Source organism: Danio aesculapii, chromosome 18 (genome assembly GCF_903798145.1).
Source record: "Danio aesculapii chromosome 18, fDanAes4.1, whole genome shotgun sequence".
In the NCBI taxonomy this organism is placed as follows: Eukaryota; Metazoa; Chordata; class Actinopteri; order Cypriniformes; family Danionidae; genus Danio; species Danio aesculapii.
The window spans coordinates 6,242,521-6,314,609 of record NC_079452.1 but is presented as its reverse complement, the minus strand read 5'-3'; the positions used below and the strand labels follow the sequence as shown (position 1 = coordinate 6,314,609).

The 72,089-nt window shown below is 35.5% G+C and overlaps 1 protein-coding gene across 4 annotated transcripts; it reads right to left on the bottom strand.

Annotated features, from left to right (window-relative positions):
- Positions 1–15,311: 15,311 nt before the first annotated feature.
- ppfibp2a (PPFIA binding protein 2a) lies at positions 15,312–57,488 on the bottom strand. Of its 4 annotated transcripts, none has more exons than XM_056478075.1 (24): positions 57,286–57,488; positions 53,303–53,389; positions 51,497–51,610; positions 47,211–47,342; positions 39,630–39,785; positions 38,741–38,833; positions 35,622–35,733; positions 34,498–34,530; positions 33,996–34,057; positions 32,913–32,988; positions 30,216–30,310; positions 28,509–28,576; positions 28,375–28,417; positions 28,153–28,194; positions 27,828–27,954; positions 21,729–21,861; positions 21,516–21,635; positions 20,796–20,943; positions 19,058–19,169; positions 18,732–18,820; positions 18,515–18,637; positions 16,375–16,500; positions 15,750–15,938; positions 15,312–15,667 (listed from the first exon to the last, which is right to left on the bottom strand). In XM_056478075.1, the coding sequence occupies exons 1-24, from the start codon at positions 57,331–57,333 to the stop codon at positions 15,464–15,466; spliced, it is 2,532 nt and encodes an 843-aa protein (XP_056334050.1). In that variant the 5' UTR covers positions 57,334–57,488; the 3' UTR covers positions 15,312–15,463. The 4 variants fall into 4 exon arrangements, with proteins under 4 accessions (XP_056334050.1, XP_056334049.1, XP_056334051.1 ...); XM_056478074.1 differs by having other exon boundaries at positions 57,415–57,488; XM_056478076.1 differs by lacking the exon at positions 34,498–34,530 and having other exon boundaries at positions 57,415–57,488.
- Positions 57,489–72,089: the final 14,601 nt, after the last annotated feature.

Below are 72,089 nucleotides of genomic sequence, written 5' to 3'. Positions count from 1 at the left end.
GCTATGGTCTCACGAGTAGTGTCTGATATTACACAGATGATATTGACATATAACTTATTATTTGCATACATCATCTTAATAGCAATATTAGCTTCATCTCAGTGAATGCATGCTCTTTAGCAATGGTGAACGCGGTGTCAGTCTGTCGCATGACAGCATTGAGCTGATTAAATGAAGGATTAAATAACATTAAAACATCTTGTGCTTAAAATATGTAGATTCAGTGACAAACACTGTTACCTGTAAACTCCGTCCCACCGGCTTTACGGTGAATGCTTTAGTTATTTTCACAGCGGACTTTAAACACTGGAAGTCTTTTATCCACTCTTCGAAAAGTGCTGGATTGACATTCATTACATGATCACTAATCAGATGTGTCATTATTTGCAACTTTAGGTGGTTTCTAAAACTAAATCTGTCATTGTTAATATTCTCTTGTATCCAGACCTTTACATTTTTACGACTGTAGTTCCCTGTCATCGGAACTGAGTGATTGACATCTGATATTAACCAATCCATTCACGTTCTGTTCTAGCGCAGTGGGCAAATAAGAAGAGCTTGAAGGCGGGGCAAGCATCGTGGGCTTTGTTTACTGCAGCAAATTGACATGTTATCTCTTTTAAACCATTCCTGAGTGCTGCGTTTGCTGTTTTTAGGTGCAAAGATGCTTAATGCGTGAATGTCTCCTAACTCCGCGCATGTGGTGAACATTTTGCTGTGAAAACTGGTCGCACGACATCAGGGTAATTCCGAGACCTGTCTCATATCCACAGCTATAAATGTACCAATTGCCTTGGTGATTTGTTATGCCCTGTTCAAATCTGTTGGAGTTGCCTGTCTGAATGCTGCGGGATTAGTTGCATGTAGTGCGCATGTTTCCACTTTTCGTCTAATTCCAGTTAGGGATTCTGTGATGTGAGTGTAAATGAGTTGACATGAGTTAAAATAGCTTACAGTCATAGCAGATGTTATTGTTTTTTTTCCACCACTCTCTTGCCATCACTCTCATAACTTACAGGGAAACCTAAGTGCTCCCTAACGCCAGACCCGCTGTTGGCTATATCAGGATTACATTAACGATTCTAGCCATTTTGCGAGCTAGTGCAACGTTTGCCTGACTGGAGTAGTGTTTGGGGGTGGGCGGGGAAGGCAACATGTCACGTCCTTTGGGATGCCTTGTTGAGTGTTGTTGCACTGAAAACATTAAATTTTGTACACTTACTCTCTTTTATGTTTTTAGATATTAGTCTGAATCGTTCGGTTTGTAATGCGTACCGAACCGAAAGTCCCGTACCGAATAGTTCAATACAAATACGCGTATCGTTACACCCATATATATATATATATATATATATATATATATATATATATATATATATATATATATATATATATATATATATATACATATGTATTCATTTGTATGTTAAATATTGTTCAAATATGTTCAGTTAATCAAAAGTATCTGACTGAAGCAAACTGGATTTGTAATTGACAAACAAGATCATTGCGTACTGAATGAAAAAATACTACTACTAATAATAAATAAAAACAATCCCAAGTCAAACACACCAGAACAAGATAATCATCATTTTAAATGTATTATTAATTAACTTTTTTTCTGTTATATTTTGGAATAATGTACTGTAGTAGCCAGAAATTCTGCAATTTTCAAATAATGCAATTTTCTAAGTTTTTCTTTTTTTTCTTTTTCTACCTGATGCTCAGAATAAAACGGACAGTACAGAACCAGTAGAGAAGAGTTGCAATAACAACTAACAAAAGAGTACTTTGACTCATGGGAGTGCCATTTTGGCACCAAATGGCCTAATGCATAAAGATAAAGGATTTATTACTAAATTAGAATGGACAGTCTCTGAGCGAAACAATATACAGTCATTAACAAAGCATCTACAAATTATTTATGTAATTTCAACAATGTTTTAACTTGTAATATTTTACTTGTACTTCCGCCACACTTCCAATATCCATTAGCAAGTAACTCTGAAACCAATAAATGTCACTTTGGCTTTCACCTAATTAAAACAATAGATATCACACAGCAAATTGTGGTGTCATTCACAAAGCTCTTTCTCTCTGCGCTGCAACTTCCTCCAGCCACTTATGCGGAAGGATGGCATAAATAACCATCATTAAAATGCCAAGCAATGGGCACAAAACCACATTACTGAAATTAGCCAGCACGCACCACTGTAAACAAGACTGACCACCTTTTTATGGATGGGATGAGTGGGAATATTGTAGAAGAACATGGCTGACACAAACTACTGATGTGTAAACATGTGATGGCACTTAAAGCTAATAAGCAAATAAATAAGCAGTGGCACACATGGCATGCTTTCTTATTAGCATTACAGAAATATGCAATCCAATGGGACTAGTCAGATAATCGTACAAATGTTGCTTAAAAGAAAATATGATTTTTCATAGGTTTATTAGTAAGATTCCTGATTATTTTGGGTTATTTGAGGCTGGAATTGAGATAATCTGGTTTCTAATAATCATATACTTTTATGTGGTTTAGTAAATTAGTATGTTTCTATACAAAGATGTGAATTAGACATATGCGGAAAACTGAAATACCACGTAAAACATTTGCAAATAAACCATCGTTTATATCCAAGAAGTCAAAAAGAAATATTATTTTCATTAGTAGTAGTAGTAGTAGTAGTTGTTGTTGTTGTAGTATTATCAGATAAAAAGGGCACAAGTTTTATGCACCTTATTTTGTATGCAATCTTCCGAAATGTACAATACAGGTGGATGAACCCAAAATGGCAATATTTGAAACTGCCAACTATTCTTATATAGTACATTGTTTGAAGAGACAGAGGTATACTGAATCCCACTAAATAATGTCTAAATTGCAAACAAAATTTGGTAATACAGTGCTGTTAATTTACAATCCCCAGGGGTGTCAAACTAATTTCCTGAAGGGCCGCAGCTCTGCAGAGTTTAGTTCCAGCCCTGCTTCAACACACCTATCTGTAGGTATCAAACAAGCCTAAAGCAGTCAATTAGCTTGATTAGGTGTGTTTAATGCAACCCAGGCTCATTCTGAAAACGTACCGCTGTATACATTTCTAGAGAGCTCCAAATATGTTCCAGGAAGTATGTTCTTTTGCAGTTTTTGTTCTCGCGAATCAACCAGAGACCCTCTGTACGCATTTTGAAATCTCAGAATTCTCTCACGAGTGCCATTCGTGCCTGCTGTTCTCGCTTACATCCACCAGAGGCCGCTGCCAACTGACTGACTAACTCAAAAACTGACTCAATGACTGACAGACTGACCCACCCTCCTTCTTCCCTAAACCCAACCAATAGTGTTTTTAAAAACACCAATTGACCCGCTCACTCACTTCCCTAAATCTAACAGACAGTTTCAAAAAGCAATCCAGAAAAAAGTCTTCACCTGATTTTTAACATGTTTTCATATTTTACCACATTCTCATCCTGTCATTTTATCAACTCCTCTCTGTGTCTCAAGTCTGCTGATGTACATTTCAAGTTACTGGACAAACTGGTAACAGCAGGAAAGCTGTCTATACGGAGGTAAGTGGTCAGCTGCTAGCGCGAAAAGGAACAATGTCATACCGCCCCTTAGCATTTGTTTTAAAGATGAAAAGCATCTAAACGTACTTCTGGCTACATAATTCACGACCTCCAGAAATGTATATAGGGCTACGTTTTCAGAATGAGCCTATGTGGAGCTGCAGCTTACCAGAAACTGAGTTTAACACCTGTGCCTTACACCATAACCTATCCTTAAACCTACCCATACCACCAAACCTATCTCTAACCCTACCCATATCCCACCTCAAGAGCAGCAGAAGTGTTCTGCACTACATTATAAACACAATAACAACATCACATTTATTATTATTATTATTTTTTTTTTTGATGCAAGTACATCAAAGTTAAGGCTAAATAATATAAAGCAGGACTGAATCTGTGAAGGGGGCATCACGGTGGCGCAGAGAGTAGCTTGATCGCCTCAAAGCAAGAAGGTCGCTGGTTCAAGTCTCGGCTGGGTCAGTTGGCATTTCTGTGTGGAGTTTGTATGTAGTAGTAGTCGTAGTGTATGTGTGTGAATGAGTGTATATGGATATTTCCCAGTGATGGGTTTCAGCTGGAAGGGCATTAGCTGCGTAAAACATATGCTGGATAAGTTGGCAGTTCGTTCCGCTGTGGCGACCCCTGATTAATAAAGAGACAAATAAAAAAATAATGAATGAATGGATGAATCTGCGAACCATTGATTCAATGGGCCATTACTAGGGCCAGACAGAATCTGCGGACTTTTTTCCTAATTCTGCTTGTGATTATTTTGTAAAAAAATCTGTGGATTGATGCGGAATTATTGTAGGAGTAGCATAACTAAAAACTTAATATATGAAATAAAAAATATTAACTTTTTAACTTTTATTTAATGTTTACAATGCAATTCCATCTTAAACCAATTATTTGGTAAACAAAGCAAGTCTCTCATATAATATATTTGCTAAAAGACACAAAATCTTACTTTACAAACTGTATCGTTAATAAATCTCATGAACACTTTCATATTAGTCAATATTATTACTGAAAATTATTTTTAAAACTGAATAAATAAAAATGTACACACATTTACACATGTAAAACAATAGACTCAATGATGGGCTAAAAATCTGCGGAAATCTGCAGACTTTTGCGTGTGCAGATTCCTTGTGGACCTAGCCATAACACATGCTCATATACAGAGTACATTCATTGCTAATACGAATTGACTGAATAAATGCTTATTTATTAAACATTTCCCAAATCAAAGTGCATGTGAATGCATGAGAGTGCACATCTTAGAGTGCACGTGCAAGACCACAGCCAGATATTATTGTCTTATGGCAGAATTGAGATTTTCTTCTTTTAATGACTCCCCTTTTCCCTCCTTTTTTCCATCACTGATTGTTACTTTCCTTTATTGATCTGTAAATCTGCTTTGAAACAATTTCTGTTGTATTAAGCACCATAAAGATAAAGGTGTCCTGACTTGATTATAAAGTGCACTTATTTAATGCCATAATGCGGTGCAATAATGTACACTTAGCAACTACAGTATACCTATAATGCATGGGGAGGGTGTGCCAAATGAATACCCACCACATCTCTGCAGAACAAGTTTAGCTATAAATGTCTGCGCAGGCAAGCACTGCACGTGACATAAAGCATCCATAACCATGCTGTCAGCTAGTTTTATTATTAAACACCAAGCACAAGCTAAAGTCACTCAGTGTATGCCTTCACTTACTCTTTTTCATTTCATACTCTTTAGTTTCGGTTGACTGAATTATTATTATTATTACAGGGAATGAAGTTATAAGGGCCAATATGAGGCATCAGTGTACAAGATGAGTCAACAAAGTTTTAAAAGGGCCGTTCACCTAAAAATTAAAAAGATGTCATTATTTAGAGGACACCGGAGATAGTTGTAACAGGGGTCAGTTGAAACACTTCCAATCTCTACATCAGGAACTACTTACAAATCAGTTGATTCACTTCAAACATGATCATATTAGTCCTCATTCCACATAGAAAAAAATGGAACTATGTGGCAGACACAGCAGATGTTAGAGGGCAAAAACTACATTTGATATAAGAAAGTATTATTTTTACTTCACTTATTTTTGGTATAGCAATGCCTGTTTTTTTTTTTTTTTTTTTTTTTTTTTTTTCAAGAGAACCCTGAGCTTGGATATAAATGAGCCCAGGGTTCTCGCCTGGTCAGTAAGCATATACTGTAAGGGGGTCCGAGATCAGGTAGGTCTCGAGAGCTCCCTCTGGTAAAGGGAGGAAAAGAAGGAGATGGTGTAGAATGGGGTAGACTGTTCCAAAATGAAGATAAAGTAGTAGGGCTATTTTGTTCTACTTATTGTAAACTTGAATCAATCTGATTGGATTATTGCTGATTACAAATTAGAGGTCTGCTGCAATCAATCCTATCACATACTCCTCTCAAAACTATATATATTTTTTAAACTTTACATAACCCATCACATTTAAATAGTCAATTCTGTGTGTGTAGATATTTTTAATGCAGGTTGTTGGTGATAATGTTTTAACTGTTAGCTGTATAAGGTGAGGAAATTCATGACTACAAAACTCTGAGTCAGTTGTAACAACAAAACTCTTTGTTAGTAACATCAGTGAAATGTTGCCAACAAACCTAAGCCAATTTAAAACTGTATTTATATGATTTAATTTCAGTATGTCAATGTCTTGAAAAAGAAAGACCTCAAATCCAGATAATTTTGGGTTTCCACTGAAAAAGAAAACACAATGTACAGTCGAAAGTGTAATATTCATAACGTTTTTTGCGCAGCGATGCTACTTTGAATGAGTCCAATTTACTATACATTTAATGGCAACTGCGTTTCAAGAAAGACGAAGTTAAGATGCCAATTTTTTTATTCCACGTGGATGCTATGAGGATAAACAAAATTTGAAAAAAGAGATCAAGGCCTTAAATATGGTGAGAAGAAATAAATGACAGCTTCTAAAACAGGGGAGATGCCCGGTCTCCCCTACTCATCCTTGATTGTTCCATAACCATTGATATCCATAGTAGAAAAAAACAAATAGGGCTTACTGGAAGTAATTAATTACAATGCAAAACATGTTCTTACTTAGATTTTTTGTCTTGTTTTTAGTTCAAATATCTAACAAATCTTAAATCAAGACGCATTTTCTAGAGAAGCAAAACGTATTGTCTTGTTTTAAGAATGAATATGTCTTAATATGTAAAATTAACCAACCTATGAGTTTTTCATTGAAACCAACAAAATGGGATAAGTGAAGTAATCTTGAAATGAAAATCAAAGTAATGAGGAAAAACAAGATTATTTTGCTTACCCCACTGGCAGGGAATAGTATGCTTTTATATAATTCATGCATTCTGTTACTCTGATATATCTCTGCTGTGGCAGATGACTAGTGGGTTTACAGCCCAGCTCTTCGTTTGATTTATTACTCACCACAATTGCTGGCTTTCACGTGGACAACATCGCCACCTCTTGACAGAGTGTTAAAATAGAACATGATTTGCCTTTATTGATACTTGCATTCTTGTACGTTTGTGTTTGTTTTTGAGAAACATGTATGATTGGCATTTTTGTATTGAACACACACATTTTTATTTATTTATTTATTATTATTTTTAAAGAACGAATGCCACTGACAACAATATGGGGGAATGTAAAAGGAAATGGAATGTAAGTGGATCGTTAGTGGTTCCAACATATTCCAAAAAAGGATTTCAAAAAGGGTAAATATGAAATATATAATAACTAAAAGAGTTGTACATTTGTGTGTATCACTTTACAAATATTTAAAAGCAAACTACATTTTTAAGCAAAATAATTTGCAAAATGTTTGCAAAAGATTAGGTATAACATATCTAACACTTTACATTCATTTCTCTTTGGCTTAGTCTTTATTTCGAGGTCACCACAGCGGAATGAACCAGCAACTATTCCGGCATATGTTTTACATAGCGGGTGGCCTTCGAGCCGCAACCCAGTAGTGGGATAATATACACAGTCATTCACACTCATACAATATGGTCAATTTGGTTTATTCGATTAACCTATAGCGCATGTGTTTGGACTGTGGGGGAAACCAAAGCACCCTGAGGAAACCCACACGAACACGGAGAGCACATGCAAACTCCACACAGAAATGCCAACTGGCCCAGCCAGGACTCGAACCAGTGACCTTCTTGCTGCAAGGCGACAGTGCTAACCACTGAGCCACCGTGCTATCCCCAAATATATATTTGTTAATGAAATAATGTAATACAGTAAAAATATAAGTAAAAAATACAACTGAAATACATGGAACTTTATTACTAACTTCATTAAATAAAACGATTATTACTTTTGATTAGCTGCACGGTGGCGCAGTGGGTAGCACGATCACCTCACAGCAAGTAGGTCGCTGGTTAAAGCCTCGGCTGGGTCAGTTGGCATTTCTGTGTGGAGTTTGCATGTTCTCCCTGTGTTAGTGTGGGTTTCCTCACTGTCCAAAAACATGCGCTATAGGTGAATTGGGTAAGATAAAATTGTCCATCGTGTAAGTGTGAATGAGTGTGTATGGGTGTTTCCCAGTGATGGGTTGCAGCTGGAAGAGCAAGAAAAGAAAAGAAAAGAAAAGAAAATTAATTACTTTTGATTGTAATACATTCTTAAACATCACCTAGTCTTACTGTGAAGTGTAAACAAACAATAGTTATGCAACGATTCAGAACATTTTCATTAAATGTAATCCAGATTATCACATCGACATGTTTATGTTTGAAAATAAATAGCCTAATGCGTCTTCAAGCAGTTGGTGATGTGAGAAATGGCAAAGCCATCACAACAACTGAATAGTCTTTAAATATATTCTAAAAGTTCAGATAACTAGTGTACTATATTTTTCTTGTAAGTGAGAACGCGGCTACCCCTCTTGTGCACCACCAGAGGGAGCAATCACCGAAATTCTAGTCGGACTCTCGGACTCAAATTCCCATAAGCACTTCTGCCTGTCACTGATTGCGGCGCAGGTGCCTCTCATCATTTCAGTGCATTGAAACTACACTCTCATCCACGCTCATTGCGAAGTCTTGATTTGCCCAGCAGTCATTGCCGAGCGTATTCCATTCCATTCCGTTCCTGCCTAATCTGTGTACTGAACTCTAGCCCGTTTCCATGCGAACGCAGGGAGAACATGCATATTTATATTTGTTGTAATAAAAATAAGATTTGTCCACCTGTCAGGTTTGGGAGATGTATGCAGTACCATATGAGGTATATGAATAGGATCTCCATCTCTGGGAAACATCCATACACACTCATTCACACACATACATTTCGTACAATTTAGCCTACCCAAATCAACTGTACGACATGTCTTTGGACTATGGGGGAAACTGGAGCACCCAGAGGAAACCTACGCGAATGCAGGGAGAACATGCAAACTCCACACAGAAACGCCAACTGACCCAGCCGAGGCTCGAACCAGCGACTTTCTTGCTGTGAGGCGACAGCACTACATATTGTGCCACTGCGTCACCCTATTTTTTTTCTTTTTCTTTCTTGCTTTTTTCTTTGCTAACAGCACGTCATATTAATCAATCAAGCTTGCAAAGTTGGCAGTGTTGAAGTTGGTTAACTTTATTTCAATGCTTCAGTGTTATTTTTGCATGGAGAATTCACAAACAAACACTTAAGGTAATTGCATTACAGCATTCATTCTTTAAATCATAATATGTAATCTATCTCTTTTTCTTACACAAGGGACGTAAGAAAATGAATAAAAATGAATATTTATTTTCACTTTTCTTTTAACAATCCTTGATTACAAGCATATCCAAATGTGCTTGTAATCAAAGAGATGTTTGTTAAACGAGATATGACACTCTCTTGAACCTCTTTGTTATTGATTGCCTCATCAGTGGCTGCTGGGATGTAGGTTTATCAGCCTGCCACTCTGTAAAAGGTCTTTTCTCTCTGGCCAGGATCCAAGCAGAAAGCAATCATCCACAATCCTGTTCTGAACCAAAACAGCATCATAATTTTTAAATGCAGGGTAATTATTTATAAAACCTGATCCCAAATTAAATCTCATCAAATATTTATTAGTATTTCCCTGCAACTGTTTGCTGAGAAGTTCATATACATTTAGAATATTATTAATCAGCCAGATATGTTTTTACAACTATAATTTCTGTTTTTTTTTAACAGACAGAATAATTTACACTAGATTTTCACATACATGGATACTGATATTTATATATATATATATATATATATATATATATATATATATATATATATATATATATATATATATATATATATATATATATATATATATATATATATAAAGCCACTTAAATTCTCTAAAGGGTTTATTTCTGAGACAATTTAGCTTATTCATTTGTTTAAACGATGTTCATTTTTCCACCAGATAGAGGCAGCATTTCATCACAGATGGATAATCAATTCTCTTATTTTACTGGAGGCCTCATTGAACATTAATCGCAGAGATGCCACAGCACATTACTCACAGGGTTATATTAAATATAAGAAAGTCATAAAAAGACTGCAGCTCCCATTTCATATCAGGTAAGTTCACGCTATGCTGAATCATACACATTACTCATTTTTGATTGCAGCAATGATTTCAGAAAAAAACAGTTAAATTTGGTTAAATAAACTGAAAGTACAAGTTATTAAGGTAAAGTTGGTTTAATATTCACACATTCATTCAGTGACAACTTGTGACACACTCCCAATATTGTTTACTACGGCACTTTGAATATTCGGTCTGAAATAACCTGCAAGTGTGACTTGAAAACAACATTAACACTGTTTATTTGACTGTGAACAATGTTGTTCTTTGATAGTAATTGGCTGCTAATATGATTTCGCTATTTAGAGTTTGCAAATAATATTTTTATGAATTATTAAGGAGAAAGTCCATATGTGCGAATATAAACCAAACTTTTCCTCTGTTTAAGTTCGCATACCCTGCCGTACAGGTGTAGTTCACTGTCAGAATGCAGTAGTTTTGCTTGTTGATGATAACCCAGGCCTTGTATAACGTTAGCTCCATCTTTTTTCCTTGTCTAGGCAGAACCTTGGTTTTTATCACTACATAGTTTTGAATCTGGTATTCATGGAACATTATTTTTTGCACATGATCACACATCTTGTTAACACACTTGAAGCTTTAATGAGATTGCATATTTGGGGCAGGATGCTTGGCCATTAAGTCTTATCCAATATTCATTGGGAGGGTGCTATCGCAAATGGACCTGTCAGATGAACACTGCTCACTTCAACGTTAATTTTGCCAAAACACTGTGTGACAAGCTGTTATAATATGCTGAAAGCATTATGTAAATAATATATATAATATGCAGTCAATATAACTTATTTCTAAGACAACAAGAAACTCTGTACCGCATAAGATGTCATTCCCTCGCTGTTTTTTTCTGCCACCTCCCTGTGTGCGCATTATTAATGTTTACAAACATGGTAATTAATCTATACAGCTTAAAGTGACATTTAAAGGCTTAACTAGGTTATTTAGGTTAACTAGGCAGGTGCGGGTAATTAGGCAAGTTATTGTATAACAATGGTTTGTTCTGTAGACTATCGAAAAAATTGCTTAAAGGGGCTAATAATTTTTACCTTAAATAAAACAAATAACACTTTCTCCAGAAGAAAAAATATTATCAGACATACTGTGAAAATTTCCTTGCTCTGTTAAACACAATTTGGGAAATATTTAAAAAAGAAAAAAAAAATCAAAGGAGTGCTAATAATTCTGACTTTAACTGGATATATTTAACATTGAATGGGGTCAAATTGACCCCAAGGTTAATAGGAGGGTTAAAGCCATTCCACTGCACCGATCTGATAAAACAAAATCATGACTCTTGATGGGTATGCTGGAATGTATTGGGTAAATCTGTTTTCATCTTAGTTTATACATAATTGTTTCTTATAGAATAAACCTTTTGTCCTACTCAGTTGTGCGCAAAGGTTTTTTTTTCATGCACATTTTCTAAATATATGTGCATCTTGACATTTCAGTTAAGCAGTTTTTTTTGCAGTATTCCAAAGTGCACATATGTTGATGAAAACATAGCAACTGAGCTGTGCTGTGTGTCAACCTACAGTAGATGCATGCAGTGTGTCCTCATTTTGCTCTGAGGGAATTATTTGTATTGCTGCTTTGCTCTCTGTGGTGTTCTGCAGTGGTTTGTTTGATGCTTCCTTGCAGTTTTTAGGTTTCACTGTACATATAGTCTCAAGAAGCTCAATCATACTCCTGTGATACAGGCTTTAGCTGCAGTGTCAGCTGTGTCTCACTGTCCATCTGGCAACATGGAGATTTCTACCAAATATATCATTGTGGCTTCTCAGAACACACTATCCAATTTCAGTGTGGCCAGCCTCATCATAATTTTTCTTTCATAGTGTAATTATCTCCATATCATTGAGAATGCAGCTTTTACAGACAATACCACATATTTGGCCAGGATATATTTGATGACAGATCTGAAGAATTCATGGATGTTTCCAAGTGTATTGGAGTCCAGCTAGTGCATATAACCTGCATTCTTTTGAATTAAAGAGATGCATTAGCGAGATGCTAAAGGATATAGTCTTAGAAGTGGACTTACCTCCAATGCAGGACTCTCTGTTTCTCCTTGCTCAGGAAAACCAGAGAGGTTACATTGGTGATATGTGGTTTATTTAAAGTAATTCAAAAGACAGGCCAGTTAGTGAGAGATATAAACATAAACATTACTCCAATGATCTCAAGAAGCACACTAGTGACAGACTCGTGTTAGGGTCAGTTGTAGGGAATTATGCCAAAGTGGCACAAATGGATTTGCTATTTAAACGTGGTGGAAAACAAGAAATTTAAGGTCTGAAAATAGCAACACGTCATAGAAACACGTCTTGCGCCGGGTGTATGATAGGACCCATTATGTTTGAATGGTGCTAACATGACTTGTTGAGCTGTCCTGAGCCAATATTGCCTACCCCTGCCCTAATGCCTTGTTTCCACTGGGCGGTATGGTTCAGTTGAGTACAGCATGGGTCACCTTGATCAGAGTTGCATCTCCTCTGCTACTGGTACCAATTTGGTAGACATGTTGTTCAGCAGAACTTTGCAGTGGATAAATAAAGCCATATGGGTCATTTACATATCACAACATTTGTGAACTCTAGTACATTAATTCAAATACAGACATTTGGAAAGCAAGTGGCACCACTAATGCTTTCCACATGTTTAATTTGCCCTTGTAAACAACAGTAGCAGACAAACACTAGATTCTGTTCTTGCCTCTTGTCATGTGGCTGTTTATCACAAGAAAATGGCATGGTTTGTTTGAGGTTGATGATGGCCCATTTGTGTGCAGTGTCATTGTATTACATTGTCAAGTCATTCCTTTGGCTTGGTACGCCTTACTGGTGATGATTCTCTATAAACCAATACTTTTTTTGCTGTGAACCTAGCTTGAACCTTTTGGTACAATTCTGTTGTGCTAGGTACCTTTTGGAAAAGTGCCAAAAAAGTGGTACAGTACGATTTGCTTTTTTGGTACCTGACAGTGGAAACTAACATACAGTAAATGTGTACAGTACCATTCAGTGGAAACTGGAGAAATGAAGCTGCAGTCTATAGAGTAGTGGAACTGCCTCCCATAGGCTACACAAGCTTGGGGAATGAACAAGTGTGGTTTTGGTCAAGGTTTACTAATTCCAAGTGCCCATTTTCAGTTTGTTTTACACCTTTACATGGAGCTCTGGTTCTTTTGTGACTCCAGAGCATTCATGTACTTTACCACTATGACAACTGACTGTTTCTGTATAACTTCATGTGTCAGTACTGAGATTTTATTGTAGAACATGGATTATATTAGGAATTCAATGTCAATATCCTGAAAACACACTTTTGAAGAGTGTATTTTAGTCAATGAAAATCTAAAATGGCTCACAGCAGCAAGTTGTTTCCTTTACTTTCAGCCTTCCCACTGTAGTTAATTTAAAGTTACAGTTCACACACACACACACACACACACACACACACACACACACACACACACACACACACACACACACACACACTATCTGTCATTATTTACTCAACTTTCACTCGTTCCAAACCTGTTTGAGATTATTTCTTTTACTGAACACAATGGAATATATACTGAAGAATGTTGTGAACAAAACACAAATCATATATTTTGTTCTTACTATGGTTGTCAATTGCTTGTTTTTTTACATATTTTTTTTTTCAGAATAGCTTATTTTGGGTTCAGCTGAATAAAGGAATTCATAAAAAAACAACTTGAGTATGGAAGGAGGAAAGTTTATAGGAATTGTTGACAAAGTCTCAAGGGTGGTATCAATCCAATCAACCAATCAGCTAGCATGCTTCTATTAGGTAAAGATTCAGAGAATCTGACTTACATGTCTAACCTGGATACTTTGTGTTGCAGTTTTTTTACAGATGCTAGGACACATTTCTCAATACTTAGGTCACTTTTGCAAAACTCCTCACACAGTGAGCACAACAGAAGTCTGTGGGCTTAACTGAGGATCAATTATCATTGTTTTGGCACAAAATGCATTCAATGACTACATCTCTTAAATTTCATGAATTCTTTTCTCACTCGGACACAACAACTGCCAAAAATCTTTGTTCATACAGGACATTTTGCACATGCTTACATACTGTTTTCAAAACTGTTAAACTTATGTTCAAAACAATAACATAATGCAAAACTGAATACGACAGCAAAATTCAACAGCAATATTTTATTGAAACATATATTTAAAATCTAAAAATGCAGTTTAACCAGCCAGATTAGCATTACTATTGTATCTGTATCAGTGGATGGTGTGTTTACAAATTCTTGTATTTTGGAATTACTTCATGCAATTAAAAAAAAATTGACATAAAATATTGCGGAATTCTGCATCATGTCTGATTCATTCCAGTAACATATATTGGAGTTATAAACAATGTGTATATATATATATATATATATATATATATATATATATATATATATATATATATATATATATATATATATATATATATATATATTGCAGTTATAAACAGAGATGTGTCCGTGTGTTACACACTGTAATTGTACATGTTGTTAGTGTTTTTAGGTCACTGTTTTGTGGGTGACAACGTGTGTTTATTGGCTGTCAACCTTTGCTAGTGTTCTGGAAGAATGAGTTTATTTGAGACCTGAATAAAGTGTTTTGGTAGTTGTAGTGAATTTTGAATGTGAAATGAACTTCTTTGCCAAGCTAAAAGTTGGTTAGGAGAATTGTGGGGAGTTTTTCAAAAGTGACCTAAGTATTGAGAATTGTGTCCTAGCATCTGTAAAAAAAAAAAAAAACTGTAATTTAAATGATAGCTATTAGCATGTCAATATTGCATTACCCATTTCCTATTCATTAAAGATGGAACTCTAAACTGTTATTTCACTTCAGTTTGGTATAAGATTTGTATTATAATGTTGCAAAAGGTTTGTTCATTTGTTGTTATAATGACAAAGAGATGAATACTTATTAGAGAAAAAGCTGTTTATTGGACATTTTTTTTATTATGTAAAAAAAAAATCAAAAAATAAGCATTCAAGAATAAATTTCAGCATTGGCACTAAACAAATAATAATAATAATAATAATAATAATAATAATAATAATAATATGTATATATAGTTTTTTTTAGAGCCAATCTCATCCAGAATAATCAGATGCTATAACTGATGTTAATTCTGATGTTTCTGAAGCAGCAGATTAAAGTCACTCTTTTGCTGACATCTGATGGAGTTAACCGTGGGATTACGTGGCTAAAAGAGGCTGAACTAAAGAAGCAGTGAATCAGCCCTTAGACCCAACCTGCTCCAGTCTGTCTGATTCTCTGGCTAGGATAGGGCTGATCCCCCTGAAGCTTGCATAAGGCTTTTTTGGTGTTCCACTTAGCACTGGTGAGGTCCTTGTATCCATGGGGCAAATATAATCTGCTGATTCATCCATCTTGAGCTTTCTCAACTGTCTGAAGTGAGTAAAGCCAAGCTTCTTTGGCTAAAACAGAAAAAAAAGTAAAACACTTTATAAGAGATACATACAGTAGAAGATTTCAATGATATTGTTTGGAATATCATACCCTGACTTTCGCAGTGGTAGTAAGGGGAGCATGCCCACTGGCATTGGCAAACTCTCGTTTCTCCTGCTGTGCCTGGAGCCCAACCAGTGTGTTGAAATTGGTGGCCAGGTGGCGTCTCAGGAGAGTCTTCTGTGGAGGGATGTTGAGCAACAATGCCAAGGTCTCCGAATGAAAACGAGGTTCTAGGATCTGAAAAACAAAAACACAAAACATAAAGAGATATTTTCACCTCAAAATATTTTTGACTTTCTTCTGCAAAAAAAAAAAAAGTTGAAATTAAAGATTGTATTTTTATTACTTTATCATTTTTAAGTATATAAATAAGTTCATGAAACAGAACAATGAGTGTTTGGTTTTATTTACAGTAAATATCCAATATTATCTAGCTTTATATATTTTATGAGATTTGGAACTCAAAAAAGGTGAAAACTCATCCACACTTTGCCCTCTTTGTTCAGTGCCACAATTTTCAAAGTGAAAGTACAATACTTACACAGTGTAAATCTGCCAACAGATTGTGTATCAGACTCTGACTAGATATCTTTAATTGAATCATAAATTGTTTTATGGGAGAAAAGTAGTTTGTGTGGTGCCCCTTCATATGTATGCAGACCCTGGGACTCACAATCAGGCCTCCATGAACACCACTGCCTCTCAGGTTTGGAGCATATTCAGCCAGATCCACCGACCTCAACCACTCCATCACACGATGGTTGGACCACTGCACCACCTCAGAAGGAGATGTTTTGTACTGCAGAATAAAATTAAATCTAGTTTAAAATCTAGTTTGCATTCTAACAAAAATGTTCATTTAAGGAGATATTTTACCCCAAAATGTAAATTGACTAACTATGACTTCCCCCTCAAGTGGTTTCAAACCTTTTTAAGTATTTTATTATTTGTATTTTGTTTTTAATTCTGTTTATATTCTGTTAAAATATGAAACAATTAACTTCAAAACACATAATATGGAAGTCAATGGTTACTGGTTTTCAGTATTGTCTTTTGTGTCTTTTGGTATTGTCTTTTGTGTTCAACAGAAGAAAAGGTTTTGGGGAAACTATCCCTTTAAATGGAAAACATAGTTTCCAAACATTATAAAACCATATAAAACTTGAGAGCATCATGACAAAACAGAGCAAGAAACAAAGTTTATCCATTACAAGAAACATAACTCCATTTCTTTAAAATAATCTGGTTTTCATTCTCTGAAGATACTTTCATAGAACAATTCCAAGAAGAGAATATCTGTTCTTGTGCTTACAAATGCATGTCTTAAACTGCTGATCTTGTCACGATGCTCATAAATTGTTGAATGTTATTAGGTCATACCATTTTCACCTGTCACTACAGTTTTTTTTTCAACTGCTTACACATAAAATCTTTTCTTGTCACATGATTTCTGAAACATTTCACTCAAAATGCAAAACTACACCTCAAATCTCCAAAACCAGAGCTATTTCTCAGCCTTGGACTCAGTTTTCAATTGAATAAAATTTTTTTTTTAAACACTACACACAATTCTCTACCTAAAACACAAAAATCTAACAGGAAGCTACTTGCTTTACTTTTCCGAACACAACCAATCAAAATGCTACACTTATCCACCAGATCAAACACACACACCTCACATGTGCAAACACTATTTTTTTTTTAACTGATCACTAACCAATCACTGCTTTATAGGCCAAAGGTGATGGGACACCAGGCTGTTATGGTCCAAAAAAGTGTACATATTACTCTAAGCAGATTACTGTCACTGCAGAACATTTGTATTGAAATGTAGACATATATGCCTATGAAGGAGCAAAGATTTTTATATTTAGAACAACATTGTTGACATGCCATATCCAAAAGTGTTATATTATGAAATAAGTGTTTGCCATTTGATGTCATTGCTTCATTCTGACATGTGTTTATGGCATTTTGAATGAAGAGTTACATTTTGAAGGAACTGTGAGGCATTTTGCCTTTTGCGTGTGCAGTTTTGGGAATTGTGTGTAGAAAAGGTGACATTGTTTTGAAAATGTAAGCAGTTGAAAAAAAAAAAAAAAACTTAAAAGTAAAAAAAAAAAAAAAAAAACGGTGAACAAAACTAATAAAGAAAAAGCTAATACAACTCAGCTTCATAATTTAATCAGGCAATCATTAAGACATTCAGAGATTAATTAATTCAGGGGTCAAGTGTGCATTACCATAACGATGTCAAGCAAATCTCAATAAAACATGTTATCCCTCAATAGGCATCTGACACAATTAAAAGCACATTGGTTTGTAATAGGTAAATATGGCAAATGCTAATTGTGGAGTTGAATCATTCTCTTGTGAAATATTGAGAGATTTAATGTGCCCTTGTATTTGTATGGCTTTGTGGATGAAAGTCACGTGTTGTAGTTTTGATCACCTCTCATTTCACTTACTAAGATTCTTTCCTTATCATATTGTGTCTGTCCATTTGTGATTACTTCATGTACAAATTATGAAGCATTTAAGCAGTGTTAGTCATAATACAAAATAAATTATATTTTTAATGGACTAACATGAAATAAATGGAATAAATTTAATAGCTTTTTATTAAAATGTTTGGGATAATAAATTTCCCCAAATTAAATCTGTGAATATGCAACTTAATTTTCTGTCAATTTACAATAGGCACATATTTTACAGTGATCAAATGGTTAACAGAAGCTCTATTATATAAACATTTATAGCACGCAATTCTGCATGTCTGTATGTTTATAGCATGTAAAACTGCAATTTCTTACCTCATCCCCTGGCCTCCGTCTCAAGCAGTTTGGGTTAAACTTGTTAACATGGAGGACATGGATTGCACATTTAATGCTCAGATGATGGAGTTGACTGGTTACTTTCATAAACAAGAGGTCATTCTGAGAGAAAAGCACATAGTTTTAACATTTTATAAACTTATGTTCAGCTGGATGAAAACGTTGTTACACACGGGTAAAATTTACTTCATCTTACCACTGTTAGGTACTGTAGCATGCGCCCATCAACCTTACTTTCATAAAACTGATCTTTGTACTGTGGTAAACCAATGTCATCAAGCCAACCTATAGCAAATAGGGATGTGGAAATATATTGGCAGAACACATGCATTTATTTGAAATGGCCAACAGAAACAGATGAAACTTCATTTTTGAACATGCAGTTTAAGCAAAACATATATTTTTTTTTACTGTATTCCAAGCTGTTATTGATGGCGCAAGTTGTAATTCAGCTGTAGTGCAACTCCACAGAGGATAGCAGTTCAGCTTCATTAAATTCAAAATATTAATATTAGTACATACGTGTGACCCAGATATGATCCAGTTCAGAAGATTTCTCCATTGTCTTGTTACTGAATGCTCTCAGAGCCAGTTGCAATTTCTTTCTGTGCAGAGGATGTTTAACACAAATCTCCTATTCAAAACAGAGCACAAGATACATTATAAGTACTAATAATGCTTTAGAAAGACTTTATTGTGCACTGTATATTACATGTGACTGGATCCAGGAAAAAGAGTCACAGTGACCAAAATTTCAACATTGAGATTTTGATATGAAAATGAAAAGAAAAGATTTGTTGCTTTAAACTTATATCCTATTCAAATTTATACCCTAAATGTTTTTGTAGATATGCCAATTTCAATTATGATTGTCTGCTCTCTATTTCCAATTAAAAACCTGAGAAAATTGTGAGAATGTTTTTTGCCTATTTTTTGCTGTTATCCTTCAAAATCCATTGCATTTAAGGTAACTGAAAATATATTATTTGTAAAAAGTCAAACTTGCTTTATTGTTCTGTTAATTTGTAATAATCTTTCTGTTTAGTTCATTTACAGAACTTTTGGGCTTTTATGTAGTCAGTAAATAAAATGCAGTTTTTTTCCCCCACTGAAAAACGGCTTAAAATAACATTGAAATAAATTGCTATAACCTGCTTAGGAAATGTTGGATGTAGACAAAATGCATGTTGGATGTACTGTATAAAACATCCTCGCATAACTAACTTTCTGAAGAAACAAAAGCAAACTTCACAAGATTTTGTTTGTGTTAGCTGTGAAAAATGCTACATTTTTTAGTCGTTTTCTTAAAATTCTGTAAAATTTATCTTTTTAGCAATAAAAATGTAAAATTAAAAATTTTAAGGATAAAGATTGAAACTTTAGCTTCTCCTGTTTAAAATGATATATGACACTTGATGCTGACTGCTAAAATAAGTTAGAGAAAACTAAAAATGCAAGCATCTTGGGCTTACTACTTTGTCAGTAAACAGAATGTACCAGTTTTTCACTGAAATACGTCTAGAATAACATTGAAATACAATGCTATAATTTGCTCATGGAATGTTAGACAGGATGAGGTTTTGATTGTAATAACTAGAAAATGCCACTGTTTTAAAATCGTTTTTCTTAAAATTCTATTAATATATGTAGAAGCAGACTGAGATGAACCTTGTAGCTTATTTAATTTGAGCAAACTTATTTACAGGAGAACTCTTTAATATTGCTTTACACTTGACTCCTAGAAATCTTCTATTTTTAAACCAAACGGGAGAACCAAGGATCTGCTAAACTGTTTCTATGAAAGTGTGTCATATGGATCAGACGTTTAGCCACAGGCCCATGGATGGTGCTTGGTGTGACATCTGAGGATAAGACTACTCATGCCATTGTTTTTTGATGCCATCTTGTGACTGAATGATACTGTATGAAGGTTAATGTATGCTCATTTCAGCCATTTTTGTCTCAGTAAGCTTTGCTTTTAACTAAAAATTAATAAATTATTACAGCTCAGAACAATGTTTTGAGTCTAATGTTTATGTTTTGAGGCAGGTAGCCATGTAATAAGTGGGACAAAGTCCATCCAGGCAGTTGTTAATACCTAATAAAACCCTTTACTCATATACAACACCCAATAAGTCTGTCAGGTTTTATTCTGTGGTAACAATTGTCACTATGTACTTCATTTTTGTGGTTGGTTAATAAATAGCACACAAGACAAACTATGGTTTAAAAATACAATACGATACTAATGAAAATAAACCTTCTCAAGCTCCTGTGGAGTTGCAGAGAGGAGGGTTTGTCCACTATCCACCCACTGACGGGCCAAACTGACATACTGACCCAAACCACAGTCCTCCAGCCAGCCACACACTTGCTCTGTTGTCCACTTAGGGAAGGGTGTTTGTGAACTGATTAAGACAAGAAAACAATTACAGCAATAACAGTTATTTCAAGAGTTCCCACTTAGATATGATTAGCGTTTATAGCAGGTTTGGCATGCTGTCCTGGGAGAGAACCCTGAGCTCGGATGTACTTGAGCCCAAGGCTCCCGCCCGGTCAATAGCATGTAAGGGGATTCAAGATCAGGTAGGTCTCAAGAGCTCCCCCTTAGAAAAGGGAGGAAAAGGAGGAGATGGGGTGGAAGGGGGGATTCTTCCAAAAGGGGGGGATCCCGCCCGGTCAATAGCATGTAAGGGGATTCAAGATCAGGTAGGTCTCAAGAGCTCCCCCTTAGAAAAGGGAGGAAAAGGAGGAGATAGGGTGGAAGGGGGGATTCTTCCAAAACGAAGATAGAGCAGTAGGGAGAAAACGATCCATTTATAGTAAGCTTGGACCACTCTGATTGGATTATTACTGATTACAGATGAGCAGCCAGTCGTGCTCAATCATATCATGTGCCCCTCTCGAAATTAGTTTATGAAATTTCACTTATCATTACATAAATAGCTCTGATCATGTTAATTCAGGAAAGGAAATCTACCGAGATGAGCGTCCAGAATCAGGTGTTCGTGTTAGCCGAGGTCCAGCTGTAGCCCTGAACCCCCCTCTCTTAAACTGAGTGGGCTCCAAGTCATCTGACAGCACACCTGTCCTCTTCATTCTTTTTGTGGAAATGAGAGATAAGGCAGAGATGGGTTAATTGTGTTTTTTTCTGCTGTAATGTCAAATCTGCATTGTTCATAAACAAACTCACTTTCCCCACAATTTGCGTATGCTGGTGTTTTTGACATTTTCTTGCGAGACAGGAGACTGCTGACCTGATTCAGCTCCAGATGATACTGAAGAAAGATCAGAATTGGTTGTGTCCTTCATTTTTTCTGTAATCCCTTCAGAAAACAAAATAGGGTGATGAAAAGCGAGAGAGTGTCAGTAAGCATTACTAAGCAACAAAGTGTATTTTGTAAGTGTAAATCTTAGACTCCAGGGTCAGCATGTTTAGTAAATGCTAGTCCATTGTTGGCTGTTTCTTTGCATTCTTTATTATATTCTGAGTTCCTTTATATTGTTCTTAGTTTCTGAGAGTATGTTTTGACATGTTTTATTTTCATGTGTTTTCTAATTAATCATCATCTCCACTTGGGACTAGCTTTCTCTTATCTCTAAGTTCTTTCTTCTCACAGCATGACGTTGTTTACCACAGCATATTTATTTTATTTATTTTTTATAGATTTATAGATCTCCAGGAACATGGTTTGAAACCACTGATGTAAACTATTGCCTTCATTAGAGTGTTAGAAAAGTATTGGTAAACTATTAGGTTAGGGATAGTATACGCTCAGACATAATTGCAAAGTTACTTATAACCAGTAGAATGTTGGGTGGTGAAGCATTAAAAGTAGTAAATAGACAATAAGCAAGTGGTCTATTAACATTTCGCAGACTGATATTACACATGAAGTGGGAAATTTGCTGATCGATAGTCAACAGAATGTCTAAAATGTTGAATTGTGTAGAAATGACATTTATTTGAGCTCTACATTTGGCTTGAGGTAGAGTTATTTATCTACATTGATTAAATAGTTATAGATATATTACATATTTGTTGGTGAATTATTCTTTATTGCTATTATTGTAATTTACCTTATTTCCCAGCAAGCATTTTTTTTTTTTTTTTTGCTTTTAAAAGATGTCTAATAGATGTCTAAACAAGGCTAAATTTGGGCTGTCAGTGAAAATCTAATAGGCATCTAAAAATAGGCCAAAACTAGACTAATCATCAAATAAACAAATTATTGAGTATGAATGACTACACATTTGTCTCATCTGTCTATTTGACGACTGGTCTAATTTTGGGCTATTCTTAGATTTCACTGACAGCCCAAGTTTAGCGTTGTTTATGCCAAGCTGTCTATGTTTAGATGTCTATTAAACATGCATTAAGCACACAATTGTTTGCTGGAACATCTATGTTAATTTTTTTTTCGAAAATGTATACCTATTCGCTCACCCCTAAACCAGGGGTGCTCAAGCCTGTTCCTGGAGATCTACATTCCTGCAGAGTTTACCTTCTACCCTGATCAAATACACCTGAACCAATTAACTAGAACCTGAACAGCACTCAATAATTACAGGCAGGTGTGTTTGATATGGGTTGCAACTGAGTCTGCAGGAAGGTAGATCTCCAGGAACACAGTTGGAGCCCGTGCCCTAAACCTAACCATTACTGTAAATTATTGCCAAAATCAGAGGACAATAATAGCTGCATAACAATCATTTAGAACTGCATTAACCTAACCATAAGTCTAAACTTAACATAAACGCATCCTTTAATTCTGATTGGCTGATAGGAATGTTGATCCAGGAACATGTCTTACTTGGTGAAATCAGGTTGGTGATTTTTGTTAACTTTATCCATACCAAATTTCGCAGAAGTGCTCATAATAACATATTATCACCATGGAATTTTAAGGTTCTATGTGCGTTCTAAATGATTTTGAGATATTGAGCTTCAAAGTTTTTGCATTCAATATAGCAAACAATATGAGTGTAACAGTTCTCTTTCATACATTAACATAACAGAGACCCTAAATGTACTCTAAATTTAAATTATCAAAATTATCTTACATTTGCAAACTGGAGTTAAAAAAACAAAAAAAAAAAACAAAACAAAAAAAAAAAAAAAAACACGGTAAATGCAAATAGAACCTTCTAATTCTAAAAGTCATTTTCCACTTGGAATTAAGGCTCTATCTGGCAGATCATTAATTGAAGCACTATTTTTCAAGAAATACAATAAAAAAATAAATAAATAGATTAAAAAAATATATATAAATATAAAAATATACATAAAGGTGTTGTAACAATATGTTGATGCTTGAGAAAGTAATTTTTTTGCTTTCTATAAATTTATTTAATGTTTAAGGATTAATATTTTTTACTTGTTCAGATTAATCATACAAGGCTGTGCTAAATATTTTATCCAGTGCAGCTGTTAATTTTATGTAATTAATTTGTTACGATTTATAAAATTGTATGCTTTATATGAATTATTGAATTTTATTTATTGAATTAAATAAAGTATTTGCCCTTCAAGGCTTAATATCAAATTTAAAGACTTAAAAAGAAAACAGACAATGAGCAAATGAGTTTTATAAACACTGAAAATGTTTCACTGACTATGTATACACAAATAAAAATACTTCACATTTAATATTTTAGTTATTTTAATGACTGTTTCTTTTTCAACAATGTGAAATTGAACATTTCATCTCAATAAAAAAAATGCTTCTAAATCATCCCACTTACACACATCTTTTCAATTTCAGGTTTCTGCTCAATATTGTGTGGTGTGGCATTATTTTGTTGCTTCTGATTTTGTATGGTTTTGTCTTTCTGGTCTTTCCTGCTGTCAATGGAGCAGTCTGGCAAAATGACAATGAAAGCTGATCCTGATTGGTCCTTGTGCGTGCATTAGAAATGCTGATTGGCTCACAGAAAGAAGCTTATAGAGCCAAGCTAGAGTTTGACTTTTTTAGATAAAACCTCTTTTGTTTTTTAAATGAAAAGTCTTAAAATGTAAACAACCTAATAAGTTGTCATTTTTAATAGGGATATGTGAATAACTAAATTTTGACAAAAATGTCAGATAGAACCATATAATTCTAAGGTGATGTAATGTAAAAGAGTAGCAAAAACAAAAATTAAAAAGTAGTAGTACTTCTAATCCATTATTCATCATTTGCAGAACTGCATGGCTATATGGCTGTAAGTAATAGATTCATGAAATGCTATATGGTCCATAGCTAAACATAACTTCATAACATAGCATTATTCCCTGAAATACAGTCAAAGTGTATTTTAAAATTTTCTAAACGAAAGGAAGCAATTGCATGGAGGAATGGAGAGAGATTCCAGAAAAAACAAACAGATCTCTTGATTGTGGCATTCAGTGGTATTACATTGTTTTAATTTTAGCTGCAATTTGACAAATCCACATGCAATTACACATTTACTGTAAAGACAAAGGACTCTGTGTGCAGTATTTTAATCTTCAGCACAATTAGCTCATTGTTAGAGATTTGTATAAATGAACTGAACGCAGCTCTGCTAATGGAGCAAAGACTAACGGAACAGGTTTTCACGGTCCAGTCTCCAGTTTCCCTGCCTGTCAAAGTTTGTTTGCCCATCTGGCAGTGATTTGCCTCCCCTCAGTCAAGCTTCAGACACAGGGTGGGTCCTGAACAGGTGGGGACCATACGAAAGTTGCTCTGGCTATGGCTAGAGACCCTTTCATTAGAGCCCATCAAAGGCAAGGAATGGTAGAAGTGGTTTTACTTAGTTCAATTAAAACACACACACACAAGAGATGGGAGGGGAGCTACTAAAATTGACTTACTACATACTACATGCCCAGAGAAACCAAACCATCATATACAAAGAAGCAGGGATGGGAACTGAGAACCAGATTCTATACAACTTCCAACAGCAACAGGACCATGATTTTATTCGTACAGATTAAAAGCAAAGTCCCTTTAAGGCAAGTCATTTTACTTGGTCGCCATCTTTGAAACGCCTCTCAGGCAGTATGCTCAGGCAATCTGTCTGAGTGGGGAAACATCAAATTCTCCGAAACTGTTTGCCAAGCTTACAATTACATTACATATTTGGAATCACCAATAAAAAAAACACCAACTATCCCATAAGTTTAATTTCTAAACGTTCGAATCAAACTAAATTTGCATTTGTTCAGGTTTCCAAGCTAATGCACATGCACACTCGAAATGAATGAGATCATGACATCAACCTCACTTATGGCAGTTCTCCACATTATCATGCTCTGAAAAATGCCTCGTCTGATCGCACTGTAATTCATAATTTGGTCTTGATGGGGAATCTTCTCCAGAAAATAACAGCGACTCTTTGTTTAAAAGTTTGTGGCCATTTGTGTAGTTGCTGTAAAAGGCTAAATTATTATATGCGTTTGTTTACATGACAAAACATGTATTTTTGACTCAAGAAGGTCCATACTGACTCCAAAGGCAGATACTGATAAGATCAGGGCCTGGCGTGTGGACTTTGGGGGTTTTACGATGTGGTCACATGTTGATTGGTCAGTTTGAATGTCTCAACATTTGGGCTTTAGTCACATGGTCAAGAAAGATACAAAATAGGTGGTAAAACGCTGCTCTGGCTCTTTCTTTTCCTGGCCTGTCTTTCCTGGTCTGCTTTCCTCCTCTGCTCCTCTCCTCTTCTGAATCATCTCTGACTCTACTGTAATCAGGCTAACTTCTGGGCCTGCTCTCTTTGTCTCTCTCTCCCTCCCCCTGTGTCTCTCCTTCTACCTCTGGTAACTTTAATTATACATTTAAGCTGGGTACAATTTATATCATATGCTTTATCATTCCATATTTTATCATTTTATACAGTTATTTTATAATTAATTCAGTTGTAACCATACAGAATTATTGTCATTAAATAATTTCATTTTCAAGTATTTTTGAATTACTTTTGATTTAACATCAACACGTAACTGTTCCATATTGCAATACAATACAATCACATAATATCAACGCTCTCCCACATTTATAGCTATTAATACTGATATAAGATTGCAGAAGAATTGTTTGACTAGAATGTACAGTTTTTTACCACCAATACTGATAACTTTTTAGTCATTTGGCAGAACTACAGTTCGAACCGCTGTGGTATAATTAACCCAATCTTACATTGCTGTCATGTGATGTATGTTTGATGGGATGAACTGTACATTCATTGAACATGTCACATTCATTTCATATAGATTACCAAACCAGAAAACTTTTGTTTTCAAGTGTAGTTGGTTGTGTAGTGTAGTGTAGTTGTAGTGTAGTTGGTTTTTCGATATATACACTCTTAGACATGGATTGCTTCTTAGACAAAGGCATGGCATGCAAAATTTCAGTTGACCTGGAATTATGACTTTGAAACAGTTGTTTTTGGTAACTTGGTTGTCTGCACCAAAAAACAGCATGACAGAAACTACTCTCAACCAAACTGACATGTTTATAATCTAATGAATAAATATTAAACTTTATTAACAATAAAAGTACATGCTGAGTGTCTGATGTTGTTGGTTTTCACTGCATCACAGTTCCAATGTTCATGTTTAAACTACAGTATGTATGCTAGTTATTTTTATTGTCAAGATCTGAGGTAAACAATCTACTGGCTCCTTTAGTATGATATTCAAACTCACGTTGGGAACATTTGACACATAATAAAGCACATGATGAGCATCTAATGTGATCATTGTCATAGTAGTTTATGTTGTTGTTATTGTTTCTAAAATAAAAACTTTGCATGTTAGGACAAATTATTGTTATAATTATTGGGCAAATAAAAAATTTACATGGAATTAAAATTTGGCTTTTATTTTTATTCTTTTCAGTACCGCGTCAAATGTTTTTACGATATAGTGTTAGAGTCAGCGTTAGAGAAAAATGGCTCTGCCAACTTTTAATGTTTTGGTGCCTCCATCCACCCTCAATCAAAGATTACTTTAACCCCACTATTTATTGATATTCAGATTTAGGAATCTCTCTCCATAAGTTGAAAAACACCATACTAGTTTTATGTATGGTTTTACTACAAAAGTCTAAGTTGAGTTTCAAGTCTCTAGGTTTTTTAGTTTAGCCTGTTTGAGCTGCCTATTTTTATGGCAGAATAATTAAAATTATACTAATCCAAACAATTACAATATGGGTCAAGTGCTTCACGCCTGAACACCTAACTATTAAAACATAAAACCCCAAAGCCTTAAAACCAGCAGCAGTGACTTCAAAACAGTCTGAGATACTTTGAATAAATCACATACTAAGGTTGATGTCTTCATCTTTATTCTCTGGAGTCTTCTGGCCTGATGTGTCACTCGTCTCACTCTCTCTCTTCTCTGGGTGAGTCACTGCTGGGAGCGTCTGATGTCTGTTATCAGCTGGTCCAGTCTAAGAAAATGGGTAAGAAGTGAGGTGAGGAGTAAAACCGGCTGCTGAGATCTCTTATAATAGTATCAGAACTGAACCACTGCCAGCAACAACATGGACAGGATACAATCTGTACACAATTCTTTAATTGAACTGTAAGATTAAAGGTAAATGTAATGATGACAGATTGATAACTTATTAAGACGGTAATTTAAGTACCTCCTCTGACATAACAGGCTCTACCAGTTTTCCATTTAAAGCCTAAAAGAAATAGAGTGAATCAGAGAATGGAGTGGATCAAATGGAGTGAAGCTCTCTGTAATCCACCAGACACAAACCAGAAATATTTTATTTATTTGTATGTTTTTTTTATTTATTTATTTTCTTTAATGTCAACAGATAAACAACTTTAAATAAATGATATTGGTTGTATGGTCAAACCTTTGGAGTTGAACTGACATTAAAGTCTTCTATACTGAGAGCCCTGTGGAAAAATAAAAAATAAATAAATAAATACAGTATATGTGAATTTTTCCTGTCTGAAATGAGGTTGTTTGTATGTAAGATTCTTTTACCTGGAGTTTGTATCTTTCTGAGAAGAAACTGAAGAAAATAGTATAGGAGATGAGCTGCTGAAGGTCAGCTGTGTCAGAAAAAAAAGAAGAATATATATATTTTTTTATTACAGCAGCAATACAAGACAAACACATGCCTTATATCACAAAAAGCTAATATAATAATGCACAAAAACAAAACAGAGGGTAGATAAAAGCATATCTGACTAACCCTCCTGTCATGTTCACATCCCACCCTTTACTTTAGTGTCATCAAATCTTATTATTCAACATTCTTTAGCTATGAACAATGTCTTAAACCCATGTTTAACATAAATTTATAGAAATAACTGCAGTGACAATACAAATAGGCACTGAAAATGTATCACAAAATAAACAATAGATTATTGAAATCAAAATACTTTGTTTTTATTACCACTAGACAGCTAGCTGAAATAAATATCACAGGGTCTGACCAAGAAAATTAAAATTTTAATCCATCCGAATGATTTATTAACCGGCAAAGCACAAACAAAACTGTATCCTTTCTTATATACAGAGTGCTCAATTTGTCATTCAGTCCTTCAATTGGACTATATTAGTGTATCGCAGTTTTTCTCAGTCACTTTGGTTCATTTCTCAGATCAAATTTGAAATTGTCAAAACTACCTGTTCAATCTTCAGATCACCTGGTGGCAATTGTGCTGTTTACTACATTATCAATTGCTTGTGTCATGTGGATCAAAATTATTTTGGTCTTTTAAATAATCCCACCCCCCACAAAATTTAATCCATTGTTCATGGCATAAGTCTTTACTTGCGAAATGGCTGAACAAGTTGTCATTATATTATGTCATAATGCATTTTTCTATACATTTCTGTTAGACTTTTTTTTTTTTTTTAAATCTGTCTAGAATTGGTAAATTTCTCCCAGATAAATCTTGACTTTTCTAACGAAGGTCTAAAATGAGGTTGTCCTATTTTCACATTTCTATTTTTGTTTTTTCCTGTGTGCTATGCAGTGCTGTATCTTCTTTTCTGTATCACAATGACAAATGTCAACAAATTACAGTACAAACAGCAAAAAAAAAAAAAAAAAATTAAAATAAATAAAGAAAGAAATAAATGACATCGTTTACACTAGAACAACCCTCCAGAGTACACTATAGTATTGACAACATGACTAAGTAATTTGACTGTCTTATCCATACACAATGACACAAGGACTCATAATTCTGAAGGCACTGACTTGTTCATTGATACAGAAATGTAGTTTTGAGAGATGAACTAAGGATTTTGAGCAGGAGACTGGGTTTTGCAGGTAATCCATGGTGTTTTGCTATTTGTACACATTGTTTTGAGAAATGCACTTACTGTTTGACACATATTTTGACACACTGTTTGACAATGACCTGAGATGACGTCTCTTTCTGTCTATCAATTTTTCTGTTTCTTTCCAGAGAGAGAATATAATAAAAAGAAAGAAAGAAGGTTGTTTAAAACACTCAAAATTCATGGAAAGAGGTGATCATCACTGTTTTATGTTCAATGTGCAGGATATTATAAGGCCTTGAGGCAATCAGATGCAAAACATAATTTTTAAGAGTGTTTTAAGTTAAATTGGTCAGATTTGACCAGAACATGACAGGAAGGCTAATAAATCCAACTGGCAGTAGACCTTAATAACATATGTATTGTTTTACTAACACCCCCCCCACACACACACACCTCAGGATGAGCTTTATGTATTAGAGTCTTCATTTTTACAGTCCCGTTTTGCTTTCCATCCTCACTTCTGATTTGTATTGATTTGTCTTCGGTGCCTGTAGAAGACATCAGTAATATTGTGCTACAGTTAACTGGAAGTTTATTCAACATTTCAAAACATGGCATTATTATAACGTTCAACTAATGTTCAACACACAGATCATTATGTAACCTGACAACTAGGGCTGTGACGAGATCTCGGGCTACGAGATCTTGCAAGACTAAATCACAATAAGATTTCTCGTCAAGGTGAAAGTTTGTCTTGTGAGTTGTGATGTTATGATGGAGCATGAGGGTGAATTTAGCACTGAAGATTGGAGGCAGGGTTGGAATTGAACCGCATATCAAGTGCTTTGCACACACCTGGCAACCCGGGCTGCCTCGGTGTTGTGCTTTATTTTCACATGAAGGGTTCAAATGCAAAAACCTCAAAGTTCCATCTAAAATTCTATTTAAAATTAGCAGTTTTCTCAATCACCTATGTCTTCATTCAGTATTTTCACTTTTATGGCAAAGAATGGGCTATTTTCATCGCTTTTAACATTAAACGCTTTTAACATAAAAATTTGAGGCTGAGAAAAATGCTCAGTGCAGAAGAACATTCCAGACGTTTTTGTATCTGAACTTATAATACTTATAATAAACTTATAACTTATAATAAATATAAAAACTGAACTTATAACTTATAATAAACACATTTATTTTAATACAGATACATTTGTTACACATCATTTACAATAATAATCATTAGATTATTAACAATGATTGCAATAAAGAAAAAAAACAACAACAGAAATCAAAATAAAAAAACTAAAAAATATCAATAGGTTGCTTCAGTGTTGCGCATCACTCATTTGCTTGGGTGGGTGTGATGTAACCGCTGTTTTCACCAAAGTTCAAAGGTTGCCGAGTCCAAAAGTAAAGGCTGCTACAACTGCCACGACACAAATTAACCACAGCTCATAACCATGCCATGGAATAGCACTTTAGTTATGCGTAAAGTCATACTCATCATAAACAGAAAGACATATGGAGTATTCCTATTTTAGTCACATTATTGAACTGCAGTACAGACACGTGAAAGCCATAATCAAACTCCTACCATCTTGTAGGCCTTTTAGCCACAGTTAGCGTCAAAGATAAGCCATAGACACACGTCAATTTTATACTATTCTCTGCACCTGCTGAGTCAGTAAAGGAGACACACACATCTCTAAGCGCACACACAAAGGGAACTTCTGGAGACTCGACACACCCGTCACCCTCATCATCATCATAGAACACACTTTTATGCAGTCCGTGAACAGCCAGACATTTTCTTTTCATTTTCTTTTAATTCTACATTAAAACGACTTTCTCCTATCAGTCCTTACTTCATACTCGCATCCAGTAGCTCTGAGTTTGTCACAGGGATATGAAATGTTGCTGAATGAAACTGAAACCGCTGGAAATTTAAGCATCTATAACTTTTTTTTCATTTTGAGAATTATAAACTCTAGATGGTGGATAATAAAGTCCAGGGTGTCTCCTTTCAAAAGATACATAAACTGTGAATGTAGACCAAACTATTCAGCATCTGTTAATGTTTTAGTTTGGGATGGTCATTTTTGAGAAGATACTAAGATGGTAAGGGAAAGAAGGTCACCGATATGGTCTCAGAAAACTTTTTACAGAAATCTAATTTTGTATGCTATCTTCATCAAATTTGAAGTCTAAACTCATGAGACACTTGGCTTTCAAGTCATATTTTTTTTTCTAGGGCATTACATTAATGTTTTCCTGTGTTTGTATATAGAAAAACAAATATTTAACACAATAAAAATAATTTTCCTCATTTTCATAATGTATAACTTTTATATTTTTTAATATGTAACTTCCCCTTTTACCACTAGAAAGATCAAAGTGTCTTCTTTACAATGATACATAATTTGTGTTTGTAGCTTACTGGAGTCAGAAACTGTTACTATTTAAAGTTAAGTTGAGTTAGTTGAGTGCTAGTTAACAGGTTAAAAATGAATTACAAAACCAACATGATCACATACATTTTTAGATTTCTCATGTGAAATTGTTCAGGGGAGAAGCCAGTCAGTATTTATGCCATAATTCATTAAAATAGAGGTAAAATACCATAACTGCAAGTTGATTAAAAAATCCCCTATATTTTTATGCATTTTGTGATTTTTTTTCTATTTTCCATTCAAATATAAGCAAATATTTTGCAGTGTTTGCATGTCCTTTACAGCATAGAACACATTAAAATAGAAGGAAAATAACATTCCTTACAAGTTGATTAAAAAAAGTGCCTAAATAGTTTTGCATTTTGTGATTTTTTTTTCCAGTTGAATACAAATGTATATATTTCATCATTGAAGATTTCTTAAAAATAGTGTAAAAATCTTGTCTTATCTCATTCTCATGAACCTAGTCTCGTGTCTCGTTAGACCCCTACTGACAACCATTTAGCACTTGACTTTTCCACATAGTAAAACTTTGTTATGCACATTTTATATGGTATGGTATTTGGTATATGGCCTTAATGACATAATGCCCTTTAGTACTTTACATATTTTCTGTCAATCGTTCTGAAAGTAGTTTTGTTGACCTGACACCTAACTGTCTTATAAAAAAAGCAAAAAAGGAAAAGTTTGAGGAAGTTACCTTGAACTAAAGTCGTGATTTCATTCATCTGTCTGAACTGACTGAGGAGGAGAGTGAGCTCTTCAATCCGACGATCCTGAAACAAATATATAAAACGCACAATTTATAAAATCAAATTATTTAATTACCACTAAGAAAGCAGACACAGAATAATTCTACATTCTGAATTCAAATGGCACAGAAGGAAGACTCTCCCAGTCCCTTAAGTCATAGTGTTTGGCACTTCTCTGGGGAAACTTGGGGAGACTTCAGTTCCTCAGACATTCTGCACCCTTAAGCTCATAAACACAGGGCAGTGTGAGAAACAAAGGGCCCAGTGTGCTCAAAAATGACTTTTGCTCACCCTGTAGACATGGCGAGATGGTGAGGAGAGTGTGTTGACATAGTTACGATTTGGAATTTCCAGAAATTATACTTCTGTCAGTGGGCATAACAGTTATAGACTTCAGTGTTTAATTTGTACAATAAATAAATAAATAAATAAATAATAGGGCAACGCGGTGGCGCAGTAGGTAGTGCTGTCACCTCACAGCAAGAAGGTCGCTGGTTCGAGCCTCGGCTGGGTCAGTTGGCGTTTCTGTGTAGAGTTTGCATGTTCTCCGTGTGTCCGTGTGGGTTTCCCCCGGGTGCTCCTGTTTCCCCCACAGTCCAAAGACATGCGGTACAGGTGAATTGGGAAGGCTAAAAGGTCCTTAGTGTATGAGTGTGTATGGATGTTTCCCAGAGATGGGTTGCAGCTGGAAGGGCATCCGCTGCGTAAAACATATGCTGGATAAGTTGGTGGTTCATTTCACTGTGGTGACCCCAGATTAATAAAGGGACTAAGCCGAAACGTAATGTATAATAATAATAATAATAATAATAATAATAATAATAATAATAATAATAATAATAATAATAATAATAATAATAATAATAATAATAAATAAATAAATAAATAAATAATATAAATAAAAGTATAATAAATAAATAAATGATCTACACAAATACATTTTTAAACAATTTTAATCAGTTTTTATGATAAAAACAGACAAACAAATAAACAAACAAATAAATAAATAAACAAAAAGTGTTTGCATTTACCTTTTCATCATTGGCAGCAATAAGTGATTCCATTCCTGTTTTTAACCTTTGTAACTCTTGGTCTTTTGGCAGAGACAAAACAAAAAGAATATAATACAAACAATACAATACAAACAATACAAAAAGCTATACATGGCAATGAAAAACAAATACAGCCTTAAACAATATTATATAAAAAGATTGTTTACAAAGTCTAGTAAACTACAAACCTGACCAAACACCTCAAATTAATTAGTTGCAGATGTGAAAAACATTACATTGGTCTTAAAATTTTTCAAGGCAAGCTACGCGCTGCAATAAATGGTTATGACTTCATTTCAGAGTCACCAGTTCACAAGACACTTACACAGTCATGCCTTTTTTATTGGGTCATATAAAACTAAAAGACAAGTGCGAACACACACAATCAAGTGCAGAAAGGCATTTAATGTGCACAGATGAATTCTGCATTAATCTTTTAGGCAATTTGTGAGGTTGTGTAGTACATTATAAACAAGCTTACGTTTGGTGTTGAGTCTCCTTCTGTATATCTCCTCTAGTGGTGAGTGGATGGTAGTTAGGAAAATAAACTGTTAGTTACAGTACCATAGCACACAGCAAAAACACATCTGACAATTATTAAAAACTGCTAAGATTAGTGATTGACGGATTGTCTGATTGAGGTACAATGCAGATGGAATATAAAGGTTAGCATGCAGCTCCGAAGAGAACTGTACAATTCATCTATGGCCAAACAATCTATTAGTCTATCATTAATTAATATGCACTGTTATCATCAGGGGTGCCCAAACTCATACTCTAGGGCCGGTGTCCTTTATATTTTAGTTCCAACCCCAATGAAGAGGGTCAACCATTGAAGACCTTAAGGACAACACATATGAAGGGATGATGCCAACCATAGAGGACTTCTAGAGGTATCCATAATCTTGGACCAGGCCGTATCCTGAGAAGATGTTGTGGCAGTCATGGAGGAGTGGACAGCAAGAGACTGAAAGACCCAGAGACAGGTGAGTCTCCTCATTGATCCTGTGGGCAGCCTGAACACCCGCCGGTGACCTACACACACCTGCAGCTTCTCCACTGTGGACGTCCAGCATTCTTCAGCCTCCGGTGCCTAGAATGCAGCTCTTCACAAGAAGTTTGGCCAGAGGAAAATAGTTGTGCCTAACTGAGCCTGGTTTCTCTCAAGATTTTTTTTTTTTTTTCTTCACTTTCGTCAATTGGTGGAGTTTGCTCCTCGCCACTGTCCCCACTGGCTTGTTTGGTTTGGGACTTGTGGAGCTGCACATCGATGGATTTGTTCTTCAGTGTTAGGACTTTCAGCAGTGGAAATGAAACCACACTGAACTGAATTAAACTGAAATTTAACTCTGTAAACTGGACTGACACAGTTTCAGTTTACTAGAACTTCTATGTTAAGCTGCTTTGACACAATATTCATTGTAAAAGCGCTATAGAAATAAAGATGAATTTAATTTAATTAAAAACTTCCAGGCAGGTATGTGGAAGGAAGTTGGAGCTAACCTATGTAGGACACTAGCCCTCCAGGACCAAGTTTGGGCACCCCTGGTTTTCAGTTTTGACTGTGTCTGGATGAGGATTTAGATGGATCTGAAGGAGCAGTACCTCTTTCAGCGCTGTCCACAGATACTGGAGCTCTGGAGAGCAGCTGAGCCTGTAGATTCTCTATTTCAGAGTTTTTACAGTTCAGTAGCTGCTGTAAAGTCATAATCTCTGCCTGAACAAGAGAGAAGAATAACATCTGTCATTATTACTGTACTAACAGTGCTTTTCTTGGCTCCAAAGTCAATTTATTATTGATATTTCTTTGTTTTGTATATTATACTGCAGATATTTTAAATGGTTGATTCTGATGAACATGTTAAGGCCCTGTCCAATTGATGCCACAATGAAATGAACTGCAAACTATTCCAGCATATGTTTTAAACAGCAAATGCCCTTCCAGCCACAACCTAGTACTAGAAAACCCATGCACTCTCACCACATGTCTTTGGACTGTGTGGGAAACTGGAGCACCTGCAGGAAACCTATGCAAACAGAGAGAACATGTAAACTCCACACAGAAATGGCAACTAGCCCAGCCGTGACTCGAACCAGCGACCTTCTTGCTTACAAGTCAATGTAAATATGAGAATGGGATTATGGTCCCTCTGTGTCAACAACGTGGAATACACAATGAGTTTGCCATGAACTTGCAGAATTTACCTCAATCTTGTTTTCCACATATGATATGAACCCAGCTGTGTTGGCCAATCAAAAAGGAGAAAACGGCACAACGTCATGAGGCAAAAATGACCAAACTATTCTCAGAGATTCGTAAATTCTGGCTGGAACTATCAGAAAGTTTCAATTTCAGTCACATTATGCTTCTTCATGTAGACAAACATACAAATCTGGTGGCATGATGGCTCAGTGGTCAGCACTGTCACCTCATAGCAAGAAGGTCACTGGTTCGAGTTTTGGCAGGACCAGTTGACATTTCTGTGTGGAGTTTGCATATACTCCCCGTGTTCGTGCAAGTGTCCTTAAGTTTCTCGCACAGTCCAAAGACATGCAATATAAGTGAAACTAAATTGGCCGTAGTGTATGAGTGTGTGTGAATGAGTGGGTGTTTCCCAGAACTGGATTGTGGCTTGAAGGGCATCTGCTGCGTAAAACATATGCTGGAAGAGTTGGTGGTTCATTCCACTGTGGCGACCTCTGAAATGGAGACTATGTCGAAAGAAAATGAATGAATGAAACAGCCAAATCGTGTAGGGAAATAAAAACTGTTGTGATAACTGTGTTCTGATGGACAGGACCTGGAATCTAAAGAAACAATGTAATCATGTTGACATTAAAACTTGAGGTTTTCTCCTTAAATTTTTCTCCTAGATTATGAACTATAATTTAAGTATATTGATTCAGCATGCCATTGACAGTAAATCACAGTGATGTTTTGCATTATCATGTGGACAGAGGTTTTTTCATTTTTTTAAGGAGTTGTTTGAGAACAAAAAAAACATAACAAATGTGTTGAAATAAAACATCTGAACCAGGCATCACCAACCATATTTTAGCTCCATCCCCAATTAAACACACCTGAACCAGCTAATCAAGAGGCTCTGGGTGGCTTCATAATTGCATGTGGGTGTGCTTAAACTGAAGTCTGCGGTATTAACCTTATTATTCAATGCGAAAGTGCGCTCGTTTTTACGATTGTTTTAGAACTTCCGATTCAGCAATGACTAGGAATAATAAACAGCAGAAAACGGTCAAACTACTTGCTCTACAAACAAGTGAGTTCATGACTATACATAAAAAGAAGAATAATATAATGAGAGAATATCAGTTTGCAACATCAAGCAGCAGAACAAGCTATTTTTAACCTCTATAAATGAATAGAAGTGAATGAGACCTGAAGTCTCAAGCCAAAAAGATTCAAATGGCTGCCTGAATAATGGCTCATACGTGAAGAATAAGGTGATTAGCTGCCTTCCAGGAGCAGGGTTGGTGATCCCTGATCTGAGCAATGTATTTAGGTGCGGTAACTGTAACATATGCAGCATAATAGGCTTTTGTCTTTTAAATTATTAAAGAAAACTGCACACCCAAGGTGTAACAGCCTTGGGTGTGAATTATTTTCTTTTAATCCAACAGTTTGTCATCAATTACTCCTTAACTTTGTTATTGAGAGGGAAATTAGTAGTTGCATGTCTATATTTATCTCAACCGCAGTTTGGGTGATGTTGGAATGCTTGCTAAAAACGTATTACAACGTATTATTATTTTTACTTCACTATAAATTTATTGGGCCTTAACATAAGACTGTCAATCGTAGTTACACTTTATATTAAGGTTATGTTATGTACACAGTATGTAATATTAAGGTTATTACATACATATAATTACAGTACTATGTAAAATTAATGTTATTACATACATACATACATTTATCTCTTTTTTTCTTTAGACACCAATTGAATTTGTGAAAATTCACCATTTTACATTAATGATGTTGTTGGTTCTTTAATCGTAAATATGGATATACAATGAAGTAATTTTTTATTGACACATTGAAAGATAAATTATGATCTTTATAACAGACAGAAAGCCTTCTGAGTAAACCAGGTAAAATCTAAAAACTTTAAAATAAAGAATCTGCAATGGCTTTGAGAGTATAGGAGCTGAAAACGAATAATAATAATAATAATAATAATAATAATAATAATAATAATAATAATGTTTTTAAGGCACATGCTAAAGCAAATCTAATCAGAACCCCATTATTGGTAAACACATTTACAATAGCCCTATTATATAATACATCTACGTAGAAAATATTACTTTACACAGCTATTACATCTATCTATACACTACCTGACAACAGTCTTGTTGCCCGTCTAAGTTTGAAGAACATCAAATAATAACTTGACATCTGTTGATCATTTGGTATCTGAAGTGGCTAATTTGAAAGGCAAAGGCCTCTAGATTACGCTTATTTTACCAAAATAAATATGATCATGCCTTGATTATTAATTATTTAATTAGGACTGTAAGGGCTGTACGGTTTCTTGCTTTTCCAACTGGGATTAACTATAATACTTTTGTCAGGTAGTTTACATATTTACAGTAATATTAAGTAAATCGATTGAATGGCAGGTGCAGTAATCTGTTTTCTGAGGATTTCTATAGGTGTAGATTCCGGGTGGGCCTACTTTTGAGTGACATTTGTGTGGCAGTACCTGTGTCACCTTGAGCTTCTGTTCGTAATGAGTTTTCTCCTGCTCCAGCTCCTCAACTCGATGCTTGAGCATTTTTAGTTCCTGGAGCAAGTTCTGTGAAATAATGCACATATCAACATATATACAAAGTTTACATAGATGCATTGGTTAACATGGTCAATTTGGGAGGGGTGGCCCAATCCTGCTCCTAGAGCTAAAGTATCTTCCTGCACTGAGAATCAAATCTGCTCCAATCCACTTGCCTTAATTAACTGGCTAAAGTAAGTTTCATTACATTTAAACTAGAGCTGAAGGAATATCCAGAAACAGGATTAAGAAGTAGGAGGTTTTTTATCTTTGCAATTTTTTTTGCAATTTAATTGTAGAGCATTGCCTGAAACAAGAAGTTTTATGGTAACCAATTAAAGCAACATGGTTCTGGAGAAAAAAAATTACATTCATAATCATTAAAACATGAAATGTGTGACATAAGTTTGTGAGATAGTATAATATTATGAGAGAAATCCTAATTACAATTTTAAAAAGTTCTAGACATGTTACAAAAAGAAAAACTTGTTCAGTTACATCGTCTGTACTTAAGGAATTCCAGAAAAACATCTGTAATACCTCAGCATCTAAAAACCATTCTAAATATTTTGCACAAAAAAAAGCTAAATACTTGCAGAACCAATGCCTAGCAGATGTGGGTGGTCACTAATGTCCTTGATTAGAGCACAAACTAAAACAAACATCATTAATCAATAACAATGCATGCATATAAAGTTGGAAACCCTTTTGGCATTAATCACAGACTGTGACTTTTAACCTGTAAGATCAAAGAGATTCTTAGTATTTCTTTTCCACAATGACCACAGTTCCAGAATGTCTAAATGTCGAATCTCAGACTCACCGTCGGCTTCGGTTCAGTCAGAGAAGCCTGTGCTGGCTCACTGCCACAGCGATCCTCTGGGACCATCTCTGCTGGCTTCTCTGGGATTTTATTGGAGATCTCCTGACGAATCCTACACATCTGCTCCTGAAGCTCACTAATCAGATTCACTACACTCTGTCAAAGAGGGATACGGATGGGGAGGAGAGGAAGAACAGATAAAAGAAGGTAATGGAAAAGATGGATTATAGGAAGCAGACATGCAGTGGCTTCCTACTGGGTTACTTACTAGATTACACAATATCGCTAATATTTTATGTCTAATCTCATTATTTCTGTTTATGTTTGTTATATTATTTCCTTTCCTGGATTACTTTTTAACGCATACTGTTACTAATGATGCACTGCAATCCATATTTAATCATTCATTCATTTTCCATCGGCTTAGTCCCTTTATTCATCAGGGGTCGCCACAGCGAAATGAACTGCCAACTTATCCAGCATATGTTTTGCACACTATGTCCAATTTAGATTATTCAGTTCACCACATGTCTTTGGACTATGGTGCAAAACAGAGCACCCAGAGGAAACCCATAGGAACACAGGGAGAACATGCCATCTCTACACAGATATGCCATCTGACAAAGTCAGGGCTCGAACCAGCGACCTTCTTGCTGTGAGGCGACAGTGCTAACCATTGATCCACCGTGTCACCCCTATTTAATCATTATGCTTGAATATAAGATTCATTTTGGCATCTGTTTCCAAATCTACTAAAAAGTTAAAGTGCTCTTTTACTTTATTTATTTATTTATTTATTTATTTATTTATTTATTTATTTATTTATTTATTTATTTATTTAATTATTATAATAATTATTATTATTACATATAATGTATCATATAGCTGTTTGTGAATGTACAAAGTGTTAAATAGCAAAGTGCTAAGTTAACGAAGCCCTTGTTTACAAATGAAAGAACCAAAAATCAACACTGAAAGACAAGTCATAAGTTATTCTAGCTCTTTTTTTAAAAAATGTGTGTTCTACAAATACAGATTGGTTTATTACAAAACCCATAATGCCTGTTTGCTGCCTGTCTATTTTGACCCTCAAACAATGTTGTTGCAGCTGAGGCCTGGAAGTGTTTGTTTTGTGTTGTTGATGTGTTGATATGATGCGGTTTTCTGCACTACAATACCAAATCCACTTTACATGTTGTTCAAAACAGTACGTTATGGTTTAATTAGAGGAATGTTTTTTTTTCCAATGTGTGACCAACTACTAAAAAAAATCCCATCACTGAGAAAACATCTTGCTCAAGTAGTTATTTTTTATGTTAGATCTGATGTCATGTTTAGTGTTCACTGATCACAGTACATATATTTTTGCACTCCTCTGGAAGCCTCCAAGGGGTTGTTTACATGCCATTTTTTCAGCCAAAAATTAGAAACATTTTGTGTGTTTTGCCTGTTTATTTACATGGTTTTTGGACTGAAACACATAAATAAATATGGATTTGAAAATTGGAAGTTTTTGAAAATGCCACTGTTGCCATGTCCATGTGAAAACGAGTCTTTTAAAACTATTACGTGTTTGCACATCATTATGTCATGCGTCATGTGAATGACAAAATGCTGATATACTACATTTGTAATCTGTACCATCTATCGCTATATTTAAAAATATTTTAAAAACTGTCAATTTAAAACAGTGCACGTTTTAACAATTGATTATGGTTTATACTATTTTTGTGTGTCTAGGTGTTGTGATATGTTTTTTTTTTTTTTTTTTGTAACTCTGTCCCATGCTGTCTGTCTTAACTAGGACTCACTCAATTCCTAGTTGAATGAATGAACGAATGAATGCGCATACATGCTGTTGAGGGAGGTGTAGAAGGCAAGTGCAAACAAACACACAACAATGGTGGAAAACTCGAAAGTGTTGTTGCTCAAGTGTTTACTAATGTTTCATTAGCAAAGTGTGAATTTACTCTACATTATAACTTATAGCAGAGATGCACCTTACATTCAAATTCTAAATAAACACAAGGGCGAGCTACTGTACCAACAGCACGTCGTCATCTCTTCCCTATAGGTACTGTTTACTAACAGCGCAACAGCGCCAAATACTAGCCCGGCACAGGTAATACAGCATCATGTAAGTGGTAGACCAATTGCAACAGATTGAGCCAATGAGAGCAAGATAGCCTCTCAGACGGGAGGGGTTTGAGACTGAATCCTTAAATCAATGGTCTCAAATTCAATTCCTGGATGGCCGCAGCTCTGCATAGTTTAACTTCAACCACTGGAACTACTCAACCTGCTTCATAGTCTCTAGTAGTCTTGAACAGCTTGATTAGTTGGATCAGTTGTTTAATTAGGATTGAAGCAAAAATGTGTAGAGCTGCGGCCCTCCAGGAATCAAGTTTGAGACCTATGTCCTAAACCAGGGGTGTCAAACTCAGTTCCTGGAGGGCCACAGCCCTGCACAGTTTAGTTTCAATCCTGGTCCAACACACTTAAGCCACGGTCACATTGAACGTTTCGCCCCATAGACTTCCATTCATACAGACACAGATGCACCACACTGGAAACGCAAGCTTGTGTGACAAGTTTTGCAGTTCGCTGCGTTCAAGCTAGGTGAACTCTAACTTGCGAAATCGCATCACGTGACTGCGTGAAACCAATCGAGGAACAAAAAATGATATAAATTGAAAATACTGACCAATCGCTCGCTTTTTTAAATCTCTAATCAATATTCCTGCCCATTTTCGCAGCGCTATACAACAGAATTTTGCATGCTTAAACTTTAATGTGATCGCGGCATTATCTGTATGTTTCAAACAAGCTGAAAGAACTTAATTAGTTTTATCACGTGTGTTTAATCACGTGTGTTTAATAAAAGATACTTTGATATATATATATATATATATATATATATATATATATATATATATATATATATATATATATATATATATATATAATATTTTTTGTTATTTATTGATTTATTTTTATGATTATACTTAATATAAAACTGTTGTAGAAGCCATTTTGTGATCTTTTAAAATAGCATAATCTGGGCAATTTAAAACAAATCATGATAGCATATCAGTTTTCATAATAAAAAAATATTGTCTTTATAGTTATTTTTCAGGTCACTTGCTTGATTTTATTAGGATGGCCCATTTCTGGATCATTCAAGATCATCATTCAACATCCCAAATATTAGCCAAGCAAACCGCAATACGAAAATATGCTGTCTGTTCCTGTCAGTTTGAAATCATCTTCTTTTGGGAAGCAAATTTTTCACTGACCCATTTCACGCAAGCCAAGGTCTCAAATACTGAATAAGAGGCTTTGTTAAAGAGCCAAGTGAATTTCATTTTCCAGGATACACAGCATTGGGTAATCATAACTTCAACACTAACCAGTTTCCAATGTTGCGTTTGAAATAACTTCATCGTCTGGGTACTAATCTTCAAAAACATATCAAGTGAACTCGTAATTTCTTGCATAAAGCTGTCATTAGCTGAGGAAGTTGACTTTCCTGTGTGCACAATAATGGCTCTGTAACTTAAAATAACTGCCAAATGTTCAATATGTCAGGCACTGGATGCAGAAACAAAAAATAGCAAACTTTTAAAACCAAATAATGCAATGAAGTTCAATCAGAAGTTAGTCAGAAGTTGAAACGTAATCTTAATCATATTCAGAAGTTAAAACGTTCAAACATTTTTGCTTTTTTTGCAGCAAAGAAAGTGTGTTTTAATAAAAGTTTTATGGTCATGTACTGTGTCCAGCATGTGGACGACACAACTTTCAAGAGAGACGTCGTGTAACACCAACCGCATGGCAAACTAGATGGTAAACTGGCCTATCTTTAGAGGCCAAGACCTCGTGAGAGAGAGAGAGAGGAAAAAGGTATGCGGCTAGAATGCTCACGAGCGGATTGGTGCCATTCTTTCACCGTATGAAGCCCAGCAGTTGTCAGACGTCATGCTGAGGTCATTCTTAACACTCTCTCCATGCTAAAAACACTCTGGCTATTTGTCAGCTGGGCTCCTCTTCTAAACCTCTCTAGACCATAAATTTGTTCTGTTTGTTTTGAATGAGGCCTGTTGTGTTTAAATTAAAGGTGCACAACCACATAAACATGTACTGCTTATGCGAGCACATCATAATGTTAGAGAAAAGGTATATTTTAGACCAAATGAGTCCCGCACCGCAGTAGTATAACTCTGTGCTATATTCTCATGTAATTACTATGCTCACAGTCAATTAAAAGACACAAATTTGTTTACATAAGCTTAAACACTTATATAAGCTCATGCATGCCCTCATTTGACCACCAGCTTGGTTACACTTTGCTTTCATGGTCTCCTTTAGACATTGGGAAACACTTTATTTTGATGGTCCATTTGAGTATTAGCAGACTGTCTGCTTAATATCTGCTGATGATGCTCCTTCAACAGACATTTAATTGACTATAGGAAACTTTGCAAGTACATGTCAACTTACACTAACCCCAACCCCAACCCTAACCCCAATCTAAGATTCTACTTATAATCTAATGAGAATTAGTTGGTATGTAGATGCAATGTAACTTCATTTCAACAAACGGACCATCAAAAATAGGTGTATCCAGACATTGTGTTGAGTTTGAGTAGTGTTAATATAAAATAGGACTAACTATTAAATATTAATAGATTTTAAAGTTTAGAGTTGTAATTTGACCAACACAGGCTCGTTCTGAAAATGTATACCTATGTACATTTCTGGAGATCGTGAAATATGTAGCCAGAAGTACGTGTGGCTGCATTTTGTCTATAAAACGAATGCTACAGTGTGGTATGATACCGTTACTTTTCACGCTTATCAGCTGACCAATTAACTCTGTTAATGTTTTATTAATTGTTTTAATTTGTTCTGGTATGGCTGTTGATGCTTGTTGTTTGGCAACCTTGGGTGTACAGAAAGGCGCCATTTACAAATAAAATAAATTATTATTATTACTAGTATTATTATTATATACTCCGCGTGGATGGCTTTCCCGCTGTTACCAGTTTGTCCAGTAAGCTCCCCATGTCCATCTGAGGACTTGAGACAGAGAGGAGTTGACCTTGATGATGGGATTCGAGTCGGGCAAAGAACGGTTCCTGAAAGTGAGTAAGACAAAAACCGAAGCCAAGAGATTTTGATAAAGCCGCACAATGTGCTTGACGAAATTACCAGGTTTAATCCTATACATCAATGAGCTGTGGCAGATTTCTATAGCATGTTAAGACAGGAAGTTGTGGATGAAATCAAAGTCAAGCAAGTCTGGGGGAATGAATTAGGGATAGAGATAGATTTAGAGAGTTGTGAAGGAGGCCTTGAGAATATACATGCATGCACAATTAACGTAAGGAATAATTTAATTCAATTTAAAACCCTGCAAAGGTTATACTTATCCAAGGAAAAAACGCATAATAGTTCCTCCACTCTAATAGGTGTAAAGCAGCAGAAACATGGTTGTGTCCTAAATTACAAGAATTTTGGGAAAATGCATTTGAATGTTTTTCTAAAGCCCTCCAAAAGAATCTTGAACCATGTCCATTTATAGCTGTTCTTTGGATATTGTAACGAGGAGACTGTGGCTGTTTTGGAATCCATATGCATAAGTTTATTAAAGGGGTTAGGCAGAGACACCAACAAGAAACCGGCAGAGAGTCGGCAACATGTAAGCAGTCCAAATCAATCAACAAACACAGGGGCAAATCCAGACGACGTGGTAAAAGAGCAATCACAACAATCAGTCCAAAGCAGATCAAGAGGGCAAAGACAGAGAACATACGTGATCAAAGCAGGCAGGGTCATACACAGGAAAGCAGTCATAAAAGGCTCTTGGAACAAGACTTGGTAAGGCAGGTAAACTGGCAATACTTTGCAAGGAAGCATGGCCTGAGCTCTTGCTGAAATACAGCACTAACAGGAAGTGGCCGCAGAGGGACCGGAGCCAATTCAGTAGTCAAGTTAGGGGCTCCCTTTGCTAGTGTGGCATTACAGATATTTAGTAACTTGGAGATATTTAATAAATACGAAAGACAAGCCATGTTATTTGGGATGATAATTGCCAAAAGGGTGATTTTGAGAATGTGGAAAACTGAATCTGTACCTAAACTTGGTATGTGGGCTAGAGATATCGTAAACATACTTGCATTGGAGAGGTTGAGATATATCAATAATAATAAACTGCAGATATTTGATAAAACATAGGGGCATATATTAGAAATATATATATATATATATATATATATATATATATATATATATATATATATATATATATATATATATATATATATATATATATATATATATAGAATTAATGCATTGGAAGAAACGCAAGCATAACCAATGACCACTGTCAATACCATAGTAAGTAAAGATTGAGTGTATTTTTTTACAATAAAACTATAGTCAGGATATTGCATTATTCTGGTGAATCAAGAACAATGTTACTTTATAATTGCTTTAATTTATGTATTACCTGACAAGCTAAATACTATTTTGCTTTCATGTGCATTTGTCCCTCTGTGTTCTGTTGTTCTGTCATAGGTTAGTGTTTTTTATGTATTGTATTTTATATGTATTATTATTGTATTGTATTGTTTTGGGCTTTTTTTTCTTCTCTTCTGTATTTTGTTGTAATTTTATAAAATGCAAAGCACATAAATAAACATAAAAATAACTAAGCCAAAAAGTAAAATAAACAAATACATAACAGGGTGAGAATATGGTAAAACCTAAAAATGTGGGATTTTCTTTTTCTGAATTGCTTTTTAAAACTTTCGTTGTGTTTAGGGAAGTGGTGAATCAGTTCTTTTGAAAACACTATTGTTTGGGTTAAGGGAGGGAGCAGGATGGGTCAGTCGATCAGTCAGTCATTCAATCAGTCAGTCAGTCAGTCGACAGCGGTCTTTGGTGAATTTACATGAGAACAGCAGATGTGAATGGCACTCGCAAGAGTAATTTGAAATCTCATGAAGCGTGCACAGCGCCCTCTGATGGATTCACAAAAACAAAACCTGCAAAAAAAGTAGCTCCTGGGACATATTTGGCATTCTCCAGAAATGTTTATAGGGGTACGTTTTCACATTGAGCTTATGGTGGAATTTGACACATTTAAAAAAATACGTTGCTAAAGTGGATCGATAATTTTACTTTGACTTAAATATATTTTTGTTTACATTCCCATGCAGTTTAAATGGCTCTGATATTAACATAGCCAGTCAAAACTGTAATTTCTTTAAAGAACTATTGAGCAATTCAGAACATTGCTCATTGCTTCATAATTATTACCATTAATAGATTTGAGTAGGACTAAAGCCATCAAAAGCCCTATTTTGTTGGAAAAAGATCTGCAGAATTTGAACCTGTGCAAGTACTGTTAATGTTATATTGTATACATAATTGCAAGTTTTATTCAGCACACACGTATGTTTTTGACCTGAATGAGTAAGTTGACCCCCTGAAAATTGCTAAAAATTACAATATTTACAATTACTATTAATATTGCATTACTTTAATCAGCTGAATCTGACTTCATAAGAGTTGTACCTCAGCTTTATGTTGTCTCTCTGCACTGTTGATGTGCTTGTCCTCCATGTCCCCCAGCTTCAGTTTCAGACTGGACACTTCCTCCATCAACCCCAGCTTCTGTGACTCTAGAGAACTCCTGCTGAAAAACTCCTATGAGAGTCCACACACAAACTTACATGTGAACACAGGCAAACAAGAAACTGCGCACTTAAGAGGGCACAAAATCTCTGTACTTTGCTGTCCCACAAAATGGCTAAATATACACAGGTTGTGAGGGCTATATTTACCAGCTCCTCTCACAGTGTCACAACTGACACATGAGAGAGAGAGAGAGAGAGAGAGAGAGTAAGACACAGACTTTGTGCTCTGATAGTGGTGGGAAAAGTATTGCATGTGACAACAGTAAACAAAGGGTGTTAAAATGCAGGGATTGAACAGAATTGATATCAAACACTTGACCAAAGATTAAAATTATTGGATGAGAGACCATTTTGTTTACACTTTCTTTCAGTATTCCTTTTGAAAATGTCAATAAACATGTCAACTACCAGTCATTAGAGAATTAGTAGATTTTTAGGTTATGATGAGAAATTTACAAATTTACTTATATCCAGCAAAATGTATGTCAAGAGTATGGTGAAACCCTTAAGACAATGTGCTATTTAAATGGGGCCAATGGAATAAAGTTTTTCATTATTAAAATCTGCACTTAGCGTTAAAAATTGACTCTTTTTTTGTGAACCTGTATGAAACGGTATTGTCTCTTATTGGTCCCATTAAGCACTTTGAAATATGATTTTATTGTTGAGCATGACTTAACGTTTCTCTGCTTTAAAATAACATTTAACATTTAAATGGGTCATATAATATGCCAATGCAATCTCACGGCAATTCTAACTTTTTGATTTAGTGACTAATTCGTATGAATTCGTACAATTTAATTCCTACAATTTAGATTTGGTCATCACCCAATGACAGTGGGGTTGGGGGTGGGGTTGGGTGCCACGCCTCCTATTTAAAATCATACATTTTCGTATGACTGAACTACGAATTAGCTACTAAACTGACAAAACATAAAATATTTCCGTTTTCTCTTGAGATCAGGCTTGTGCATATGATATGCTCTGTGCATTGTCTATCTGGGATGAAGCAGACAATACCTGTATTATGTGGTGGTTTATGTAATATAAACAAGAATGCAGACTTCATTTACCCCAAATGAGATCATATTTACACTGTCTGTATCCCTGTACAGTACTATTTACCCAATAAAACTCTGTGTGTAGCAGATTTAATGTAGACTCTCCTAATTGTACTGCCTGTTTATTCATGTCCCCAATGTATTTTCACCATCAGGACTTGTCATGGAGAGGTGCTCATTACAAAATAATTAATAAGGAGTTCAGAAAAACAGTGATTGGCTACTGTTTATGTTTTTCTTATATTCTTATAGGTGTTAAGGTGAACACTGGTGTCAAAAGCTCTTTGACGTTAATAAATTACCAATTTCAGCATAAGCAATATAGTCTCTTGAAGGAGGTGGGACTTAAATGCTAGAGAGCATTTGATTGGTCAGGAAATTTAATGAGGAACTGAAGTATGAGATGAAGTCAAAAGGTTTGCCTGATGTGACATCTTTGAATGTTTATATCTGCTAAATGCAAAATCTGTCACTGTTTTAAAGCACACTAGATTTTAGATTGCCTTAAAGCTAATAGATTGATTCTTCATTCATTCATTTTTCTTTAGCTTAGTCCCTGTATTCATCAGGGGTCACCACAGAGGAATAAACCAGCAAACTTATCCAGCATATGTTTTACGCAGCAGATGCCCTTCCAGCTGCAACCCAGTACTGGGAAACACCCATACGTTCTCACATGCACACACATACACTACGGCCAATTAAGTTTACTCAGTTCATCTATAGCGCATGTCTTTGGACTGTGGGGGAAACTGAAGCACCTGAATGAAACCCACGCAAACACAGGGGAATATGCAAACTCCAGACAGAAATGCCAACTGACCCAGTAAGGACTTGAACCAGTGACCTTCTTGCTGTGAGGTGACAGTGCTAACCACTGTGTAAATCTAAAAGGCTTCACGTTGTAATAGCAATTCTTAAGATCCCACCAAACCTAAATCAATTGGCTGTATGAGGATATGTAAAAGTTGACATTTTGTATGTGAAGTTGCATTGTAAATAATTCTCACATTTAAAATTACCATGTGGTATAGTATTTAAAAAATGCAGAGCAGGTTTTAGATCAGCTCTTACCAATATATTGTATTACCAATATACTGATATTAGTCGTTCTTTTGTGTACTAAATGAGGTGAATTTTTCAAAACACTCTTTGAGGGTAGGATCACTTGAAATAATATGCCAGTGTTTTAATATCACTTTATTAATGTCTTTATTCACAGGCGAGTATTTCATATAACAATTAATACAATGATCATGCTTAAGCTATCCTCTTGTGACATATCTTTAAAACGATTATACGCAGATTGTATCCACTCCTCTTCATAAGACCGTTCTCTAAATCTATCTAATAAGCTCTGTGATTGTTGTTTAAAATCTTTATCTCTACTACAGATCCGATGGATACGACAAAATTGAAACATACTGTAGGTAACGAACGTTTTAATGGCACTGGATGGTACAAATGTCTGTGTAAAATAATATTACAATCAGTGGGTTTAGGGCCATTCAACTGGAAATATGGTTGATCTCTTACCATAAAACTTTGAGCACCTTTGCTGTAAGACATAAAAGCAGCCTTACCTTCTTTGATCTGAATAGTTAAACAAAGACACTTAACGGGTCTCTTTTTCACAACACAGAAGCCCGAAAACCAGTTTAAAATGTCAGTAGATTGTCTTAAGGAGTTTTACGTGAGACTTTCAAAAAACGGCATATGGAAAATATTAGGCCCGTGTCACTGGAATTGGATTTGCCTTTGAAGGCCAAAACCTCAATGACCACAGGCACATGCCCTAAAAAGCTTCCCATCTGAATGCAGGAGATTTAATCAGCCATAAGGTTTTCAAAGCGGAGGCGAGTTCAACAGAAATGTGCAATTAGCTTATAAGGAAAATGAGATTTACAAGCAGAGGAATGTGAATTTAGCTCTTTAAAAGTGTGTGTGCACTGTGTAAGAGCAGCAGCCTTACCATTCATTAAGATTAAGAATCTAATAATTTGTTCTTATCTCTCAAGCAGAATGTCAAAGCCTAAAAACCACTCTTTGCTTTTCTGCCCTTTTTATTTATATAGTTATGTGTATTTTGTATTTTCCTTTTCCCTCCACCTTCTCTGTCTGGATTATTCTAGAAGAAAAAGCAGGGTACTTGCTGTGAACTAATTCCCAAGCTAATTCCAATTCCCACATCAACCAGGTCTTGAAATACCACCACCACCACTTAATATTTGGGTTACCAGGGGTGACAGTCTCCAGTCTCCTGGAATCCTACCAAAGAATTTCCTCATAGATGCCAATGTTCCTTTGCAGACACATCAGGTGCAGATTATTCTACAGATGTGCGCCAGTACCCTATTAAAACTATTAGTTTAGTTCCAAGATTAGACAATCTCAATACTACATCTTTATGATATTCTGAGTTCTCGATATTTATCAGATTTCTGGAAAATAAAATCAATATCACAAGGGTACAGTTGAAGAGTTTAGATGCAAAAACCTCCAAGTGCCATCTGAAATTTTCATCTAAAATTGAAATTAAATTAATTTAGGTTATTTCCATTGGCTTTGTGAAATAACGAAACCTAAACAAAAGAGGCTGAGAAAAATGCTAAATTTACACCACTTTAAGTTTTATTGCATTTGAACTCTTAGTTTTCTCATTAGACATTCTGTTAATTGTATGTAAATTTCCAAATATATATGAACTAATTCTCATTAAAATATTAGTAGGACATTCATAGACTGTTGATATATTAATGTACATGTAATAGTCATAGACTGTTTTTAGTATACGATCAAGATTAGTTGTTAGCAGTCAATAGGCAGAAGATGAACAAATATGAATGGTAGTTGTAGTTGCAAAAATAGGTGTCACCAAAAATGAAGTCAACTAAAAAACATGCTGTAAACTGTCATCAGAAAGACAAAGTTATTTGGGTACGGCTTTCCATTTAGACATATACCAAACAAAATAAGAAACTTGCCTTTCCTGATCATGGTGATTCAATGTAAGCAGGCTATTAGTCATAAACGACAGAACTAATGATGTAGGAGGAATGTGTAAAGTATAATATCTTATTATTTATTTAAATGTTACCAATACCTGTTGAAGCATCTCCTCAGTAGAGTTGAGCTTGTGCTGATATTCCCCAAGAGAATTCTCCAGGTCTCTTATCTTCTCCCCCTGAGCCTCCACCTGATCCGTCAAAACACTCACCTGAGAAACAGGTTTAAATCAAATTAGTTCAATTTAGATGCATCATCTAAGATAAAGCCGTCAATTACCTTAGAGTTTTATCAAACTAATTATAGTCATACTAAATAAATATATAATAGGCTGGATTAAAAACACTGCATTATACAGAGTCTTAGACAAATGAAAGCAATCTAGTATCTTCTTGTCAGCCCAGTTGATCAGGAATAGAGAGTGCAAGCACCCACTCAGCACATTTACTTACTGTCAAAAACCCAACAAGCCAGAACAAGACTAATCCTTAAAGCCCTGTCTGTTCCCATGAAACATTACAATCGCACTGGCTTGGATAGGCACACTTTGCTCAAATGTAGCACAACGGCTTTCTTCAGTTATTTGATATACTACAACTGAACATTTTTTCTTGTGAAATACCATTAGGAAACTGACATTTAGCTGTTTGAGAAGTTTGAACATATACAGTACTATAATCCATTTATGAATGTCCTTTTGTTTCCTAAACAAACATCTGACTGCAGATGTTGCAATATATTCATACGGTACTGTATAACGCAATAGTAAAATTTCCATTGGGATTTTTTAGTAATGTTAAATAAGTTTTATGCAATAATATAGGTTTGATGTATCACCAATAAACAGTTATCAAGCATACAAAAACAACAAAATGACATAAAAAATACATTTAATTATTTTAAAACATATTAGGCAGAGGAAAAACAAAAGACTGTTCCATTGTTGTGACCATACTGAATTCATGCACTGTAAAACCCAACAGTCAACTTTATCAAATGAAATGAGAACAGTCAACTCAAAATGTACTGAAAGTTATTTCTACTCATTTGAAAATAGTTTTGAATAGTGTTGAAGGTATTGAGTTAATTAAATACATCATTACTTCAACTTAAATGGATTAAGGTCACAGTACTCATATAGATGAGTTTTTTTTTTATAACTCAAATGGTTTGTAGCAATTAGTTTCCTCAAACGTTTGAGTTGCCTTAACTTACTGGTTTTCCAGTACTCAGTTGGTTTGAGTTCTCTTCATTTATCGGGTTTTACTGTGCTCAAATTGCTTCACTTAAATTGACTAAGTTTACAGTACTCATTAGGATTAGTTTTACAACTTAAATGGTTTGTTGCAATTGGTTTCCTCAAACGGCTTGAGTTACCCTAACTTTTTGGGTTTTACAGTGTACACTATTGATCTAAACTGTTTGGTAATACATTATATTTTATATTACAGTACTTTATTGTGATATTAGTAGACTGTTTGCCATGCTGTTGACCATTGCAATGTTAGTTAATGTATTTAATAATCTGTATTAGTAATGAACAAGACTTGTAAATTATTTATTAATATAGTTCATCATTTAGTAATGCAGTATAAATTTCTAAATTCATGCTTGTTAACATTAGTTAATGCACTGTGAGTTAACATGAACTATCAATGGATAGCTGTATTTTCATTAACTAACGTTAACAAAGATGAATAAATACTGATACCTTTTCCAAGTTTGTTATTCTACCAACACCAACACAAATCATGACCAGAAAGTTTGTTTATACTGTATGCTAACAAAACTACTGTAATTCAGATCAATATTGTGCATCTTTTATTTATTTTTTTTCACAGTCACATTGTTAAAGCACATTTGGAAAAAAAAAAAAGATTTGTAAGATTTGCCCATGTTTTACCTGTAACACAAGTGACTCTTTATCTCCTTCTAGACGAGACAGTCGCTCCTGGTAGGTCTCACCGCTGCATGCGCTGTGCACGTTGACCTGCGGATCACATGTGGTTAGAGTTATGTTTACAATCAACAGAGACGAAAGCGAAACCCTATAAACAATGAAGTGAGGCCCACAGCTACCTGAACAGATGGAAGTGTAACAGAAACTTGTTTATAGATCCCAAAATCCAATTTGATTCCATTTCTTTTGAATATGCCACAGGGTGTTAGCAGAGCTTTACTTTACCCAACCCACATATGGATTGGGAAATAAATTTCTTAAGAGGTTTATTTCCTAATCAGGTTTTTGCGCAAAGGCTTCATGCACTAATGCTGAGAGACTTATGACTTATGAGTAATGTTTAAATATGTCATAGGATTTTATTTTTTGCTTTTTTATGTAGCAGGAAATGCATCTACCAGTAAAAAGAAATTAAAATAAATAAATTGGCGGTTCATTCCGCCGTAGCAAATCCAGCTAAAGGCAATGTGAGTTTGTTTATGAGATGAACTTACATAAGTGCAAAATTTTATCAGTTAAACGGTCAATTAAACTAGTGGTTCCCAAAGTGGGGGTCGGAATCCCCTGGGGTGTTATGGGACAATGACAGGGGGTCATTTGGTGATTTCTAAAAGTCAAATAAATTTTATTAAACTATTAGAATTACCATATTTTATCCAAAACCCACAGAAGATATTATCAATATTTAATAGTTACACAAAAACAACATCAACATGCAAATAAAACAAGCCTTCAGTCTTTCAATTATTTTTTTCCATAGGATTGGTGTGTTAATGTTTGATGAACAACACAGCAGCAGATTGATTTTATAGCACCAGGTTAAACTTCATGACACCTTTATGGCAATTAAATACAATAAAAATAAATACAGGCCACAACTGAACATTGAGAATGATCTCTGATTGGTGCCCTCCAAAATTAAACCAAGAATAGACTTGTGCTGAAAATATTATGCCCACCAGTCTCTTTAGGTGAGGTCAATATTAAATTAAACAAATTAATAAATGGTTATTAAAATTATATGGTAGCTTTTTTACATATGCTTATATGTATGCTTTTTTATAATTATAACTTTTTTAAAATGATATGTTAGATTTTTGTGTTGTCATTATGCTCGTGTTTATCGAGGTCTATTCTTGTGTGCACAAGGTTTGAATATTTATAATCACCTCCAAGAAATGTGGGGGTTGCGAATCACTGGCATTGTTATTTTGGAGTCACGGGTTAAAAAGTTTGGGAACCACTGAATTAAACCACAATGATTTAATTGATGACTGATCTAAATACTTTCGATTGAAAATTATATATATATAATCGGCCAGAGATCGATATAGCAGCTAAAATGCATACGGATGTGGTGCGACCACTGTTCATACTTACTTTTGGCAACTCAACCGAGTGATGGTCTCTTTGTTGCAAGTTTAACCTTTGTATATCCAATGTTTTGAGCTGCTGTGATGCGAGCAGAGGAATCGCCCCTATCTAGTGTCCAACCGAATGATCTCTACAGGAAGTGCCGCGAGTCTCCCACATATTCATAGTGGCTCCAAGACACTCGCGATTTTATTAAAAAACCCAAAAATTATGGCAATGAGAGTGAATGGGCAAGATAAAAGATTGTGAGGCACAGTGATGTTCTAAACATTACATTTATTAGGCTTAATAAATAGAGCAGTAATCACTGCAAATCTCTATTATTTTCTTTAAAGCTGCTTTTGACCATGACATGATCACACCTAAATGGTGTAAGAGACACGTTTAGAGGATTAAATGCAGCCTCCTTAATTTATTCTCTTAGGTAAGGCGAGATCTCCAATTAACTATCCCTGCAGGCACCACAACATACCCCAACGTCGTCCAACCTAAAATCAATCAAATATCAACATCTAATCATGTTACACCTTGATGTTGTGTGGACGTGACCACTATGATGTCTGTCAGACATTGGATTTTGGTCACTTTCTAACACAACCTAAAATCAACCAAATATCAACGTAATTTGACATCGATATTAGACGTTAAAATAACGTTGTCCTTGGACGCTGGCTAGACATTGTAGTTTGGTCACCTGACATCATGACCTAAATCTAACCTAATATTAATGTCTTATGATGTTGTGTGCCTGCTGGGATCATACTTAGAGGGAAAATGTGCTTAATGCATTATAAAGCTTGAAGCATCAGAATCGGTACTCAGTATCTGCCGATCACTATAACAAGGAATCGCTACTCATATTGGCTGCAAAAATCCTGATCGGAGCATCCCTAGCAAATATACTGCATTCTTTTTAATTATTGTTTAAGCATTGATGTGACCATGACAGATTTTATTACTGTATTGAACAATGCAAAAAAGACAATTACAACTCTGAATAGATTTAGAACTGAAATCAAATAAAAGAAGCAGCACACTGATAAGTTGCACACTGAAAAGTGCAGCATCTAATATGACATCTAACACTGTGAGTCTGTACATGTTGCTTCAGCACTATGTATGCACTGTATCACATATGAAATAAGCATTCTAATCTGACCATGTTAAAAGATTGCTGATATGTCTGCCTCTACACTACTCTGTATTTTTCAAACCATCTATAAAGTCTGTTGTCAAAGGTGGAGGTCTTTAATCCTTTACCTGGAGACGAACTGTTCAGCAATTTTGTTTTATTTCCAAACTACTTCACTATATTAACTTTTAAGCAGTCCTATAGGATCAGGGGTAGTTGATTAAGGAGCTAAGCTCTACAGAACAGTGGGAGGGCTTAACATTTCATATTTGTGCATACATTTCTTATCTTCCATTCCTTGCGTTTTAGCTTTATCCATTTATTATTCAAGACAACAAATTAACTGAGAAAAAATTAAAAGGCAGCAATAACTTTTTAAATTGTGATTGATTGATAGGTTGAATGTCATTTCATAAGCAAAATAAATGTAATCATGTTTTTGTCACTGTTGTGGCTATTTAGGTATTTAGACATAATAAGTTTAAACTGCAAACAAATAAATACACAAACATGGCTCCACTTTATTTTAAATGGCCTTAATTACTAATATGTATGGTGCTACTGCTATATGGATAAGGTTAGGGACAGGTATAGTTGTATAGGTAGGTTAAGGGTGGGTTAATGTGTATTTTTAAATGTAATTACATAACATATGTAATAATATGTTGCTAGACATACAATGTAAAACCATATATGAACATAATAAGTGCATTGTAGCAAATTATTATTAACTACAGGTCACACTTTATTTTGGTGGTCCGTTTGTTGAATTTAAGTTACATTGCATCTGCATGCAAACTAATTCTCATCAGATTATAAGTAGACTGTTAGGTTGGGGTTAGGGTTGGGGTTAGTGTAAGTTGACATGTACTTGCAAAGTTTCCTATAGTCAGTTAAATGTCTGTTGAAGGAGCAGTATCAACAGATATTAAGCAGACAGTCTACTAATACTCAAATGGATCATCAATATAAAGTGTTACCTACAGTAAGTACATAGTAATTAAGTACCTTAATGGAAAGTGTGACCATGAAAACATATATGCACACACAAACATATTGGAGAATGTAGTACAACACCATACTGGCATACTTTACTGGGACTGCACAGCATCACACAAACATTAAATCATGTTTGTGGACTTTACTACTCAAACATATAGATATACAGCTAACACGTCATATTTAATAAAGTTAGTGCAATTTAATAAACCATTTGAATTGTTAGCAAGGGTATGCATCTCATTTGATGATACCTGTCCCAGCTGTTATCCCTCATAATTCTACACCTAAAATTTAATTTAATATTCTCATAAGCCCTAATTCAAGGTTATACCTGCTTATAAATGAGTTATTAATGTGTTATTTATGTATTTACCAATTGGTTAAGTCAGAATCTAAGAACAGAAACAGACATACTTACCTTTTTAAGCCATGCAAAATGTTTGTAAAAATCAACATCCCCTTCCATTTTGCTGGGCCATTATAAGATTCTTTAGTCTGATACTACCACTATCACTTCACACTGAAATAAGAGTATTTTTCTTTTCACCTTTAAAGTACACACTACAAGTCTCCTTCTTTCGTCTGGATTTAGCCTTTGGTTTAAGTTCCTCAGCATCTGGATTGGAGAAGCGGTCTGTAATATCAGGCTTCACTCCTGCCAGCTGCTCTTTTTCTATTCCCTCCCTTTCCTCCTCCTATACTCTCCTCCTCCTCTCTTTTTTCCTTTGCCAAACCATTTTTTTTTCTTTTTGTTTCTAAACTTATTCTGCCCCTTTCGCTCTCTTTTATTAATAAGCACAGTGTTTAGGGGCTTTCTGTAGGGGGAAAACTCTCAGACACATGAAGAGAATATGCATGGATTGTGCGAGATGGGTGCCCCAGAGAAGTAGTGCCCCTCAGAGAGGCCACAGCGTCCACTTGAGAAGTAGTACATCCTGCACTGTATTAAATGTGTGACAGTGTCAAAACAAACTAGGCAGAATTTACCAGCAGAACATTTCCTGACATGAAATTAGCTGGGCAAATCTCATGGAAACATATCAGGGTGATGTTTTATCCCGAAACACACACATACACACTCACTAACTACAGCATAAAAGCTTTAAGATATTTGAAAGAGAACACTTTCAGATGACTCGAATTTATTGGAGTTAATTATCAGCCAAACATTTCTGTTTTTGCTGAATTTGCAAGATTGTAAGCTGTTCTGAAGTGATTGAAAACTTTTGTAGGTTGTCCAGAATAAAGATCATTTGGATGACCCATTTAGCAGAGAAGCTGTGTGTAAAATATGTGTGTAAAGAAGTCAGTGAAAGGTGGAGGAAGAAGTGTCATGATTTGGGAAATTTTCAGCAATATGAAATGAACTGCTTAAACAGCTACATGGCAGACTGAATGCAAAGATTTATCAGGGCTTGTGAATGCTTCCTACAAATAGCTTCAGTTTCAGAAGTTTCATTTGTAATCTTTTTTTGTGCTACAACCACTGGGACCAAATTTTATTTTTAAATGAATAACTGTAATGACTAGTTCACACTACAGAATTTTAAGCCTGATTTGCAAATTATTGAGCTTGACAACAGATCAGGCTGTGATCTGGGGGAAATCAGCGGGTCATCGGGCTCTAACCAGCCTTTATGTGGATGTACTGAATGACGCATCAAAGAGAATTGCTCATTTTTGCATGCCAAAAACTCTGGACTGGTCAGCAGGAATTCAATTCATGTTTATTCATATAGCGCTTTTACAATGTAGATTGTGTGAAAGCAACTTAACATAGAAGTTCTAGATTAGATTCTAAATTAAAATTGTGTCAGTGCAGTTTTCAAAGTTGAAGTTCAGTGTGGTTTAAATTTTACTGCTGAATGTTCAAACACTGAATAGCAAATCTATCGATGCGTAGCTTCACAGGTCCCAAGCAAGCCAGTGGCGAGGAACAAACTTTACCAATTGATGAATGTGAAGGAAGAAAAAATAACTTTAGAGAAACCAGGCACTGTTGGGCATGACTCTGGCCAAACTTTTTGTGCTGAGCTGCAGTCTAGGCACTGGAGAACGCTGGACGTCCATTGTGGAGAACTGCAGGTGTGAGTAGGTTACCGGTGGGTGATCAGGCTGGCCCACGGGGTCAATGCGAAGACTCGTCTGTCAGACGAGACATTGTGCCAGAATGGTCTTTAATGCACTTGATTCACAGTGTGTTTAAATGGAAATAAGGTAATTAAGAAAGCCACATTTACTGATCCACTGACATAGCCAGAGGTACATATGGCAGTATTTATTTTTTTTACATGAACGCTACAGGGCAATGTGACGCCGTTCCTTTTCGCGCTTACCAGCTGACCGCGTACCTCCGTATGGACGGCATTCCGGTTGCAACCAGTTTGTCCCATTAGCGCGCCATGTATGTAGGCGGACTTGAGACACAGAGAGGAGTTGACCATGATGTTGGGGTTCGAGTGCAGTGAAGAGCAATTCCAGAAAGCAGGTAAGACAAAAACAGAATCCAAAAAATAAAATCAACAAGTAATAGCAGGGTGAGAATGTGGTAAAATCTGAGAACATTATAAAAAAAGCTTTACTTTTTTTGGATTGCTTTTGAAACGTGTTGGTTGGGTTTACAGAAGTGGGTGGGCGGGTCAATCGTTAAAATTGGTTGGGTTTAGGGAAGGGGGAGGGTGGGTCAGACGATCAGTCAGTCAAAAAATCTGTCAAAAAGTCAGTCGACAGTGGCCTCTGGTGGGTTTACGCGAGAACAGCAGGCGCGAATGGCACTCGCGAGGGAAATTTGAGATCTCAAAAATCATACACAGTGGCCTCTGGTGGATTCGCGAAAACAAAAACTGCAGAAAAATGTGCCGCCGGGACATATTTTGCAGTCTCCAGAAACGTCTTAAGGGGTAAGTTTTCAGAATGAGCCTGGGTAGAACAGATCAACTGATTGACACAACTTTCAAATGTTCCCGTGAATGCCTTCAGAGCTATTGAATGCCTTCATCAGCTACTGTTAACTGTCTGGCTGTTCATCAGTAATATAAGTCATCATCACATAACCAGCCAATTGTGTTCTGCTCTTTCTGCACCCTGAGCATGTAATTCGCTGCGGATTGGGTGCTGGACACAGTTCTTGATATATATATATATATATATATATATATATATATATATATATATGTCAGGATTCTGTCACTTCGGTCTTGTTAATCCTTGTTTTAGTGGCAGAGTCCAGACACTAGTCCTGTCATGTCTTGTAAGTTGTGCTCGGTTCGACTTTTCTCGGGTAAAGCAAGTCCTTGTATAACAATGGTTTGTTCTGTAGACTATTGAAAAAAAAATATATATATATAGCTTAAAGGGGCTAATAATTTTGACTGTAAATTGGGTTTCAAAAAATTTTAAACTGCTTTTATTCTAGCTGAAATAAAAAAAAGAATTTCAAAAGGGGGCTAATAATTCTGACTTCAACTGTACAGTATATATATATATATATATATATATATATATATATATATATATATATATATATATATATATATATATATATATATATATATATATATATATATTCATTCCCAAATTATGTTTAACAGAGCAAGGACATGTTCACAGTATGCCTAATAATATTTTTCTTCTGGAGAATGTTTTATTTGTTTTATTTCGGCTAGATTAAAAGCAGTTTTTAATTTTTTCATGGCCAAGATAAAATAAATCAGTTATTAGAAATGAGTTTTTTGAGTAAACTATTTCGTTTAGAAATGTTCTGAAAACATATTCTCTCCGTTAAACAGACATTGGGGAAATAATAAACAGGGGGCGAATAATTCAGGAGGCTAATAATTATGACTTCAACTGTATCTATATTATAAATGAATGAATATATATATGAAAAAAATATATATAAATGAAAATAGAAAATTAATAAATATATATATATATATTCATTCATTTTCTTTTTTTATGCTTAGTCCCTTTATTCATCAGGGGTGGCCACAGTGGAATGAACCACCAACTTATCAAGCGTATGTTTTACGCAGCCACAACCCAACACTGGGAAACATCCATACACTCTTACATTCGCACTCATGCACTATGGCCAATTTAGCTTACCCAATTCACCTGTACCACAGGTCTTTGGACTGTGGGGGAAACCGGAGCACCCAGAGGAAAAATACCCACACCAACACAGGGAGAACATGCAAACTACACACAGAAACGCTAACTGACTCAGCCGGGGCTCGAACCAGTGACCTTCTTGCTGTGAGGCAATCGTGCTACCCACAGCGCCACCGTGCTACATACATATTCTTTCTTTCTTTCTTTTACATGCGGGCTTTACATGTGTACACTGGTGAACATGCTAACTTTATCTGTTCTTCTGAATCTGATTTCGACTGCTAACCCAAACATTCAAAGTCTGTAGAGAAAGAGACAGCAACAGTCAGAATGATGAAGCATTCTGGCAGAAGCTCAAATATCCAGAGGCTAGACACTTGAAACTCAGGGACCTATGCCAGTCTTGCAACTAGGTGGTAAGAGACATTGGCCAGAAAGAACCCTTCAAACAAAACATAACATACAGAAGACAAGACACACACAGAATAACAAGAAAGGTAAAGAAAAAAAACTATTACTGAAGAAAAAAAAGAAGCTAAAATCTAATTTAACAAATGAAATTCATGCATTGAAAACAAATAAATGAATAAATGGATAAATAGATAGATAAAAATAGATACAATTCCAAAACATAAATAAAATCAAAGGTTTAGTAGAACTGAAACAAAGACTAGAACTAGATCAAAGACAAAACACAAAAAAAGAAGAAAGAAAAAAAATCTGAAGGAAACGCCTGGAATGAAGATCTAGACCAAAGCAAACCAAGAGCAAACATCAATAAAAAGTATGAAAATAAGCACAATGGTGGAAAATAAGGGGATACAAATGTAAATGAATAAATAAATAAAAACAATGATGTGGGGCAGGGAGTGTATGGTCAACACAAAGCCATCAGAGACAGGTGGACATGCACAAGATAAACATGCATGAAACGACAGACAAGACCATCAAGTCGTGAAAGCTGAAAGTGACGTTGGCAAAGACCTGTACGGGCCAAAGCTCTGCCCAAATCTGGTTTAACCCCAGGGCTGCCAACGGTCACGCAATTGACCGTATTCTCACGATCTCACGCCACACATCCATTTCTCACGCAGAAAAATCATGTCTGTGAATATTTTTTTTTCGTTATAATAAAGACGGTGTTGAAGACTTTTATCGTTTTATAAAGATGTTATTCACTATGTGCAACCGATCCAACGCTGGTGAAAGCAGAAATCTTTAATAAGTGTATGTATTATAGAAGACTCAGATTCATAGAACTGAATTGGAGATGTGTTATATCTAAATCAAATGCATTATAAGTTTCTAGAAGTTATACACTAAAAATATCCTTATATATAAATTTTAGTACTGCTTCTGTGAACTTGATTAAGTAAATTAAAATCTATAAATTTTCACTAGGCGTATTAGTATTTTTTTTCAAAGTATGCTTTAAATGCTTTAAAAATAAGTTACATTTTTGTAGACTAAATATATGTACTGTACATAATTTATTTAAAAAATGCGGGCAATATATTATAGAAAAATTTTTGTTAAAAATATTTTAATAATCTTATTTTTTAAATAAGACTATGGGGTGCGGCCAGGAAGATGGCCTACAAGACATTGGGCCTCTGAATTCTTAATCCAGACCTGCGTTTCATAGACTTTCATTAAGATTCTCAGTCTACATGAAACCAAAGGCCATAATTGATTAAAATGTAATATGATTATTATCTTGATCAGTGGTGTAGTCCTAAAAAAAAGGTGGTGTACTATTGCACCCAACCCAAGTTTTAAATGAAAGTAGGCAAATAAACGACACAATTCAATGTTTCTTTGATTCATTAGCTCTATATATATAACTATTAACTTCTACGAAAGTAAAAACAAATACTATGTCAATGTAAGTCAATGGTTACAGGTTTCCAGCTTTCTTCAAAATATCTTCTTTTGTGTTCAACAGAAGGAAAAAAGACAAACCAGTTTAGAATGAGTCAAGTTTGAGTAAATGATAAAAATGTTCATTTTTTGGGAAAACTATCCATTTAAAAAATAAATAAATAAACAACTTTGTTCGTTTTAAAGTTAGATGCTAATAGTCTAATCCTATTCAATGACTTATGTTTAGCTAATAGTGCCCCCAGCAGACCCAAAGATTGGCTGAATATATAACACTGTGGTAAAACCCAACTGTTTAACTCTAAAGGGACTTGTAAAAAAATGAAAATACTGTACAAAAAATCATGTTTCGAGACAGCTATATCAAGTACTGTATGTTGTTAGCATAAACTGTGAATTTAAAATAAAAAATAAAATCAGGAAAACAAAAGCAAAGCACACTTTCAAATAAGATTTAAATAAAATACAGTATGTAGCTTATTTAATCATTTTAATATTGAAACTTTCTTTACTGGCTTATTACTTTACATTTAATTGGTTCCTCTAAACATCAATCAGCCATTATGTTTGATTGTCACATACTTGTTGTTTTAAACCAAGCTATTAGGAGTCTGTCTTCTGCTGTCGCTAATATATACTAGTAGTTTCCCTTTTAAATTGCATATTGTTACGCGTTTAAGTAAGAATTTAAAAATATACACTTAAAAATGTTTGACTAATATGGTAGGGTTGTATACTAGACTAGCAGTATTCCACTGTATTTCATAGACAGGCATAGGCATTTGAGTTCTGAATGAGACAAATAGGCTCAACATACCTGTTTACTGTAGTACAAATCATTTTCTGTATGTGCAGATATTATAACAATCTTTCGATAAACACACACCTTGTGCTCTCGCACTGTACAGCTGTAATGTAAAATTAGCTAATAACGGAGCGGCAGAAGTCTGCTGCTAGTTTCATTTCAAAATTAAAGGAGACTGAGGTGATCATTTAGTAGTGTACAGTTCATGAGCTAATCGCAAAACTTTTAGGGGGCTGAATAGAAATATAGGGGGGCTAAAGCGATGCCCATGCTGTTTTATGATTTTACCTGAGCGTTTCAGCGAGACATCATTATTCAGTTGAGTTGTCGTGGTCTTCGGAAAACTCACGAAATTTTCTCACAGCTGCTGCGCTCGTCAGGGGGTGGAGAATGGCGCGATTTATACAAAATGCATCAATTGTAACAAATAAAGATGCGAGTTAAAAAAAAATGTAAAAATTTGGTATACAGTTAAAGGGGACGCAAATACATGTAAATTAGGGAAGCCTAATCAGCAAAACAAGTGAGTATACCGAGGGTATACGCAATTATTGATCCTCATAAGTTGTAATACCAACAAAATCTCACGGCAATTTGTAACCTTTTGATTTAGTGGCTAATTCGTACGAATTCGTATGATCTAATTCGTACAATTTAGTACAATTAGCTCATCCCCCAATGACGGTTGGGTTTGGGGTGGAGTTAGGTGCCATGCCTCCTTTTTAAAATTGTACAATTTCGTACAACTGAACTCATACGAATTAGCCACTAAACTGACAAAACGTAAAATACTTACGTTTTCTCGTGAGATCAGGCTGGTAATACCCAAACAGCTCGTGGCAAAAAGTAGGCATACGGAGTATACGTGCATTTAGCAAGGACTAAACCACTGATCCTGATGGATGAAGCAAAAACAATAAGTGAGACACATTTTAAAACGCACTAGGTTTACAAATAAATGTAAAAACAAATCTGAAATCTTCTGTAAGGGAACGCTTCCCTCTCATTAATGTCATAATGATGTTATTAAAAAAATTATCCATTTAAGGTAATAGATGCATATTTCAGAGGGGTCACTTTATGGCAGGTGTAACAGCCTTTTATTGTACAGGTGTCAGTGCACAGAGAGTTTTGGAAATCGACAAAATTAAAGTTTACTAATATGATGATGATCTTATTTTGACTAGCATATCTCCTTATATATATATTGTATGAAGCAGAAAAGAGGGATGAAGTCAGGGAGTTTAGACTTAATAAACCTAATTCTTGGCCATAACATAAGTCATGTGTAAGACAATACACAACTGATAATTCTTTAAAACATATTTTTTTGTGTTCTATACAATCTGTAGAATTTTATTCTCATGGAATTAATATTTATTTACAAATTTTCCTTCAGCTTAGTCTCTATTTCAGAGGTCACCACAGCGGAATGAACTGCCAACTGTTCCAGCATATGTTTTACGCAGTGGATGCCCTTCCGGCCGCAACCCAGTACTGGGAAACATCCATACACACTCATTCACGCACACACTGATGCACTACAACCAATTAAGTTCATCGATTCCCCTATAGCGCATGTCACTCAAACCAGTGACCTTCTTGCTGTGAGGCGACGGGGCTAACCACTGAGCCACCAGGCTGTCCTGAAATTAATATATTTACGCAAAAGATTTCTTAAATGATCTTAGCATATCACTTCAGCTGTATCTTTACGTTGTTTTCCAGTTACAGTTAGAATTGATTTCTTTTCATTTATTTATTTATAATATAATCATAGTATAATAGTAATGATACTCTAATTTGTAATAAATATTTTAAAAAGCATTTATTAAAATGATATATTTATCATTTTATAATAAAAAATAATATAATAAAATAATGTATTTTATAAATAAACGGGGCGTGGCTTTGTTGTGGGGGTGTGACTGGTGGATATGGGCATGGTTTAAATTCTCACTCCAATCTAAAGCCAAAAGTTGGCAGCCCTGAAAGTAAACACACCTGATCAAACTAAATTAGTCCTTCAGGCTTAACTGAAACCTACAGGTAAGTGCAGCCCAGACTCATTGACAATAAGTGTCTCATGCTACAATTCTGTGAAACATAAAATACATTGCTTCAGCTATGTTTCATTGCAGCTTCTGATAATAAATCAACTTGAGGGTGTTGTGTGCATTTTCATAAATCTGAAACGTGTTACATGTCATACTTGTACATGTCCAGTCCATGAGAATATAAAGCTTGTCGTAGAAATCACCTTGCAATCAACTGATCTAAATCCTTCCCTAAATCCAAACAAAAGTGATTACAAAAGCAAACATACAAGAAAATTGCTTAACAGTCACATAGTTTATTATGACTTTACAATGCGTTTACCTGTTTTGAGGAACTGTGCTTCAGGATTTAAACTGAAGAGCTCTGTATCCCCAATACCAAAATTTACAAAAAAAAAGTGAGATATGTGAAGAACATGTGAAGATTTGCAGAAAATTTGAATTTGGTTGTGTTGTGTCCACATCACCTCCTTGGGTGTAGATTATTTTTTTATAATAAAAATAGTCCCAGTCCTTGATTCTGATTGGTTGAGCCATGATCGAAGCTGTTTACTCTATTAACATACATGTTGACTTATATACACTTGACTATCAAATGTTTTATTTGCTTTGTTTTATTTCAAGAGTTCACACTTAGATATTGCTTGTTATTAATTGTAGATTTGGCATGCTGTCCCAGGAAAGAACCTGCATGCCTGGTCATTTAGCATAAAGGGCGTTCGAGATCAGGTAGGTACAGGAGGAACATGGAGAGATTGGGTCGACTGAGGAATTCTTCAAAAAATGAGGATAAGGGAAGTAAGGTGAAATGGGCTATTTATTGTAGGCTTAGATTAATCTGATTGGTTTATCGATGATAGCATATGAGAGACCAGCCGCGATCAATCATATCCCATGCTCCTCTCAAAATTAGTTTGCTTTGTGAAAATTAGTGACATACACTTATTGGTCACATTATTAAGCTACGGTCACACCGGGCTTTGTGTGTGCGAAATTCTGTCGTGCGGCGCTGCGAAAAGGGGCGGGATTAAACAAGCTTAGACATTTAAAAAAGCAAGCCATTGCTCCATGTTTTACATTTTTGCCCAGAGAGGTCCTGTTTTGATCCTCGATTGGTCTCATGCAGTCAAGGGATGCGATTTAGCAGGTTAGAGTTCACCAAGCTTGAACTTTGCACCACAGCAACCTGCGAAACTTAACGCATGACCCCGCGTTTCCGGTCTGACGTATTCGTGTGCGTATGAATGGAAGTCTATGGGAGGAAAAGCCAAGTGTGACCGCAGCTTTAGACAACCTGTCCAACTGCTCGTTGACGCAAATTTCTAATCAGCCAAATCTAAAAAAAGTGGTCTGAAAAAGTGAAAATATCCAGTAAGCAGCAGTTCTGTGGGCTCAAATGCCTTTCTGATGCCAGAGGTCAGAGGAGAATGGCCAGACTGGTTGGAGCTACTAGAAAGGCAACAATAATGCAAATAACCACTCGTTACAACTAAGATATGCTGAAGAGTATCTCTGAATGCACAACACGTTGAACCTTGAAGCGGATGGGCTACAGCAGCAGAGGACCACAACGGGTGCAACTCCTGTCAGCTAAGGAAACTGAGGCTACAATTCACACAGGCTCACCAAAATTGGAAAATTGGAAAAATGTTGCCTGGTCTGATGAGTCTCAATTCCTGCTGCGGTAGGGTCAGAATTTGGTGTCAACAACATGAAAGCATGGATCCATCCTGCCTTGTATCAACTATTCAGGCTGCTGCTGGTGGTGTAATAGTGTGGGGAATATTTTCTTGGCACACTTTGGGCCCATTAGTAGCAATTGAGCATTGTGTCAATGCGACAGCCTACCTGAGTATTGTTGCTGACCATGTCCATCCCTTTATGACCACAGTGTAGCTATTTTATGATGGCTATTTCCAGCAGGATAACGCACCATGTCATAAAGCGCAAATCATCTCAGACTGGTTTCTTGAACATGACAAACGAGTTTACTGTACTCAAACAGCCTCCACAGTCACCAGACTCAATCCAGTAGAGCACCTTTGGGATGTGGTGGAACGGGAGATTTGCATCATAGATGTACAGCCGATAAATCTTCAGCTGTGTGATGCTATCATATCAATATGGACCAAAATCTATGAGGAATATTTCCAGTACCTTGTTGAATCTATGCCACAAAGGATTTAGGCAGTTGTGAATGCAAAAGGGTGTCCAACCCATTACTAGTAAGGTGTAACAAATAAAGTGGCTGGTGAGTGTATATGGATTATACTTCTATAAGAACAGCAAAATTTGCACCACCTCGTGGTATCAAGAACACTGCATGTTAATACTAAAACCTAAAATTGTAGTTGTGGATGTGCACTGGACATTTGAAATAACACAGAAGAAAATCTTTAATACTCGAGTTGCAGGCAAGAAATTCAATCAAATCACCTACAATATCTACAAACGCCTCTGATTTTATTCATCTGCTGATTATAAAACACATTTTGATTAGTTACAAAAGGGAGAATTAATGGTCAAATCAAATGTCAATTTAATGGCAGACCTACTGCAAAGCAAATATTTAAATAAATTCCCTCCTCTATGATGTTAAACCACTGTGTATAAGCAGATCAAAGATGACATTAGTTCATCATTCAAGTCTCAAAGAAGCAGATTTTAATGAGTAAGGCTTTAATTGAGTTAGAAAATTGATTGTGTGCATGACTGGAAAAACTAAAAAAGATCCCTGACTGAACTGACATCTTATGTAACTTTGGCATTTGGTAGAAACAGAAATATGAAACTGCATTGTGTTTATAAAGGCTACATCTTTGTGAAGACGTGGCTAAATGCATATGATTTATAGTAACAAACAAATAAATAAATTTTAAAAAAAAATCAAGCAACAGAGAAAACACTGGAACAAAGAGATTTATGGTCAATAAATAACCTATGTAATTAGAGATGTCACAAGTGACAGGAAATTATTAAACATAACAACTCATATGTGGAAATATACTCTATATAGAAAGGTGTGACATACTTATATTAAATATTATAAAAAAAACTACTACAAGGTAATATTGTGGGTGCAATGCAATTGAGTAGTATTTGTGACATTTGAACAATGCATTTAATTTGCTTTCCATTTGATTTAGCTTTAGGGACACACTTAAAGAGCCCCTATTATACATTAAAAAGGGTCATATTTTGGGTTTTAAGGGTCTCCAATAACAGGCTGAAAAGCATGCAAGGTAAAAAAAAAACACTTTCATTGTCTTAAAATATGCATTTATTTTTACCTAATTATCTCAGCGACTCCCATATGAATCGTTCAGCGATTAATTTGTTCCCAAACCCCTCCTTAGCGCGAAGCTAATCTGCACTGATTGGACCGATGACAGTTGTGATTGGTCGACTGCGTTCAGCGCGAGACAGAGTGAAATGTCGGATTTTCAGGGACAGATGTTGGCAGGTATGTGTGTAAGCTCAATGCACGTGCTTAAGAACAGCTGACGGTGGCCATAGCAACTTGAGCTCACAAACACATTTAAATCCATAAACAAAGCGGCACGTGTCGCGTTTTCAACATGGCATTAGACGGGATATGAGAATATAAAGAGTTAACCAGATACAGTACAAGCGGTTAAAAGTAACACAACATAATTAAATACATAATTTGCAAGCTAGAGAAAACAAGGAGGCAAGTATGATAATGAACTTACACTTGTGAAATGGAGGAAGAAACTGATCCATGATCCACTGATCCATGTACTGATAAAGTTCCTGTCAAGCTTTGACAAGTCTTACATCATTTTTAAAAACCCATAATAGGGGCTCTTTAATATATGTGGGGACATCTGAAGCAGGGGTGTGCAGCTGTTAAATTGCCTATACAGTAACCACTTCCATTAAATACTTTGTTAAAATGTATATAGAATGTTCCATCAAGAAATTGGATTTGACAGTGGCATCCATATCACAAACTATGATTACCATACAAGACGCCAAATACTGTTTTTTCCCCCACAGAATTCAACTACTTTGTACTTGTGTGTGAAACCATTGAGTTGTAAAAGCAATATGACCATGTGCTTCATTAAGTTTTGTTCTAATGCAAGGCCATTAGGGGTTATGTGTGAAAGTCCTGACGTTTTTAAAAACATAGCTGTCCTAAATGTAACACTGTTTGTTTAAAAAAAAAGGCCCTGGAAATAGATCATGCTGTAAGAACACACATTGTGTCTCTGACACTTTTAAAATCCTACAAAATAGAAAATTACAGACATGCAAGGTCAGAGTCAAAGCATTTGATACATTTAAATTCTGAAGTTTACTCTATGATGCCATCCATCTGCATGAAGACAGCATAAAACTTGCATCTGATGTTATGATGACAATTTATCTGATGGTCTTTAACTAGCACTGTAGGACATACAAACAAATCCAAAGTCAGCACACACAAAAAAGCAAGAAAAAATAGTAACTATTGATGTAACTGCTCTTTATTCTCACTATGGATGTGGCTTATGGCTTTAGAGTTTCCATTCATTATGTGGTCATCAGACTGCTGTGGGTCCTTCTGGCCATTGAAAATTCAGCAGGGGTGTGGCACCTTGGATGTGTATGATGTGCATTAGATGGTTTAACCCTTATTTTCTGCTTATTTTTGCAGTCTGTCATTATGTTTGGGGTCAGAGTGACAATTTTTGTATTAGAATAAAATACATGTGATTACATTTGTTAACTTCTTGTTTGTATGTTTACGCTATGATTAGTGAGATACCGAGTAATTGTTTCGCTTATTTACCCCTACATTTCTCAGCAACATTGCTAGCTTATATATATATATATATATATATATATATATATATATATATATATATATATATATATATATATATATATATATATTGTAATAGCTGCTATACGTGGGCAACTGGAGCTAATATAACCAAGCTAGACTGTTTAATTAATCTAAAACGGCTAGCAGGGTGCTAGTATTTATGGCACATAACTTTGTTTCCAAGCGTGTTAGCAAGAATAACACATACGTCCCATACATCACACGACCCTGAGTGTCTCTGTTAGCAGCAATCTGGCAGAATAAGCAGGAAGGAGGCAGCACTGCCAGTTAAACTTTTTTATTCTGAGCTCCAAACATGAACAGCCCTTAACAGGACCATAACCCTGTGGTGCTTCCTTTACACACCACCCTCTTTGATGGTAATGACCAATATTTTACAAACCAAAGAAATAATGGGCTTAAAACACAGAAGCCATATATATATATTTATTTATTATATCTAGATTATTTAATAATATTATATGGAATATTCTATCAATTCTTTCATTGTCTGCCTCTTATCCAGGACTGAGTTGTAAGGGGCAGCAGTCCCCAGACAAATCCAGGGGGATATCGAGGTGTTCCCAGGCAAGACGAGAGACATAGATGGGTACAATGGCCTAAAATTTGAGGATGCTAAATCTCAACCCTGTTTTATCACACTCTGCAGCAAACCATCCCAGTGCATGTCGAAGGTCCATGTTCAATGAAGCCAACAGGACAACATCATCTGCAAGTAGCAGAGATGAAATCTTGTGGTCCCCAAACCAGACCTCTTTCAATCCTAGGCTGCATTCAGAAATTCTTTCTCTTAAAAAAAAATGACAGAGTGGTAACAAAAGGCAGCCCTCTCAAAGTCTATCGTGCACCAGGAACAAGTCAGACTTATTGCTGGCAACGCAAATCAAACTCCTGCTTCGTTCATACACAGACTGGGCAGTGCTTAACAGAGCACCCCCCACAGAATGCTATGACTTTTCCAGGGATGCTGTAGTGGTTGTTCCTGCTATAAAATACCCTCTGCTCCCCTTTCTTAAAAAAGCGAACCACCACTCCATTTGCACAGTCTATAGGTACTGTCCCTGATCTCCACACAAAGTTGTAGCGGTATATCAGAGAAGACAACCACACAACACCCTCGGATCTGAGATACACAGGCTGGACCTCATTTAAACAGACTGCTTTGCTACTTTGGAGCTTGCAAACTATTCAGTGACGTCAGCTTGGTTGATGGGTGAGTCAACCCCTGCATCCTGGGTCTCTGCTTTCTCAATGGAAGGCGTGTCAGTGGGATTGAGTAGATCCTAAAAGAAGTTCTTCCACCATTCGACAACATCTCTAGTTGATGTAAGCAGCTCTAGACTTTCACTGTAAACAATGTAGTTGAACTGCTTCCCCATCTTGACATGCTGGATGGTTTGCCAGAATCTCTTTTAGACCGGTAGTCTTCCTCCTCTGAACTCATCCCAGGCCAGAGTTTTTGCTTCTGCGACTTCTCGGTCTGCAGCACACTCGGCCTATTGGTACCAATC

Coding starts and splice junctions, on each gene's coding strand:
- ppfibp2a (XM_056478074.1), bottom strand. CDS start 57,483: ATGCTGAGGAACTTAAACCAAAGGCTAAATCCAGACGAAAGAAGGAGA. Junction 38,834..39,629: donor TGACTGAACCGAAGCCGACG/GTGAGTCTGAGA, acceptor ATTATTTCACAG/AACTTGCTCCAGGAACTAAA. Junction 28,577..30,215: donor TACATAAAGCTCATCCTGAG/GTGTGTGTGTGT, acceptor TTTCTGACACAG/CTGACCTTCAGCAGCTCATC.